Source organism: Salmo trutta, chromosome 28 (assembly GCF_901001165.1).
Source record: "Salmo trutta chromosome 28, fSalTru1.1, whole genome shotgun sequence".
Taxonomy (NCBI): domain Eukaryota; kingdom Metazoa; phylum Chordata; class Actinopteri; order Salmoniformes; family Salmonidae; genus Salmo; species Salmo trutta.
This window is the reverse complement of record NC_042984.1, coordinates 485,943-552,150: the sequence shown is the minus strand read 5'-3', so window position 1 is coordinate 552,150 and position 66,208 is coordinate 485,943. Positions and strand designations below refer to the sequence as shown.

Sequence of the window (66,208 nt, the reverse complement as noted above, 5' to 3'; positions counted from 1 at the left end):
CACGTAACGTTGACTAACTATTTTCCCTCAAATGCATCCGGTGAAACAGTGCTACAATTTACTAAATTACTATTCAAAAACATTTTTAAAATGTAATATTGTCATTCTAAGATTTATAGATGAATATCTCTTGAAAGCACCTGTAATGCCAGATTTAAAAATAACTTTACTGGGTAATCACACTTTGCGATAAAAGGGGATGCGATACTCAGAAAATTACCTAGTAAATACAGGTCTGCGCCATCTTGGAACAATCGCATATCACATCTAGTCTTGCATACTATTGTCAATAATCCCTTACCTTTGGTTGTCTTCATCAGAAAGCACTTCCAGGAATCCCAGGTCCACAATAAATGTATTTTAGTTCGAAAAAATTACTCCTTTATGTTCCAAGAGCTTGTTCTTGTTAGCGCGTCTGAAGGCTGATCCAAATGCTCCGTCGGCCGCGGGACAGCTATTTCGAGAAAATGCATTTTTTTTCCATTTAGGTTCGTTCAAACATGTCAAACGTTGTATAACATAAATCTTCAGGGCCTTTTTCAACAAGAGAGCCAATAAGATTCGAGGGGGACGATTGCATTGTGTTTCAAAACGTTTCGAAAGGGGAGGGAAGCCAGGGCCGCCGGCGTCATAATGGTGATGGCCCTCCTCATGTGACCAATTTCAACAGCGTCTCATTCATTCAGTTTTAACAGTAGGAGACTCAAACCACTTTGTAAAGACTGGGGACATCTAGTGGAAGCAATAGGAAGTGCTCAATGAACCATTGCTCACTGTGTGAATTACAGGCAAAGATGTGAAGTTGAGTCCACAATTCAGAATTCCACATCCTGTTACGATCTGTCTCGGGGTTTTGACTGCCATATGAGTTCTGTTATACTCACAGACACCATTCAAACAGTTTTAGAAACTTTAGGGTGTTTTCTATCCACAAGTATTAATTATATGCATATCCTAGCTTCTGAGTTTGAGTAGGAGGCCGTTTAAAATGGGCACGAATTTTTTTCAAAAATCGCTGTAGCGCCCCCTATCCTAGGGGAACGCCAAGAGGTTAACCTCTCTGGCGCATGTGGGACGAACTCGTCCCACCTACGTAACAGCCACTGAAATCCAGTGGCGCGATTTTTGAATCGTTAGAAATACTATTACTTCAATTTCTCAAACATATGACTATTTTACAGCTATTTAAAGACAAGAATCTCGTTAATCTAACCCCACTGTCCGATTTCAAAAAGGCTTTACAACGAAAGCAAAACATTAGATTATGTCAGCAGAGTGCCCAGCCAGAAATAATCAGACACCCATTTTTCAAGCTAGCAAATCATGTCACATAAACCCAAACCACAGCTAAATGCAGCACTAACCTTTTATGATCTTCATCAGATGACACACCTAGGACATTGTGTTATACAATACATGCATGTCTGTTCAATCAAGTTCATATTTATATCAAAAAACAGCTTTTTACATTAGCATGTGACGTTCAGAAAAAGCATAACCCCCGCAAACTTCCGGGGAATTTACTAACAGTTTGCTAAATTACTCACGATAAACGTTCACAAAAAGCATAACAATTATTTTAAGAATTATAGATACATTACTCCTCTATGCACTCGATATGTCCGATTTTAAAATAGCTTTTCGGATGAAGCACATTTTGCAATAATCTAAGTATATAGCCCGGCATCACAGGGCTAGCTATTTAGACACACACCCAGGTCAGCCTCCACCAAAATCACATTTCCTATAAGAAAAATGTTCTTACCTTGCTTGTTCTTCGTCAGAATACACTGCCAGGACTTCTACTTCAATAACAAATGTTGGTTTGGTCCCAAATAATCCATCGTTATATCCAAACAGCGACGTTTTGTTCGTGAGTTCTAGACACTATCAGAATGCTTCATCACGGTGTGGCGCATGGCGCATTGGCGTGACAAAAAATGTCTAAATATTCCATTACCGTACTTCGAAGCATGTCAACCGCTGTTTAAAACCAATTTTTATGCCATTTATCTCGTAGAAAAGTGATAATATTCCGACCGGAATATGCATTGAGCCTAAACAGCCGAATAAAATTTCTCCTCAGGAGCGAATCGTGCACGCGCCTCATTCAAAGGTCCTCTGAGCCGCCACTTGCCAAAGCCGATAATGTGTTTCAGCCTGAGGCTGCCTCGTTAACCTTCAGTTATTTCCCGGTTTCTGAGAGCCTATCGGAGCCCTGGGAATTGTCACGTTACAGCTAAGATCCTTACTTTTCAATAAACAGATGCAAGATGCACGACTCCTTGTCAGACAGGGTACTTCCTGCTTGAAACCTTGTCAGGTTTTTGCCTACCATAGGAGTTCTGTTATACTCACAGACACCATTCAAACAGTTTTAGAAAATTCAGAGTGTTTTCTATCCAAACCTGAACAATAATATGCATATTCTAGCTTCTGAGTTGGTGTAGGAGGCAGTTAAAAATGGGCACATATTTTTTCCAAAATTCTCAATACTGCCCCCTATCCCAAACAGGTTTTAAATGATTGTTAATCTTACTGCGGTGTCCAATTTACAGTAGCTATACAGTGAAAAAAATACCACGCTATTGTTTCAGGATAGTGCAAAACTATCCTCAAATTCGTCCCCAGAACAAGGCAGTTAACCAACTGGTCCTAGGCCGTCATTGTAAATAAGAATTTTTTCTTAAGCTTTCTGACGATGTAAGACATGTCTATGTCCCAGAAAGTTCTAGTCACATATAGCATATTGATCAGCAACTGTCCCGATTTTGGAATACTGATCCTGTATTTTTTTCATGAACATGGCTTCCTTTGTTTTACAGCATGTTGGATGACTTTCCCTCATATTCCATTCGCCAAGCTCAGTGGAACATCGACATGTTTAGGCTACTACGTGATACTCAAATTTTCCCTGTACCCATCATGAGGTTGCAACAACATAGCCAACATAGCCTGCTTTGCTTTATCTTGGCCAGGTCGCAGTTGTAAATGAGAACTTGTTCTCAACTAGCCTACCTGGTAAAATAAAGGTGAAATAAAAAATAAAAAAGCCTATGAAAGAAAGATTACAACGTAGGTGCACAGGCCAAGATCATTTTGAGTAATCTAGGTGACAGACAGTGAGACATTCATATACCACCTTGCACACTCTTGCCTGCATCTAGCTGATCTAGGGTGTAATCATTAGTCCAACAGTTGCAAACAAGTATGTATTTCTATTGGACAAATTCAGGTATGTTTATCCCTGTTTTGTTCCGTTTGCCTGCATTTAAGAAACATTTTAACAGAATCGGCGCAATGAATACAACCCTGATCACCGCAAACACAGTTGACTTTCATAGCAGCCACGTTGATAACAAACAGCATGATAATTCCTTCTCGCATCTACACGCTCTCCTCCTCTGACCTTTTCCCTTCACTTGTGGACTTCAGTGCTTTCTGTGATCAGGCGAAAAACCTTCATACCATAACTGCTAATGGCTACACACAGCCTACATCATTGTCACCATATTAGCTAACGTTGTAGCATTGTATTTGGAACAAAACACTCACTTAAACCTAAACCTCAACTAAATCTTGTAATAAATAATGTGGAAATTGAGCAAGTTGAGATGACTAAACTGCTTGGAGTAAGCCTAGATTGTAAACTGGTCAAAACATATTGATGCAGTAGTAGCTAAGATGGGGAGAAGTTTGTCTATAATAAAGTGATGCTCTGCCTTCTTAACGACACTATCAACAAGGCAGGTCCTACACTCCCTAGTTTTGTCGCACTTGGACTACTGTTCAGTCGTGTGGTCAGGTGACACAAAAAATAACTCAGGAAAATTGCAATTGGCTCAGAACAGGGCAGCATGGCTGGCCCTTGGATGTACACAGAGAGCTAATATTAATAATATGCATGTCAATCTCTCCTGGCTGAAAGTGGAGGAGAGATTGACTTCATCACTACTTTTATTTATGAGAGGTATTGACATGTTGAATGCACCAAGCTGTCTGTCTAAACTACTGGCACACAGCTCAGACACCCATGCATACCCCACAAGACATGCCACCAGAGGTCTGTCTAAACTACTGGCACACAGCTCAGACACCCATACATACCCCACAAGACATGCCACCAGAGGTCTGTTTAAACTACTGGCACACAGCTCAGACACCCATACATACCCCACAAGACATGCCACCAGAGGTCTCTTCACAGTCCCCAAGTCCAGAACAGACTATGGGAGGCACACAGTACTACATAGAGCCATGACTACATGGAACTCTATTCCACTTCAAGTAACTCATGCCAGCAGTAAAATTAGATTTAAAAAACAGACAAAAAAACACCTTATGGAACAGCAGGGACTGTGAAGCAACACAAACATTGGCACAGACACATGCATACACACACACGCGCACACACAATAACATACGCACATACACATAGATTTTGTCACGACTCCCGCCGAAGTCGTCCCCTCTCGGGCGGCGTTCGGAGGTCGACGTCACTGGCTTACTAGGTGCCACCGATCGATGTTTCACTGTTCGTTTGGTTTTGTCTTTATTGTGTACACCTGTTTTTGATTTTCCCTAATTATGTTCATTATTTAAACCTCTGCATTTCCTGTTTGTCTTGTCGGTGATTGTTTCCTGTTTTGTGTGTTGGAGGTGTTTCTCCGCACTATGTATTTTCCTATGAGAAGATTTATTGATTTTTCAAGTAAACACGTTTTGTTTACATTGATCCCTGTGTCCTGCGCCTGACTTCTCTACTTCTCTAAAAGGAATCCATTACATATTTAGTACTGTAGATATGTGGTAGTGGTGGAGTAGGGGTCTGAGGGCACACAGTGTGTTGTGAAATCTGTGAATGTATTGTAATGTTTAAATATTGTATAAACTGCCTTAATTTTGCTGGACCCCAGGAAGAGTAGCTGCTGCCTTGACAGGATCTAATGTGGAGCCATAATAAACCCCAGGAAGAGTAGCTGCTGCCTTGACAGGAACTAATGAGGATCCATAATAAACCCTAGAAAGAGTAGCTGCTGCCTTGGCAGGAACTAATGGGGATCCATAATAAACCCCAGGAAGAGTAGCCGCTGCCTTGGCAGGAACTAATGGGGATCCAAAATAAATACAAATACATGTACTTGGAAGAGTTCCAGTGTTGGATAGCCATAGCCAGCTAGCATCCCTCTGTGTTTGAGCTGGGTGTTTGAGTAGGTAAATGAAAAAAAATACTGCAAAAAATACCTCTCTCTCTCTCTTCTTCATTTTTGAAGACATTCATTTGTTCAAAACTGTTCAACTATTGTCTTTCTCTCTTTGAGTCAACTACTCACCACATTTGATGCACTGCAGTGCTAGCTAGCTGTAGCTTATGCTTTCAGTACTAGATTCATTCTCTGATCCTTTGATTGGGTCGACAACATGTCAGTTGATACTGCAAGAGTTTGAAAGTTGACATAATTACTGTGGAAGTCTGTGGAAGGGTGTGAGAACCATGAGCCTCCTAGGTTTTGTATTGAAGTCAATGTACCCAGAGGAGGACAGAAGCTAGCTGTCCTCAGGCTACACCATGGTGCTACCCTACAGAGTGCTGTTGAGGCTACTGTAGACCTTCATTGCAAAACAGTCTGTTTGAATCAATTATTTGGTGACATGAATGAATTTAGTAAAGTTTTATCTAAAAAGGATAACTTTTTTGTTTCACAATTATTAAAAAAAATCCAGGAACAGGGTTGTCTAGCCCTGCTCTAGGGTCCTGCAGCACTCCAGGAACAGGGTTGTCTACACCTGCAGCACTCCAGGAACAGGGTTGTCTACCCCTGCAGCACTTCAGGAACAGGGTTGTCTACCCCTGCTCTAGGGTCCTGCAGCACTCCAGGAACAGGGTTGTCTAGCCCTGCAGCACTCCAGGAACAGGGTTGTCTACCCCTGCTCTAGGGTCCTGCAGCACTCCAGGAACAGGGTTGTCTACCCCTGCTCTAGGGTCCTGCAGCACTCCAGGAACAGGGTTGTCTACCCCTGCTCTAGGGTCCTGTGGTGAAAGGACAGCTGGTCAAGGTACAGTGGGGCAAAAAAGTATTTAGTCAGCCACCAATTGTGCAAGTTCTAACACTTAAAAAGATGAGAGAGGCCTGTAATTTTCATCATAGGTACACTTCAACTATGACAGACAAAATTAGAAGAAAAAAATCCAGAAAATCACATTGTAGGATTTTTTATGAATTTATTTGCAAATTATGGTGGAAAATAAGTATTTTGTCAATAACAAAAGTTTCTCAATACTTTGTTATATACCCTTTGTTGGCAATGACACAGGTCAAACGTTTTCTGTAAGTCTTCACAAGGTTTTCACACACTGTTGCTGGTATTTTGGCCCATTCCTCCATGCAGATATCCTCTAGAGCAGTGATGTTTTGGGGCTGTCGCTGGGCAACACGGACTTTCAACTCCCTCCAAAGATTTTCTATGGGGTTGAGATCTGGAGACTGGCTAGGCCACTCCAGGACCTTGAAATGCTTCTTACTTAGCCACTCCTTCGTTGCCCGGGCGGTGTGTTTGGGATCATTGTCATGCTGAAAGACACAGCCACGTTTCATCTTCAATGCCCTTGCTGATGGAAGGAGGTTTTCACTCAAAATCTCACAATACATGGCCCCATTCATTCATTCCTTTACACGGATCAGTTGTCCTGGTCCCTTTGCAGAAAAACAGCCCCAAAGCATGATGTTTCCACCCCCATGCTTCACAGTAGGTATGGTGTTCTTTGGATGCAACTCAGCATTCTTTGTCCTCCAAACACGACGAGTTGAGTTTACCAAAAAGTTATTTTGGTTTCATCTGACATTCTCCCAATCCTCTTCTGGATCATCCAAATGCTCTCTAGCAAACTTCAGACGGGCCTGGACATGTACTGGCTTAAGCAGGGGGACACGTCTGGCACTGCAGGATTTGAGTCCCTGGCGGCGTAGTGTGTTACTGATGGTAGGCTTTGTTACTTTGGTCCCAACTATCTGCAGGTCATTCACTAGGTCCCCCCGTGTGGTTCTGGGATTTTTGCTCACCGTTCTTGTGATCATTTTGACCCCACGGGGTGAGATCTTGCGTGGAGCCCCAGATCGAGGGAGATTATCAGTGGTCTTGTATGTCTTCCATTTCCTAATAATTGCTCCCACAGTGGATTTCTTCAAACCAAGCTGCTTACCTGTTGCAGATTCAGTCTTCCCAGCCTGGTGCAGGTCTACAATTTTGTTTCTGGTTTCCTTTGACAGCTCTTTGGTCTTGGCCATAGTGGAGTTTGGAGTGTGACTGTTTGCGGTTGTGGACAGGTGTCTTTTATACTGATAACAAGTTCAAACAGGTGCCATTAATACAGGTAACGAGTGGAGGACAGAGGAGCCTCTTAAAGAAGAAGTTACAGGTCTGTGAGAGCCAGAAATCTTGCTTGTTTGTAGGTGACCAAATACTTATTTTACACCATAATGTGCAAATAAATTCATAAAAAATCCTACAATGTGATTTTCTGGATTTTTTTTTCTCATTTTGTCTGTCATAGTTGACGTGTACCTATGATGAAAATTACAGGCCTCTCTCATCTTTTTAAGTGGGAGAACTTGCACAATTGGTGGCTGACTAAATACTTTTTTGCCCCACAGTATATGACAACAGCTTTCTTCCAGGGCCCATATCCATGAAGCGTATCTGAAAGTCTGTTCAGGAAAGTACAAGAAAGTTTTTGGAAAATGTGGAACTTGCCCTTTGCCTTCAAAATAGAGGTCCCGCTTTGAAACGGATACAAATAGTGGAATCATGCCATATTTGCACTAGATAATGCTTAACAAGTTTTCAGTATTGTTATATAAATTCAACAAAAGACAATAATTTGTTGATTTGAAAAAGGACTGTGCGAAATCCCTTGACTTTTCAGCCTATTAGCTGGTGAGCTAATGTGGCGAATTTCACAGTGTTGTTAAAGTCCTGTAATAAGAGATACGATGCTAATATTTGTGTAAACCCTTCACAGTTATGAACATTTCATGGACCTAAGAGCCATAGGCAAGGGTGTACCACGCATACAGTATGACCAAATGGAATTCTGACGTCTTAATACATCCACAGTGTGATTTCAACTGATTTAATATATATATATATATATATATATAAAACAGCATTCCAACCGTGCTCAACATTATCCAGTTCCAATATGGCATCATTCCACTATTGGTATTGTTTGCGTCAGTTTCAATGCAGGACTTTTATTTTGAAGGTGAACCGCAAATTCTACTATTGTGTTCTGGCTAATCGTTATTGTGGCTAGCTTCACATAGGTGGTGCAAAAGCAGTCGAGCTACATGCCCTTGACATTGATCAACCAATTGTGTGGTAGATACCACTCATAGACGTTTGATTGACACTCCCTCATTATCATATGGAAGAAATACAGAAATATATAAATGAATAAATATATAAATGAATTAAAGATTTAATAAGTTTGTAATTGAACAATTGTTACAGATATAAAAAGAAAATGAATACATTTTAGTCAGTATTTTTGTATTTCCGTGCTAATTTATTTTTATTTAATTGTAATTATGGCAGCTTTGGACCTCATATTAGGGGTGCTGAGGGTGCTGCAGCACCCCCTGAAAGATGCGAATAAAAATATATATGAATATATATTTTTTAAGGTGAAACGTTTATTTTTTTACAAAAGTAGTGCACTGGGCCTTTATTAGTCCTGTATTAGCGGACTGATGTAGCCATCTGTCTGTGAAACAAATTGCAGCACCTCCTCCCCCAAAGATCTTCCCGCAGCTGTGCCTCCAGCAAAGAGACAGAATAAACTTACTGAATCCTAGAAGTTCCCCATAGGATCTAGGACCAGCTGGCCCACTCCTAGCAAACCATAAAGGTAGAAATACAATCTAGAATATAGTTGTGGCCTACTCCTAGCAAACCATAAAGGTAGAAATACAATCTAGAATACACCTCTCTATGCTCAAAACCTTAGATTAGTGTCCAATGGTAATTTAGGGCCTTGACTCAGAAAGATGAATTATCCATAAACTATGCATTAATAGACACAGCAATGTCATATTTGGCAAATAACACTTTATTCAAACAAATGTATAAAACCTGTTCTGAGATGTATCTGGATTGCTCATAAATGGATTTGATTGATTGTCAAAATGTATCAAATTACATCACATTTAAAATGTACATCAAAACCCCTAAATTGGTCAATAGACAAATGAAGACATTTAAAAAAAAATGTTAAATCATTAACATTCAAACACGTCTTTATTGTTACTATTAACAATGAATAATGAATATAAATAAATATTATCTATTATCAGGTGCCTTTTAGACACATCCATAGGTTCACAGAAATATGTCAAAATCATCCCCCTAAATAAATATCATGATTGTCATTATTTCACTGTGCGTTTAAACTACTCTTCAACAAGACGTGAATCACAGGAAAAGATGTCAAACTGAAACAGGAAAAGATGTCAAACTGAAACAGGAAAAGATGTCAAACTGAAACAGGAAAAGATGTCAAACTGAAACAGGAAAAGATGTCAAACTGAAACAGGGAAATATGTCAAACTGAAACAGGAAAAGATGTCAAACTTAAACAAGAAAAGATGTCAAACTGAAACAGGAAAAGATGTCAAACTGAAACAGGAAAAGATGCCAAACTGAAACATCAGGGAATAAAAAAAATGTTTTAACAAGGAGGATAAGAATTCACATTGTTGTTGTCATGAAACACCATGACTAGTTAAATAAAGGTTAAAAACAACAACAACAAAAACGTCACCCTATTCCCTATATAGTGCTCTACTTTCCCTATATAGTGCAAAACTGACCAGAGCCCTATTCCCTACAGGCCCTAGGCAAAAGTAGTGTGCTATATAGGGAATAGTGTGCCATTTGGGAAGCATGAAACTTTTGAGGTCAACAGAAGAGTTCAGTCTGAAGAGTCCAACGACAGGTCATGACAGGTTACAACCTCTTAATGACAGGTCGTAGCAGGAGACTTCACCAGGTGGGAGCCAGCCAATTTAGACACTCTAACGCCAATTCGTACCCTAGAAAACAGGCCTGAGGGAGACAGAGAGGAGATCAGAGCAGAAAGAACCCTAGAAAGAAAATGCTGGGTTATGGATGCTGATAGGTGGGTTGTTGTGGTGCTGGATGCTGATAGGTGGGTTGGTGTGGTGCTGGATGCTGATAGGTGGATTGGTGTGGTGCTGGATGCTGATAGGTGGATTGGTGTGGCGGCAGGTAGCCTAGCGGTTAGACCGTTGAGCAGGTAAATAAAGGTTTCTATACTGTACAAAAATATCAATGCAACATGCAAAGTGTTGGTACCATGAGCTGAAATAAAAGATCCATAGATGTTTTATCGATGACAATTTGAATGTAGAGAGATACCGTGATGAGATCATAAGGCCCATTGTCGTGCCATTCATCCGCCGCCATCACCTCATGTTTCAAATGATATTGCATGGCCTCGTGTCACAAGGATCTGTGCACAATTCCTGGAAGCTGAAAATGTCCAAGTTCTTCCATGGCTTGCGTACTCAGCAGCCATGTCACCCATTGAGCAAGTTTGGGATGCTCTGGATTGACTTGTACGACAGCGTATTTTAGTTTCCACCAATATGCAGGAACTTCGCACAGCCATTGAAGAGGAGTGGGACAACATTCCACAGGCCGCAATCAACATCCTGATCAACTCTATGCGAAGGAGATGTGTCGCGCTGCATGAGGCAAATGGTGGTCACCCCAGATACTGACTGGTTTTCTGATCCACGCCCCTACCTTTTTTTTAAGGTATCTGTGACCAACAGATGCATATCTGTATTCACAGTCATGTGAAATCCATAGATTAGGGCCTAATGAATATATTTTAATTGACTGATTTCCTTATATGAACTGTAACTCAGCAAAATCTTTGAAGTTGTTGCATGTTGCGTTTGTATTTTTGTTCAGTGTAGTTCGAATTCCCGAGTCGACAAGGTGAAAAATAGGTCTATCAGCCCTTTAGCAAGGCACTTAACCCTAACTGATCTAGGGTCGCTGTCAATAATGGCTGATCCCTGGCTGTGACCCCACTCTCCGACAGGGTCGCAGGGGAAGCTGGGATATGTAAAAAGCACATTTCCATTTCACACTTGTACAGGTTATCAATTTGTAGGGCGGTTTCCTGGAGACAGATTAAGGCTAATCCTAGACTAAATTTCTCAGACACGGTTTAAAATAGTTTCACACTTGCCCTAGTCTAGATTTAAAACGTCTGATTTCAGCATGGCTGCACAGATGTTCCCATTGAAGATGAGGATGACCCAGATGTTCCCATTGAAGATGAGGATGACCCAGATGTTCCCATGGTTGAGGCAGACAATGGCAGAAATAAACAAGCCTACAGAGATGCAGCACTTCTCCCAACAAAGATAGCTCAAACGAATGAAGCAAACAATCAACAATCAAATCATGCATGCTCAGCCTCTTTGTGCTCCGGCCTGGGTTAGTGACACAATCTCCCCTTCTGGCTGCTGAAGATGTAATGGGCTAACATTCATTCTGTTAAGACAAGTCCCCTCCAAGTCTTAACCTCCAAGCTACGGTGATCATCTGCCTCTAGAAAATGATTACATTGGAGAACATTATTTCTTCAAGAGTTGAGTTCATTACGTCATTTGTATTATGGGAGTTCAAGAGATTGATAACATGCAGTCCGAGGATGGCAAATGTTGAATGAATGTCTCCTACCAAATGAGGGTTGGAATGGTTCCTCATCTGAACTGTCCAAATGGTCATCATCGGGGTTACCTTACAGGGGTTGCTGGCTATCAATGATCCCGGTCAACAAGTCCCCTAGCTCCTCTGTCTCTGGTCTAACAGGGGGTCTTCCACCAGTCCCCCAGCTCCTCTGTCTCTGGTCTAACTGGGGGTCTTCCACCAGTCCCCCAGCTCCTCTGTCTCTGGTCCAACTGGGGGTCTTCCACCAGTCCCCCAGCTCCTCTGTCTCTGGTCTAACTGGGGGTCTTCCATCAGTCCCCCAGCTCCTCTGTCTCTGGCCTAACTGGGGGTCTTCCACCAGTCCCCCAGCTCCTCTGTCTCTGGTCTAACTGGGGGTCTTCCACCAGTCCCCCAGCTCCTCTGTCTCTGGTGTTACTGGGGGTCTTCCACCAATCCCCCAGCTCCTCTGTCTCTGGTCTAACTTGGGGTCTTCCACCAGTCCCCCAGCTCCTCTGTCTCTGGTCTAACTGGGGGTCTTCCACCAGTCCCCCAGCTCCTCTGTCTCTGGTCTAACTGGGGGTCTTCCATCAGTCCCCCAGCTCCTCTGTCTCTGGCCTAACTGGGGGTCTTCCACCAGTCCCCCAGCTCCTCTGTCTCTGGCCTAACTGGGGGTCTTCCATCAGTCCCCCAGCTCCTCTGTCTCTGGCCTAACTGGGGGTCTTCCATCAGTCCCCCAGCTCCTCTGTCTCTGGTCTAACTGGGGTCTTCCACCAGTCCCCCAGCTCCTCTGTCTCTGGTCTAACTGGGGGTCTTCCATCAGTCCCCCAGCTCCTCTGTCTCTGGCCTAACTGGGGGTCTTCCATCAGTCCCCCAGCTCCTCTGTCTCTGGTCTAACTGGGGTCTTCCACCAGTCCCCCAGCTCCTCTGTCTCTGGTCTAACTGGGGGTCTTCCATCAGTCCCCCAGCTCCTCTGTCTCTGGTCTAACTGGGGGTCTTCCATCAGTCCCCCAGCTCCTCTGTCTCTGGCCTAACTGGGGGTCTTCCACCAGTCCCCCAGCTCCTCTGTCTCTGGTCTAACTGGGGGTCTTCCACCAGTCCCCCAGCTCCTCTGTCTCTGGCGTTACTGGGTGTCTTCCACCAGTCTTCAAACACTCTACAATCAACAGCATTTGTCTTCTTTAAGTAGATGTTTATATTTTCCGCAGGACCTTAGAAAGACAAGATGATATAGAATTTATATTAGTAATTATGTGTGATAGTTTGTTACATTTCTGTCACACAAATACATTTAGGCCCCACTGTGTTGTGTTACACCAGAAAACTAACATTTCAAAGTGACTCTGATTTTCAAAAGGGGGCCAACAGTAAATACAGTATATTACCTGAAGTTGCTGTAGCGTCCTTTTGTTTAGTTTTTCACTTGTGTTGAATTCATTACAAAATGGTAGTCCAGGCATTCTATTTCTTGTTTTCTGTTGATTAATCATACTGTTTGCTCTCCATAATTGGGTGATTTGACACAATTCGCTTAAAGAGGGTTTTTCAAAGTCAAAGAGTTTTCTTTTACCTCCGTCCATTGTTTGGATAAGGTGAGTTGCTCCAATTCCACACAATGCTTATGTATTAGTGTCCCATGCCTGGTTTCTGAAGCATCCTCAGGTCAGAACCAAGTGCAGATCGTTAATCAAATCGAGCTTCACAAAGATTAACTGGTTAGTCCTTACTTTCCTTAGTCTGGGACTCCCTAGTCTAGAAATAATTAATCTGAAGTTAAACGTCTCAAAAAGCCATTGTTTTATCTAGATTAATTTAAGTACAATTAGCCTGGTCCTGATTTAAATTAAACTCTGTCTGTGAAACCGCCCAGTAGTGAAACAGGACAAATATAAGAACTCCCTATTTGACCTTTTCAAATGCTGATAGGGGGGTTGGTGTGGTGCTAGATGGTGATAGGTTGGGTGGTGTGGTACTAAATGCTAGTTGGTGGGTTGGTGTGGTGCTAGATGCTGATAGGTGGGTTGGTGTGGTGCTAGATGCTGATAGGTGGGTTGGTGTGGTGCTAGATGCTGATAGGTGGGGTACTAGATGCTGATAGGTGGGGTGGTGTGGTACTAGATGCTGATAGGTGGGTTGGTGTGGTGCTAGATGCTAGTTGGTGGGTTGGTGTGGTGCTAGATGCTGATAGGTGGGGTACTAGATGCTGATAGGTGGGTTGGTGTGGTGCTAGATACTGATAGGTGTGGTGCTAGATGCTGATAGGTGGGGTGGTGTGGTACTAGATGCTGATAGGTGGGTTGGTGTGGCTATAGGTCTTGTAATAGGTTGTCTACCGCGTTGGCAGGGAAGGCTCTGAGGAACACAGCGTTGAATCCTTTATAGAGCGCTCTGGGCCCCTCGTCACGAAGCAGCTCCCTCAGTACATCTACCAGACCTGTTCCCCTGTACCGTCCGTCTGGAGCTACACACACACACACACACACACACAGTAAAAGAAAAACGTATTTTCATTTTAATCAAAATGTTTAGTTACGGTTCCCCCAGTTAATTTGAATCTAAATGTTTAGCTATATTTCCCCCAGTTAACTTGAATCTAAATGTTTATTTCCCCCCAGGTCTTCACACAGGTATTCATTCAGTGATCCTTCTCTGTACGTTACTCTGGAGCGGGATGAGGACTGAGGATCTGGCTGTCATTGCCAGTTGTCACCACTACATGGGAGCATTCAGCTGCTGTCTCCATTCCTAGTAGGAGTAGGGCTCCTATGGTCCTGGCTGCCAGGCTCCTGTAGTCCTGGCTGCCAGGCTCCTCCTGTAGTCCCGGCTGCCAGGCTCCTGTAGTCTCGGCTGCCAGGCTCCTCCTGTAGTCCTGGCTGCCAGGCTCCTGTAGTCCCGGCTGCCAGGCTCCTGTAGTCCCGGCTGCCAGGCTCCTGTAGTCCCGGCTGCCAGGCTCCTCCTGTAGTCCCGGCTGCCAGGCTCCTCCTGTAGCCCCGGCTGCCAGGCTCCTCTAGTCCCTGCTGCCAGGCTCCTGTAGTCCCGGCTGCTATGCTCCTGTAGTCCCGGCTGCCAGGCTCCTCCTGTAGTCCCGGCTGCCAGGCTCCTCCTGTAGTCCCGGCTGCCAGGCTCCTCCTGTAGTCCCGGCTGCCAGGCTCCTCCTGTAGTCCCGGCTGCCAGGCTCCTGTGGTCCCGGCTGCCAGGCTCCTGTGGTCCCGGCTGCCAGGCTCCTGTGGTCCCGGCTGCCAGGCTCCTGAGGTCCCGGCTGCCAGGCTCCTGCGGTCCCGGCTGCCAGGCTCCTGCGGTCCCGGCTGCCAGGCTCCTCTAGTCCCTGCTGCCAGGCTCCTGTAGTCCCGGCTGCTATGCTCCTGTAGTCCCGGCTGCCAGGCTCCTCCTGTAGTCCCGGCTGCCAGGCTCCTCCTGTAGTCCCGGCTGCCAGGCTCCTCCTGTAGTCCCGGCTGCCAGGCTCCTCCTGTAGTCCCGGCTGCCAGGCTCCTGTAGTCCCGGCTGCCAGGCTCCTGTGGTCCCGGCTGCCAGGCTCCTGTGGTCCCGGCTGCCAGGCTCCTGAGGTCCCGGCTGCCAGGCTCCTGCGGTCCCGGCTGCCAGGCTCCTGCGGTCCCGGCTGCCAGGCTCCTCTTGTAGTCCCGGCTGCCAGGCTCCTGTAGTCCTGGCTGCCAGGCTCCTGTAGTCCTGGCTGCCAGGCTCCTGTGGTCCTGGCTGCCAGGCTCCTGTAGTTTCATGTCATTTAGCAGACGCTCTCATGCAGAGATATTTACAGTCAGGCCATTCAACTAAGTTAGGTAAAACCACCACATATCACAGTTTCCAGTCAGGCCGTTGAACTGTGACGACCCTCCCACTCTGTCTGACGAATTCTTTCTATTTGCTCTTGTTTTCCTTAATAGGATGTCGGTGGGCGGAGCCGAGAAGGTCGTCCGTGAAATGGGACACACCTGGGCTCGGCTGTGTCCCGGGATAAATACCTCTTCCCCATTTATTGAGGAGACTCTCCGTACAGACACACGGATAGAGTTTGGTTGTGGCATTTCTTTGGCTGCTTTGGCAGATTTCAACACCCCTCATTATCACATTTATGCACGCAAACATTCACTTACACACACACACACCATGGTTAAATGTATTTAGTTTACTTCCGTTAATAAATATATTTTGTTATTCCTTATCTCCACATTGTCTCCCTTTTTGTTACAAACTTCGAGCCGGTTCGTGACAAGTGGGGAATCGTCTGGGATCTTAAGGTTGGTTCCTAGACATTTTGGCGTACAGCACTCTGTTGCATTATGAAGGACTAATACTAGTGTCGTTGGGCTTACTAGTATGTGTGTTGTGTTTGGGAGAAAATGTGGAGTTAATGTTTGAGAACTCTGTAGGTGCTTGTAACTTTTGTTACAGCTTTTGAATTGTAATGTTTGGTAAGCACAGTGTTGATTGCCTTTGTTTGGTAAACTTGCCACTGCGGTGGATAGTTGGTTGTGTGCTGCGTTGGAGAGAGTACATTGGTTAGTTTCCAGGCCCCTGCCGAGGCTGGAGGCTCTTGCTCTACTCGCTGTTGGGACATCGGTCTGAGGTGAGTACAATCGGCTGTGTACCTCGGTGGGAGATTTGGGTAGGGTAGTGACACTTACTACCTGGAGCTATAGCCTTTCTTTTCCCCTGTTAGGCTTAGCGACGTGTTTCACTTCGGAATACGTTGGGCATGGTTATTTTGTTTGTTATTTTTGTGTGGTGTCTGTGGACTCAGCAGTTGTCTCGGGATCACATCCGTGGCTTGGGTGAATCTGCCAGCGTGCTGCGTGTTTTTTAAAAATATACATTTTTTCCCTTGCCAGCGGGCTACAGTGTGTAATTACCCACCACAAATCCGCACGAAGACTAGGGTTGAGTTACTGTAGGTTTTGGGGAAGCTCCATATATTTATCTCTTCTGTGGTGCCCAGTGTGATTGCCAGTTCTCTTGTGGTCCAGTCTGGTGTGCTCAGCGGTGCCCAGTGTGATTGCCAGTTCTCTTGTGGTCCGGTCTGGTGTGCTCAGCGGTGCCCAGTGTGATTGCCAGTTCTCTTGTGGTCCGGTTTGGTGTGCGCAGCGGTGCCCAGTGTGATTGCCAGTTCTCTTGTGGTCCGGTCTGGTGTGCTCAGCGGTGCCCAGTGTGATTGCCAGTTCTCTTGTTGTCCGGTCTGGTGTGCTCAGCAGATGGGAAGAGCGAGATCTTTTTTTTTTGTATTTACTTGTGACTATGGCGTCTTACGTAGACGAGTTCATTCGCTTTCCATCAGAGGAACTGTTAGAATTATGTACTAAAGAACAGCTGTTGAAGGTTGCTGAACACTACAAGGTTAAAATGAGTGATTAACGTCTAAAAAATGTTAGGTTGATATTGAAGGCCAATCTGATGGAGAGTGGTATTCTAGAAGTCACCACTGGGGCAGCCTCTGCTGAGGACTCGCCGTATCCCCATAACGTTAAAATGGCCGTTCCATCTGTTAGCCCTAGTAGTCTTCTTTTTGAACAGCAGAAAGAACTGCTTCTGTTACAACTAGAACATGATCGTGAGAAGCTAGAGCATGATCGTGTAAAGTATGAAAAATAATTGGCATTTAAACAGGATTTGGAGCGTGCTAAAATCAAGCTGCAACAAGAGCGGCTCGAGTTGGTTAAGGATGGAAAGCTCTCAGGGGAGAGTTTGCTCTGGGAAGGTGACCCAGATTTACCTTGGGGTCGCTCCTCTTTTGGTCGTGCCCCGACACATTTGATATTGTTGGGAACTTACAGTTGTTGCCTAAATTTAATGAGAAGGACCCTGAGACATTCTTTTTGTTGTTTGAGCGTGTTGCTGACGCTAGGAGTTGGCCTGATTCTGACCGCACTTTAATTTAATGTAGGATAAGGTTAAAATGGCTGTGTTACAGATTTATGAATTGGTTCCTGACCGCCAACGATTTAGAACTTTAAAAAGGGATGATAAACAGACTCATGTTGAGTTTGCGCGTGAGTCTGTTTTCACAGTTTAATCACTGGTGTTCTGCCTCTGCAGTTATGACTTTCCAAGGGCTATGTGATCTGATTATGCTAGAGCAATTTAAGGATACAATCCCTGATCGTATAGTACAATAACGAACAAAAAGTAAAGACTGTCGCTGAAGCTGTGGTTTTGGCGGACAAGTATGTTTTGACTCACAAAAGTGTCTTTGCAGAGCCCCGTATTCGGAGTGAGTGGAGGCGTTCGGAGTGAGTGGGGGCGTTCGGAGAGATTTGGGCCTCGCTCACCGAGATACTCTGGTTCAGGGGCAGAGTTTCATTCAACTAGGGTTGAGCCTGACTCCCGTGGTAAAACTGACTTTGGTCAAGAGTGTCACTACTGTCAAGGTTCAGGTCACTGGAAAAACGAATGTCCGATTCTCAGGGTAAATTCAGTACTTGCGCTTACATTAAATCTAAGCCTACGGCGTTAGCAGTGCCTGTTCCACATCAGTTCACTCCTGACACATTGTCTCAGGCCCAGGGGCATGTGAAAGTCCATATTGACCCAGACTATTTACCTTTCATTACGGAGGGTTTTGTGTCTGTTAGGAAGTAAGGACCTAGTGCCAGTGAAGATCCTGAAAGACACACGTGCCTCTGAATCGTTTGTGTTTGAGTCTGTGTTACCCTTCTCTGCTGAGACTGATTCGGGGAATAGTGTTCTAATTAGGGGAATAGGTTTGAACACTGTCAGTTCCATTGCATAAACTTATGTTGGATTGTGGACTGGTGAAAGGTGAGGTTGTTGTAGGGGTGCGTCCTTCGTTGCCTATTGAGGGTATCGACGTTATCCTTGGGAATATCTTGGCTGGTGAGCGTGAATGGCCTGTCGTGTTTCCATCTCTAGTGGTTTCCGCTAAGCCGTCATTTGTAGGGATTCCTGATGAGAGTGCGCAGATTTTCCCAGAGTCTGTAGTGACGCGTTCTATGAGCCGTGGCGACCTTGCACACTGCGCCGGCTAACAAGAATGGCACAAAGAAATCTGTCACTGCTTTCCCCGTTATCTGTACCCCGCTCCGATCTAATCAAGGAGCAACGGACTGACCCCACATTAGAAGAGTTGCGTGACCAAATTGTGCCCGTGGAACAGCTGGGAGATGTCGCCCATGGTTATTTTCTCCAAGAGGATGTCCTGATGAGAAAGTGGTTGTCTCATGGTGGTAGTTTTCTGGGGGAGGCGATTAGTCAGGTTGTTGTAACAGTTTAGCTTCGTGAGTTGGTGTTGACAACTTCCCACAACAATGTTGCTGGACATATGGGTGTGAGGAAAACCTACAATCGCATATTAAGATTTTTTTGGGGCCTAGGTTAAAGAGGGATGTTTCTGAGCTCATCAAAACTTGTCACACCTGTCAATTAACTGGTAAACCTAAGCAAGCTATTAAGCCGGTACCATTGTTTCCTATTCCTGTACTCAGCCAACCTTTTGAGTATCTGATTATTGACTGTGTTGGTCCTCTGCCTCGTTCTAAAAAGGGTAGTAGGTACCTGTTCACTGTGATGTCAGACCACTAGGTTTCCTGCTGCCTGTCCTCTCAGGTCTATCACCACTAGGTTTCCTGCTGCCTGTCCTCTCAGGTCTATCACCACTAGGTTTCCTGCTGCTTGTCCTCTCTGGTCTATCACCACTAGGTTTCCTGCTGCCTGTCCTCTCTGGTCTATCACCACTAGGTTTCCTGCTGCCTGTCCTCTCTGGTCTATCACCACTAGGTTTCCTGCTGCCTGCCCTCTCTGGTCTATCACCACTAGGTTTCCTGCTGCCTGTCCTCTCTGGTCTATCACCACTAGGTTTCCTGCTGCCTGTCCTCTCAGGTCTATCACCACTAGGTTTCCTGCTGCCTGTCCTCTCTGGTCTATCACCACTAGGTTTCCTGCTGCCTGTCCTCTCAGGTCTATCACCACTAGGTTTCCTGCTGCCTGTCCTCTCTGGTCTATCACCACTAGGTTTCCTGCTGCCTGTCCTCTCTGGTCTATCACCACTAGGTTTCCTGCTGCCTATCCTCTCCGGTCTATCACCACTAAGTCTGTGCTAAACTGAGTCAAAGCTTTTCTCACTGTTTGGAATCCCTAAGGTCATTCAGAGTGATCAAGGATCTAATTTCACCTCTAATCTGTTTGGTCAGGTTCTCCAACAGCTCCATCTTAAACACAATTTGTATAGCGCCTATCACGCGCAGAGTCAAGGAGCACTGGAACGTTTCCATCAAACACTTAAGTCTTTGTTGAGAGCATATTGTACTCAGATGGATAAGGATTGGGAGGAGGGGTTGCCTTGGTTATTGTTAGCCGCTTGGGAGGTTTCACAGGCGAGCACAGGTTTCAGTCCAAATGATCTTGTGTTTGGACATAGGGTGCGTGGACTTCTATCTGTTCTCCAGGATGACTGGAAGTCTCCCGAGCCTCCTCAGTCCCTGTTATCGTATGTGTGATTTCCGGCGATTTCCTGTACGCCGCTGGTGAGATGGCTAAAGAGAAACTATCATCTTCACAGGGGAGGATGTTTTACCTGTTTCTTGTTTTGTTCGGTTTCACAAATAAAGTATGTGGAATTACCGGCACCCTGCGCCTTGGTTATTAATTTACGACAGGGAATTTGAGGACAGTGAACGTGACAGAATTACCCACCACAAGAAGACCAAGCAGTGTGCGCCTACGGGGAAGACGAGGTGGACATGGGAGGACATCCTTGATGGCAAAGGATCCTGGACGTGGGAGGAGATCCAGGCCGGAAGAGAACGCTTCCCATGGGAACAGGTGGAAGCAGCGAGGGAGGAACAGCGACGAGATTGGGAGGCACGGCAACGAAGGGAGCCCGAGAGGCAGCCCCAAAACATTTTTTTTGGGGGGGGTGGGGCACACGGGGAGATTGGCTAAGTCAGGGTTCAGACCTGAGCCAACTACCCATGCTTACCGTGGGGTAAGTAGAACTGGTCAGGCAACGTGTTATGCGGTGATCCGCACGGTGTCGCCAGTGCGCCTGCACAGCCCAGTTCGTCCTGTGCCCCCTCCCCGCACTTCCAGGGCTAAAGTAAGCATCCAGCCAGGACGGGCTGTGCCAGCCCTAAGCTCCAGATCTCCAGCGCGCCTCCATGGCCCAGTATACCCTGTGCCTGCTTTGCACACCCAGTCTCCAGTGTGTCTCCCCAGTCCGGTGAGACCTGTTCCGGCTCCACGTAAGAAGCCTCCAGTGATAATCCATGGCCCGGAGCCTCAAGTGATAATCCATGGCAAGAAGCCTGTAGGGATGATCCGCGGCCCGAAGCCTGTAGGGATGATCCGCGGCAAGAAGCCTGTAGGGATGATCCGCGGCAAGAAGCCTGTAGGGATGACCCACAGCCCGGAGCCTCCTGAGACAGCCTGCGGCGCGGAGCCTCCTGAGACGGCCTGCGGCGCAGAGCCTCCTGAGACGGCCTGCGGCGCGGAGCCTCCTGAGACGGCCTGCGGCGCGGAGCCTCCTGAGACGGCCTGCGACGCGGAGCCTCCAGCGACGGCCTGCGGTCTGGAGCCTCCAGCAATGATCCTCGGTCCGGTTCCTTCGGCGAAGATCCACAGTCTGGTTCCTCTGGTGACACAAAAGTGGAGGGATCAGCAGGCAGAGTGGGGGCTACGTCCCGAACCGGAGCCGCCACCATGGGTAGATGTCCACCCGGACCCTCCCCTATAAGCTTTCGAAGACCTTAGAAAGGCAGGGTAGGATAAATATAGGTCTGTAGCAAAGATAATTTGAAAAATCCAAATAACTTCACAGATCTTTATTGTAAAGGGTTTAAACACTGTTTCCCATGCTTGTTCAAGGAACCATAAACAATTAATGAACATGCACCTGTGGAACGGTCGTTAAGACACTAACAGCTTACAGACGGTAGGCAATTAAGGTCACAGTTATGAAAACTTAGGACACTAAAGAGGCCTTTCTACTGACTTTGAAAAACACCAAAAGAAAGATGGCCAGTGTCCCTGCTCATCTGCGTGAACATGCCTTAGGCATGCTGCAGGAGGCATGAGGACTGCAGATGTGGCCAGGGCAATAAATTGCAATGTCCGTACTGTGAGATGCCTAAGACAGTGCTACAGGGAGACAGGACGGACAGCCGATCGCCCTCGCAGTGGCAGACCGCGTGTAACAACACCTGCACAGGATTGGTACATCCGAACATCACACCTGCGGGACAGGTACAGGATGACAACAACAACTGCCCGAGTTACACCAGGAACGCACAATCCCTCCATCAGTGCTCAGACTGTCCACAATAGGCTGAGAGAGGCTGGACTGAGGGCTTGTAGGCCTGTTGTAAGGCAAGTCCTCTCCAGACATCACCGGCAACAACGTCGCCTATGGGCACAAACCCACCATCGCTGAACCAGACAGGACTGGCAAAAAGTGCTCTTCACTGATGAGTCACGTTTTTGTCTCACCAGGGGTGGTGGTCAGATTTGCGTTTATTGTCGAAGGAATGAGCGTTACACCGAGGCCTGTACTCTGGAGCGGGATCGATTTGGAGGTGGAGGGTCCGTCATGGTTTGGGGCGGTGTGTCACGGCATCATCGGAATGAGCTTGTTGTCATTGCAGGCAATCTCAACGCTGTGCATCACAGGGAAGACATCCTCCTCCCTCGTGGTACCCTTCCTGCAGGCTCATCCTGACATGACCCTCCAGCATGACAATGCCACCAGCCATACTGCTCATTCTGTGCATGATTTCCTGCAAGACAGGAATGTCAGTGTTCTGCCATGGTCAGCGAAGAGCCCGGATCTCAATCCCATTGAGCTAGTCTGGGACCTGTTGGATTGGAGGGTGAGGGCTAGGGCCATTCCCCCCAGGAATGTCTGAGAACTTGCAGGTGCCTTGGAGGAAGAGTGGCATAACTGTAATGGTTTTGACTTGAGGTTATCGTTTATAGGGGTGCCAGGTAGGTTGTGCCTACCAGAGAAAATATTGGTTTCTCCTTATGGTTTGGGAGGGAATGAGTCCCATCTGGTCCGTCAAGTCTACACCAATACAAAGGACTCATGTAAGAGTCAGGATGGGAAGTACACTTTTCATAAACCCTTAACACATTGGAAAGAACTTCAAAAACAACGGTATTCTTTTGCGTGGGTTGTATTACTAACATAAATGATCACACACACACACAACAATATAACAAATAATGAGCTCTGGTTCCTCCAAAAAAGTCCTGTACCTCGAGCCTAAAAGAGTCCAGCCCGGTAAAGGAGTTCAGGGAACTCAAGTGACCTTAGTCACGCAATGTTTGTCCTTTCATACCAGTGTAGCGTAAACCCAGTGTCAATCATACAATCAAAATAACTATTATTTTACCACACAACTATAAAGTGTATCAAATCTTAATAAGTCCTCAACTACAACTAACTACATAAATCATCACGGTATACGTCACACCAAAACAAATGAAATACCGTATACAAAAAGGTTGTAGTCAGTCGGTCAGTCAGACAAGACAATCTGCTGACAGATCTCCAGCGGAGAAAGGCCATGAAGAACAACGGAGAGGTGTAGTCCACAGACGCAAAGAGTGGATCCGATCCTGGGTAAACTTGCTATTAGGCTACACAAAGCACACTTTTAACTGCAACACAACAAACGGAAGAGAGAAGCTTCGGAACTGAGGGTTGACCACATCCTCGTTCACGTCTCCATCACAACCCCACTTTTGCGCAGCTGATGTTGGCTATTTAATTGGGAATTAAAGGGGAAGCGCCCCATTGGAAGGAGAAGCACTATTTCATTGGGAATTAAAGGGAAAGCGCCCTATTGGAAGGAGAAGCACTATTTAATTGGGAATTAAAGGGAAAGCGCCCTATTGGAAGGAGAAGCACTGAGACGGTTCAGGAAAATTCAGGGCCGTCACATAACATCTCACAGCAAGAACTGGCAAATCTGGTGCAGTCCATGAGGAGGAGATGCACTGCAGTGTTAACTCGAAATGACACAACGACAAGGTTCCAGTTTAACAAAGTTTACTATACTGTATGAACATACTACAAGGTAGCCATTACACTCACGGCTAGGTCCATCCACGAACTAACTTCCGGCGCAGGCGCACTCTTGACTGAGTGATAGCCCCGTAATAACAGAAATATAGGGATACTTAAAACATGAACTTAACATGCAGTACTGGTGGCCACACCAGATACTGACTGTTACTTTCGATTTTGACCCCCCCCCCCTTTGTTCAGGGACACATTATTAAATTTCTGTTAGTCACATGTCTGTGGAACTTGTTCAGTTTATGTCTCAGTTTGTTGAATCTTGTTATGTTCATACAAATATTTACACATGTTAAGTTTGCTGAAAATAAATGCAGTTGACAGTGAGACTACGTTTCTTTTTTTGCTGAGTTTACAAATAAACAAATCAAAAAACTTCAGCCAAAGGACATTGGGTCAACCTGGGTTCAGTGTGTGTGTGTGTGTGTGTGTGTGTGTGTGTGTGTGTGTGTGTGTGTGTGTGTGTGTGTGTGTGTGTGTGTGTGTGTGTGTGTGTGTGTGTGTGTGTGTGTGTGTGTGTGTGTGTGTGTGTGTGTGTGTGTGTGCGTGCGTGCGTGCGTGCGTGCGTGCGTGCGTGCGTGCGTGCGTGCGCGTGTGCGCGCGCGCGTGTGTGTGTGTGTGTGTGTGTGTGTGTGCGTGCGTGTGCGTGTGTGTACCTGTCTGGAAGTTGGTCTTGAGTACGTCGGGTGGAAGTCCCACAACCCAGTTACAGATGCCCGCTATGCCACCACAAAGGAGGATCTTTGGCGTGCTGAGCTGGGACACACTGGAACAGGGTTAAACATTTATATAGCGAGGGATTGATAGCTGTTACCAATTATTACAGTTCTGGATGAAGAGGTGTTGGGGTTGTATTGGTAACATGAGACTGACCTTTCACCCTCAGCTGTCATTTTGTGTTTCAGGAAGTCATAAGCCATGAAGTAGGCACCATTAGAAGGCACATCTAGAGGGGGGAGAGAGCGAGAGAGAGAGAGCAACGGGGAGAAAGACAGGGAGAGAGAGAGTGACAGAGAGAATGATAGAGAAGGAGAAGAGAGGTATATTGTAAAAGGCATTTGAGAGCAACAGACTGGTGAACTAGTCTGATTTTATTGAACAACAATGATATATTTCAATCCAGGGTAGAACAACACTTGTAGTTAGTCATGTTGAATTTATACCTGATTTATATTACTATCATGGGAACCAAAGTGCAATATAGATTTAAACACACACACACACACACACACACACACACACACACACACACACACACACACACACACACACACACACACACACACACACACACACACACACACACACACACAGGGTAAAGTCTGGTGTGTGTACCTCTGATGAGTGTGAGTGTTGTTCCTTTGTAGATGGAGCGGATGCCTTGTGTTTTATACAGCTTGAGAGCACAGTCCAGAGGACCTGCATACCGTACTGCCTGCTGGCCCCCGCTGGCCTGCGCCTGCACCTACACACACACACACACACACATCTATCCAATCCTGTCAGATCCATTAGGGAGTAGTTAGGGAGTAGGAGCTAGAGGGAAGGGATTAGGAACTAGGGGCAAGGGAATAGGAACTAGGGGGAAGGGATTAGGAACTAGGTCGAAGGGATTAGGAACTAGGGGGAAGAGATTAGGGAGTAGGGGCAAGGGAGTAGGAGCTAGGGGGAAGGGAGAAGGAGCTAGGGGGAAGGAAGAAGGAGCTAGGGGGAAGGGAGTAGGAGCTAGGGGGAAGGGAGTAGGAGCTAGGGGGAAGGGAGTAGGAGCTAGGGGGAAGGGAGTAGGAGCTAGGGGGAAGGGAGTAGGAGCTAGGGGGAAGGGAGAAGGAGCTAGGGGGAAGAGATTAGGGAGTAGGGGCAAGGGAGTAGGAGCTAGGGGCAAGGGAGTAGGAGCTAGGGGGAAGGGAGAAGGAGCTAGGGGGAAGGGAGAAGGAGCTAGGGGGAAGGGAGAAGGAGCTAGGGGGAAGGGAGTAGGAGCTAGGGGGAAGGGAGTAGGAGCTAGGGGGAAGGGAGAAGGAGCTAGGGGGAAGGGAGAAGGAGCTAGGGGGAAGGTAGAAGGAGCTAGGGGGAAGGGAGTAGGAGCTAGGGGGAAGGGAGAAGGAACTAGGGGTTAGGGAGTAGGAGCTAGGGGGAAGGGAGAAGGAGCTAGGGGGAAGGGAGAAGGAGCTAGGGGGAAGGGAGTAGGAGCTAGGGGGAAGGGAGTAGGAGCTAGGGGGAAGGGAGAAGGAGCTAGGGAATAGGAACTAGGGGGAAGGGAGTAGGCGCTAGGGAATAGGAACTAGGGGGAAGGGAATAGGAACTAGGGGGAAGGGAGTAGGCGCTAGGGGGAAGGGGTTAGGGAGTAGGCGCTAGGGGGAAGGGGTTAGGGAGCAGGAACTAGGAGTTAGTGAGTAGGAGTTAGGGGTTAGGGAGTAGGAGCTAAGGGGAAGGGGTTAGGGATTAGTAGGTAGGAAGTAGTAGCTAGGGGGAAGGGGTGAGGGTGTAGGAGCTAAGGGGAAGGGGTTAGGGATTAGGAGGTAGGAAGTAGGAAGTAGTAGCTAGGGGGAAGGGGTGAGGGATTAGGAGGTAGGAAGTATTAGCTAGGGGGAAGGGGTGAGGGATTAGGAGGTAGGAAGTAGTAGCTAGGGGGAAGGGGGAAGGGATTAGAAGCTACAGGTTAGGAAGTAGGAGCTTAGGGTTCGGCAGTAAGAGCTAGGGGAATGGGTCAGGGAGTAGGAGTTAGGGGGAAGGAGATAGGGAGCAGGAGTTAGGGGGAAGGAGATAGGGAGCAGGAGTTAGGGAGTAAGAGCTAGGGGTTAGGGAGTAGGAGCTAGGGGGAAGGGGTTAGGGAGTGGGAGCTAGGGGTTAGGGAGTAGGAGCTAGGGGTTAGGGAGTAGGAGCTAGGGGTTAGGGAGTAGGAGCTAGTAGGAAGGGGTTAGGGAGTAGGAGCTAAGGGGAAGGGATTATGGATTAGGAGGTAAGATCTAGGGGGAAGGGGTGAGGGAGTAGAAGCTAGGGGTTAGGAAGTAGTAGCTAGGGGTTAGGCAGTAAGAGCTAGGGGAAAAGGTCAGGGAGTAGGGGGAAGTGGTTAACGAGAAGGAGATAGGGGAAGAGGTTATGGAGTAGGGGGAAGTGGTTAACGAGAAGGAGATAGGGGAGATAGGGGAAGAGGTCAGGGAGTAGGGGGAAGTGGTTAACGAGAAGGAGATAGGGGAGATAGGGGAAGAGGTCAGGGAGTAGGGGGAAGTGATTAACGAGAAGGAGATAAGGGAAGAGGTTAGGGAGTAGGGAGTAGGACCTAGGACAGGGGCAGGGAGTGAGTGTAGTAATTTTACCTGTAGTAAACACTTGACCCTTTCTCCAGGACACACTATCACTGTAGTGAAAACACCTGCTAGACAGCCTGAGAGAAAGAGTTGGGTAGGCCTGACAGAGAGAGGGGGGAGAGATAAAAAGGGGAGAGAGAGATAGGTAAACGTGAGGAATGTGTATGTGGTAGTCACTCAGGGGTGGGAAGGATGGAAGTGAATGATAGGAGAAGAGCTACAGATATATTTAGGCTTCATATTTCAACTATTACACACACACACACACACACACACACACAGACACACACACACACACACACACACACACACACACACAGACACACAGGAACACAGAAAGGAACACAGAAAGAAAGAAAGGAACACAGAAAGAAAGAAAGGAACACAGAAAGGAACACAGAAAGGAACACAGAAAGAAAGGAACACAGAAAGGAACACAGAAAGAAAGGAACACAGAAAGGAACACAGGAAGAAAGAAAGGAACACAGAAAGGAACACAGGAAGAAAGAAAGGAACACAGAAAGGAACACAGAAAGAAAGGAACACAGAAAGGAACACAGAAAGAAAGAAAGGAACACAGAAAGGAACACAGGAAGAAAGAAAGGAACACAGAAAGGAACACAGGAAAGAAAGAAAGGAACACAGAAAGGAACACAGAAAGGAACACAGAAAGAAAGGAACACAGAAAGGAACACAGAAAGGAACACAGAAAGAAAGAAAGGAACACAGAAAGGAACACAGAAAGAAAGAAAGGAACACAGAAAGGAACACAGAAAGAAAGAAAGGAACACAGAAAGGAACACAGAAAGGAACACAGAAAGAAAGGAACACAGAAAGGAACACAGAAAGGAACACAGAAAGAAAGGAACACAGAAAGGAACACAGAAAGGAACACAGAAAGAAAGAAAGGAACACAGAAAGAAAGAAAGGAACACAGAAAGGAACACAGAAAGAAAGAAAGGAACACAGAAAGGAACACAGAAAGGAACACAGCAAGAAAGGATGTCATGTCTACTCCCACTACGCCTCCCCTCGACGCCACCGGTTTACTAGCCACCGGGTTACCAGCCACCGGGTTACTAGGCACCGGGTTACTAACCACCGGGTTACTAGCCACCGGGTTACTAACCACCGGTTTACTAGCCACCGGGTTACTAGCCACCGGGTTACTAGCCACCGGGTTACTAGCCACCGGTTTACTAGCCACCGGGTTACTAACCACCGGGTTACTAACCACCGGGTTACTAGCCACCGGTTTACTAACCACCGGGTTACTAACCACCGGTTTACTAGCCACCGGGTTACAAGCCACCGGTTTACTAGCCACCGGTTTACAAGCCACCGGGTTACTAACCACCGGGTTACTAGGTACTGGGTTACTAGCCACCGGGTTACTAACCACCGGTTTACTAGCCACCCGGTAACTAACCACCGGGTTACTAACCACCGGGTTACTAGCCACCGGGTTACTAGCCACCGGGTTACTAGCCACCGGTTTACTAGCCACCGGGTTACTAGCCACCGGTTTACTAGCCACCGGGTTACTAGCCACCGGTTTACTAGCCACCGGTTTACTAACCACCGGTTTACTAACCACCTGTTTACTAACCACCGGGTTACTAGCCACCGGTTTACCATTCACCGGGTTACTAACCACCGGTTTACTAACCCCCGGTTTACTAACCACCGGGTTACTAACCACCGGTTTACTAACCACCGGTTTACTAGCCACCGGGTTACTAGCCACCGGGTTACTAGCCACCGGGTTACTAGCCACCGGGTTACTAGGCACCGGGTTACTAACCACCGGGTTACTAACCACCGGTTTATTAGCCACCGGTTTACTAGGCACCGGGTTACTAACCACCGGGTTACTAGTCACCGGGATACTAACCACCGGGTTACTAGGCACCGGGTTACTAACCACCGGTTTACTAGCCACCGGTTTACTAGCCACCGGGTTACTAACCACCGGGTTTACTAGCCACCGGTTTACTAGCCACCGGGTTACTAACCACCGGGTTACTAACCACCGGGTTACTAACCACCGGGTTACTAACCACCGGTTTACCAGCCACCGGTTTACTAGCCACCGGGTTACTAACCACCGGGTTACCAGCCACCGGTTTACTAGCCACCGGGTTACTAATCACCGGTTTACTAGCCACCGGGTTACTAGCCACCGGGTTACTAGCCACCGGGTTACTAACGACCGGTTTACTAGCCACCGGGTTACTAGCCACCGGGTTACTAGCCACCGGGTTACTAGCCACCGGGTTACTAGCCACCGGTTTACTAGCCACCGGTTTACTAGCCACCGGGTTACTAGCCACCGGTTTACAAACCACCGGTTTACTAGCCACCGGTTTACTAGCCACCGGGTTAATAACCACCGGGTTACTAGCCACCGGGTTACTAACCACCGGTTTACTAACCACCGGGTTACTAATCACCGGGTTACTAGCCACCGGTTTACTAGCCACCGGGTTACTAACCACCGGGTTACTAGCCACCGGTTTACCAGCCACCGTGTTACTAACCACCGGTTTACTAACCACCGGTTTACTAGCCACCGGTTTACTAGCCACCGGTTTACCAGCCACCGGGTTACTAACCACCGGTTTACTAGCCACCGGGTTACTAGCCATCGGGTTACTAGCCACCGGGTTACTAACCACCGGTTTACTAGCCACCGGTTTACTAGCCACCGGTTTACCAGCCACCAGGTTACTAACCACCGGTTTACTAACCACCGGTTTACCAGCCACCGGGTTACTAACCACCGGTTTACTAGCCACCGGGTTACTAGCCACCGGGTTACTAGCCACCGGGTTACTAGCCACCGGGTTTCTAACCACCGGGTTACTAGCCACCGGGTTACTAACCACCGGGTTACTAGCCACCGGGTTACCAGCCACCGGGTTACTAACCACCGGTTTACTAGCCACCGGGTTACTAACCACCGGTTTACTAACCACCGGTTTACTAGCCACCGGGTTACTAACCACCGGGTTACTAACCACCGGTTTCCTAACCACCGGGTTAGTAGCCACCGGGTTACTAACCACCGGTTTACTAGCCACCGGTTTACCAGCCACCGGGTTACTAACCACCGGTTTACTAACCACCGGTTTACTAGCCACCGGTTTACTAGCCACCGGTTTACCAGCCACCGGGTTACCAACCACCGGTTTACTAGCCACCGGGTTACTAGCCACCGGGTTACTAGCCACCGGGTTACTAACCACCGGGTTACTAGCCACCGGGTTACTAACCACCGGTTTACTAGCCACCGGGTTACTAACCACCGGTTTACTAGCCACCGGGTTACTAACCACCGGGTTTACTAACCACCGAGTTTACTAACCACCGGTTTACCAGCCACCGGTTTACCAGCCACCGGGTTACTAACCACCGGTTTACTAGCCACCGGTTTACTAGCCACCGGTTTACCAGCCACCGGTTTACCAACCACCGGGTTACTAGGCACCGGGTTACTAACCACCGGTTTACTAGCCACCGGTTTACTAGCCACCGGTTTACTAGCCACCGGTTTACCAGCCACCGTGTTACTAACCACCGGTTTACTAACCACCGTTTTTCTAGCCACCGGTTTAATAGCCACCGGTTTACCAGCCACCGGGTTACCAACCACCGGTTTACTAGCCACCGGGTTACTAGCCACCGGGTTACTAGCCACCGGGTTACTAGCCACCGGGTTACTAACCACCGGGTTACTAGCCACCGGGTTACCAGCCACCGGGTTACCAACCACCGGTTTACTAGCCACCGGGTTACTAACCACCGGTTTACTAACCACCGGTTTACTAGCCACCGGGTTACTAACCACCGGGTTACTAACCACCGGTTTACTAACCACCGGGTTAATAGCCACCGATTTACTAGCCACCGGGTTACTAACCACCGGTTTACTAGCCACCGGGTTACTAACCACCGGGTTACTAGCCACCGGTTTACTAACCACCGGTTTACTAACCGCCGGGTTACTAGCCACCGGTTTACTAGCCACCGGTTTACTAGCCACCGGGTTACTAACCACCGGTCCTGGGAACCATCATTACGCTCGCCTGTTCTTCATGATGAGGCTCGCCTGTGTAACGAGTGCGCTAAGAGTCGGGAAGCAAGTTCAGGGAGTGAGTGTTTTAATATATAAACACAAACAACGCACCGACATGAATCAGAGTCAATAACACCTGAGGATAGAACCAAGGGGAGTGACAGATATAGGGAAGATAATCAAGGAGGTGATGGAGTCCAGGTGATTGTCATGAGGCGCTGGTATGCTTGATGTTGGTGCAGGTGTGTGGGATAATCAGCAGCCTGATGACCTAGAGGACGGAGACGGAGTATATGTGACTACCTGGACTCCATTTCCTCTCTCATTACCTCCTCTATATCTGGCACTCCCTTAGGTCTATTCCCCAGGCAGTATTAATGTTGCTCCATGTCCGTACGCTACACTTGTGCCTTGCATTGTTCTCTGTTATGTTTATTATTAAACTCACTACCTGCACTTGCTTCCCGTTTCCCAGCGTCATTGTTACAAAGAAAGAAAGGAATACAGAATGAAAGGAATACAGAAAGAAAGAACTACAGAATGAAAGAAAGAACTAGAAAGAAAGAAAGAACTACAGAAAGAAAGAAAGAACTACAGAAAGAAAGAACTACAGAAAGAAAGAAAGAACTACAGAAAGAAAGGACTACAGAAAGAAAGGATTACAGAAATTAAGAACTACAGAAAGGAAGAAAGGAATACCTACATCAGCGTCTTAGTGGGGTCTGGTTGCAACATCTGTTTTCCCAGTCCGAACCCAAAGAAACTAATGGCCATCATAGGAGCTACGCTGGCTAGGGGGGCCCCCATCCCCTTGTACAGCCCAAGAAGTCCCTACACACACACACACACACACACACACACACACACACACACACACACACACACGGGTTAGAGTGAGATCAAGAAGGGATATTTGTACATTTTGTTTAACATATTATGTGTACGATGTGTGTGTGTTTGTGTGTGTGCGTGCTTGTGCGTGCGTGCGTGTGCGTGCGTGCGTGTGTGCGTGTGTGCGTGTGTGTGTGTACTGGATCCTGTATGTCCAGGATCCAGTTGCAGAGGGAGGTGTTTAGTCCCAGGGTCCTTAGCTTAGTAATGAGCTTTGAGGGCACTATGGTGTTGAACACTGAGCTGTAGTCAATAAATAGCATTCTCACATAGGTGTTCCTTTTGTCCAGGTGGGAAAGGGCAGTGTGGAGTGCAATAGAGATTGCATCATATGTGGATCTGTTGGTGCAGTATGAAAATTAGGGTGGGTCTAGGGTTTCCCTTGGGTCTTTGCGTGTCAAAAACAATACACGTCAAATAAGCTTTTAATTTGACACATCAAATAACACCATTTTATTATAGAATGTTGTGTGTGCTGAGTTTTCAGGTGCAAGTCAAACTCCACCACTACAACCAGTAGCATTGTCAAAGTTGTACAAAAAAATACAAGTCTGCAAACAAAGAACATGCCGGCCACAAACGATGTGTTTACAATACCGCATTGGTAATAAGGCATTATGTGTTCGACCGAATGGGAAAATGTCTGTGTGAGCATTTGAAATAAGATTAGGATCAAAACATTTTGCTAATATCTTTGATAGAGATGTTATTAGCAGCTTCTGCGGTAGTTAGCTAGCGTTAGCTTGGTACCTAGCTAACACCAATGCAACCAGCCTGAAAACAATGACCGGTAGAAACTGCAGTCATTTTCAATATTCTTAGCAATGATTTAGGAATCCATGTGAGTATTAGCTAGGTAGCCACTTGTTGTTTAACTTCAGTTCATGAAAATAACTAGCTAGCTAATTACTTAACCCTGTTGCCCAAAGCTAACGTTATAAGCAGCCGAGTAGCTTATCTCTGGCTAGTGAGGCTCGACCGGTTTATGTTTTGTGAAGCTAGCCACAATAAGGATTAGCCACAATAGTGGAAGGTGCGGTTGGCCTTCAAAAATAGAACATTACAATTTATTTAGACTAGATAATGGTATTACAAGGTTAGAGTGTTGTAATGTGGAGCAATGAAATGGGGTATCAGTCTACTTGGTGAGAACAGAACACAACTGTGAAGAGTTTATGCAAATATTAGCGTTGTAGCTCTTATCAGGGACTTTGACTGTGTGAAATCACCTGCCCAGTCAGCCTATTGTGCGTACTGACAATCATATTGTACTGTACAGCCTTACCTAAGGATTGGTGTTACGGATACAGGTATCTTGAGTGTGTATTTCTTTTCTCTCCTTCTCCTCCTCACAGGTGGCAATCATCATTCCCCAATCAGAAGACACCTGCTCCTTTTCCATTACCCTATCACAGCCCCTTTCCCTTGGTTTAAAAACCCAGTCAGAAGCTCAATCTACAAGTCATTCAATCTCTCTCCTGCTCTCCTTGTATGCTGAGCTCTCTCTTTTGTTTTGCACCTACATGTCACATTTGTCCAGTACCTGTGAGTATTGTTTTGTTATGGGGATCAATTAATTGGGGATCAATTAATTGGGGATCAATTAATTGGGGTATCAGTCTACTCAGTATCCAAGTGCTCCTCAGTGATCAGACTCCAAAACATCTACGTTGTATTGTTTCTCCTCTGGAATAGTGTTCAATACACATAGTAGGTTGACTGGTACAATAAATGTGGCTCAATTCAGTGGTTTCAGATTCCCACAATCAAATCAAAGTTTATTTGTCACAGGCGCTGAATACAACAGGTGTAGTAGACCTTACAGTGAAATGCTTACTTACAGGCTCTAACCAATAGTGCAAAAAAAGGTATTAGGTGAACAATAGGTAGTTAAGAAATAAAACAGTAAAAAGACAGGCTGTATACAGTAGAGAGGTTCTAAAAGTAGCGAGGCTATAAAAGTAGCGAGGTTACATACAGACACCGGTTAGTCAGGCTGATTGAGGTAGTATGTACATGTAGATATGGTTAAAGTGACTATACATATATGATGAACAGAGAGGCTATATACAGGAGAGAGGCTATATACAGGAGAGAGGCTATATACAGTAGAGAGACTATATACAGGAGAGAGGCTATATACAGACACCGGTTAGTCAGGCTGATTGAGGTTGTATGTACATGTAGATATGGTTAAAGTGACTATGCATATATGATGAACAGAGTAGCAGTAGCGTAAAAGAGGGGGTGGCGGGACACAATGCAGATACCCCAGTTAGCCACTGTGCGGGAGCACTGGTTGGTCGGCCCAATTGGAGGTAGTATGTACATGAATGTATAGTTAAAGTGACTATGCATATATGATAAACAGAGAGTAGCAGTAGTGTAAAAAGAGGGGTTGGGGGGGGGGCACACAATGTAAATAGTCCGGGTAGCCATTTGATTATCTGTTCAGGAGTCTTATGGCTTGGGGGTAAAAACTGTTGAAGCCTTTTTGTCCTAGACTTGGCACTCCAAAACCGCTTGCCATGCGGTAGTAGAGAGAACAGTCTATGACTCTGGTGGCTGGGGTCTTTGGCAATTTTTAGGGCCTTCTTCTGACAGCGCCTGGTGTAGAGGTCCTGGATGGCAGGCAGCTTAGCCCCAGTGATGTACTGGGCTGTACGCACTACCCTCTGTAGTGCCTTGCGGTCAGAGGCCGAGAAATTGCCACATGCTCGGCGCGTGTAGCGGAGTATATCAGAATGTCATCAATATACACCACTACACCCTGCCCGTGCAAATCCCTGAAAATCTTGTCTACACAGGCTTGGAAAACTGATGGAGCATTCATCAACCCGTACAGCATGACGAGGTACTCATAATGGCTTGAGGTGGTACTGAACGCCGTCTTCCACTCGTCTCCCTCCCGGATACGCACCAGGTTGTACGCGCTCCAGAGATCTAGTTTCGTGAAGAAGCGCGCCCCGTGCATTGACTCAATCGCCGTGGCGATGAGAGGTAGCGGGTAACTGTACCTCACCGTGATTTGATTTAGACCTCGATAGTCAATACACGGGCGCAGACCTCCCTCTTCCTTCTTCACAAAAAAGAAACTCGAGGAGGCGGGTGAAGTGGAAGACCGAATGTACCCCTGACGCAGGGATTCGGAGACATATTTCTCCATAGCCGCCGTCTCCACTTGTGACAGGGGATACACGTGACTCCTGGGAAGTGTGGCGTCTACCAGGAGATTTATCGCACAATCCCCCCCGTCGATGGGGTGGTAATTGTGTCGCCTTCTTTTTACAGAAGGCGAGAGCCAAATCGGCATATTCAGGGGGAATGCGCACGGTGGAGACCTGGTCTAGACTTTCCGCCGTAGTAGCACCAATGGAAACCCCTAAACACCTCCCCGAGCACACTCGTGACCACCCCGTGAACTGGGAAGGGCATATCCACTGGAACAATGGGGATCCCTAATCTATGGGCAAATGATCTGTCAATGAAATTCCCAGCTGCGCCTGAATCGACGAGCGCCTTATGCTTGGAATGCGGGGGAAACTCAGGAAAAGTAACGTTCAAAAACATGTGGGCAACAGAGAGCTCTGGGTGAGCATGGTGCCGGCTCACCTGGGGGGACGCGAGAGTGCCCTGCCTGCTGCCTCGACTCCCAGAGGAACCTCCCCAGCAGCGACCGGCAGTGTGCCCTCAGATGTACGAGCCGTTTACCCACCGCTCTACCCTCAGGGGGGTGGTTGAAGACTGCCCGGAAGCGGCGGGTGAAATCTTCGAAGTGGTCCGCATCCCCTTCCCCCCCACACTGCGTTGGCCTACTCCAGGGCTCTCCCTGAGAGGCATGAGACGAAGGCAGACACCCTCTCTCAATCCGAAGGCGCCGGGTGAACGGTTGCTAGGTAGAGCTCCAGTTGTAATAGAAAACCCTGACATTGTGCAGCTGTCACGTCATACTCCCTAGGTAGGGCAAGACGAATCCCACTGAGACCTGGTGAAAGAGGGGCGAGTAGTGGAGACCTTGGTTGCGCTGGTGGAGGTGCTGCGATCCATAGTCTGTAGAACGCGATCCATGGTGGCGCCGAGATGATGGAGCATCGCCGCTTGCTCCTGGACGCGCTCCTCGACCCCAATAACAGGAGTACCTGCTCCTGCTGACTCCATGACAACTGGTGTGTGATTCTGTCAGGCGGTGGGTGTAGCTGGTGCATGAAGTCAGGCGCAGGAGAGCAGAGATGAGTGAACAACGCACTTTACTTAAAAAATAGCACAAAGTAAACATACCAATGTGCGAACAATAATGGTTGTCACAAAACACGGGTGAAAACAGCACCCGAAAAAACCAGCCGGAAACGTACCGACCTGAACAATAAACAATCACACACAAAGACATGGGGGAAACAGAGGGTTAAATACATGACCAGTAATTGGGAAATGAAAACCAGGTGTGTGGGAAACAAAGACAAAACCAATGGAAAATAAAAAGTGGATCGGCGATGGCTAGAAGACCGGTGACGTCGACCGCCGAGCGCCGCCCAAACAAGGAGAGGAACCGACTTCGGCGGAAGTCGTGACAGTAACATTGTTTGCATCCATCAGCTAGCTAACTTTCCTTATGACCAGCACTGTAGGTGCGCGAGACAACTTTACCAGCATCATAGCATACGTATTGATGAATTGTTGTGAAATTTAAAATACGAGTTAGTGTAATCAATGTGTAATAACTACGTAAAAGATTTGTAAACGTGTTAAATTATAATTTTTTTATTTTTATTTCACCTTAATTTAACCAGGTAGGCTAGTTGAGAATAAGTTCTCATTTACAACTGCGACCTGGCCAAGATAAAGCAAAGCAGTGCGACACAATCAACAACACAGAGTTACACATGGAATAAACAAAAATACAGTCAATAATACAATAGAAAAAGTCTATATAAAGTGCGTGCAAATGAGGTAGGATAACGGAGGAAAGGCAATAAATAATCCATAGTGGTGAAATAATTACAATATAGCAATTAAACACTGGAGTGATAGATGTGCAGAAGATGAGTGTGCAAGTAGAGATACTGGGGTGCAAAGGAGCAAAATAAATAAAATAAATAACAGTATGGGGATGAGGTAGTTGGATGGGCTATTTACAGATGGGCTACGTACAGGTGCAGTGATCTGTGAGCTGCTCTGACAGCTGGTGCTTAAAGTTAATGAGGGAGATATGAGTCTCCAGCTTCAGTGATTTTTGCAGTTTGTTCCAGTCATTGGAAGCAGACATCTGGACGGAAAGGCGGCCAAAGGAGGAATTGGCTTTGGGGGTGACCAGTGAAATATACCTGCTGGAGTGTGTGCTACAGGTGGGTGCTGCTATAGTGACCAGTGAGCTGAGATAAGGCGGGGCTTTACCTAGCAAAGACTTGTAGATGACCTGTAGCCAGTGGGTTTGGCGACAAATATGAAGCGAGGGCCAGCCAATGAGAGCATACAGGTCGCAGTGGTGGGTGGTATATGGGGCTTTGGTGATAAAGCGGATGGCACTGTAGTAGACTGCATCCAATTTGCTGAGTAGAGTGTTGCAGGCTATTTTGTAAATGACAACGCCGAAGTCGAGGATCGGTAGGATGGTCAATTTTACGAGGGTATGTTTGGCAGCATGAGTGAAGGATGCTTTGTTGCGATATAGGAAGCCGATTCTAGATTTCATTTCAGATTGGAGATGCTTAATGTGAGTCTGGAAGGAGAGTTTACAGTGTAGCCAGACACCTAGGTATTTGTAGTTGTCCACATATTCTAAGTCAGAACCGTCCAGAGTAGTGATGCTGGACGAGCGGGCAGGTGCAGGCAGCGATCGGTTGAACAGCATGCATTTAGTTTTACGAGCTTTTAAGAGCAGTTGGAGGCCATGGAAGGAAAGTATTATGTGACGTCAGGTCCCGATATGTCAACAAGCTTATTTGATGCGTCAAATAGTGTTATTTGATGTGTATCTTTTTGACACGCAAAGACCCAAATGGCGTTCCATAGTTCAAGCACCTTTGGCAGCGATTACAGCCTCAAGTCTTCTTGGGTATGACACTACAAGCTTGGTACATCTGTGTTTGGGGAGTTTCTCCCATTCCTCTCTGCAGATCCTCTCAAGCTCTGTCAGGTTGGATTGGCAGTGTCGCGGCACAGCTATTTTCAGGTCTCTCCAGAGATGTTCGATCGGGTTCAAGTCCGGGCTCTGGTTGGGACACTCAAGGACATTCAGAGACTTGTCCCAAAGCAACACCTGCATTGTCTTGGCTGTGTGCTTAGGGCCGATGTCCTGTTGGAAAGTGAACCTTCGCCCCAGTCTGAGGTCCTTAGCGCTCTGGAGCAGGTTTTCATCAAGGATCTCTCTGTACTTTGCTACATTCATCTTTGCCTCAATCCTGACTAGTCTCCCAGTGTCTGCCACTGAAAAACATCCACACAGCATGATGCTGCCACCACCATGCTTCACCGTAGGGATGGTGCCAGGTTTCCTGGAGACGTGACGCTTGGCATTCAGGCCAAAGAGTTCAATCTTGGTTTCATCTGAACAGAGAATCTTGTTTCTCATGGTCTGAGAGTCTTTAGGTACCTTTTGGCAAACTCCAAGCGGGCTGTTATGTGCCTTTTACGGAGGAGTGGTTTCCGTCTGGCCACTCTACCATAAAGGACTGATTGGTGGAGTGCTGCAGAGAGGGTTGTCCTTCTTGAAGGTTCACCCATCTCCACAGAGGAATTCTAGAGCTCTGTCAGAGTGACCATCGGGTTCTTGGTCACCTCCCTGACCAAGGCCCTTCTCCCCAGATTGCTCAGCTTGGCCAGGAGGCCAGCTCTAGGAAGAGTCTTGGTGGTTCCAAACTTCTTCCATTTAAGAATGATGAAGGCCACCGTGTTCTTGGGGACCTTAAATGCTGCAGACCTGTTTTGGTACCCTTTCCCAGAAATGTCTCAACACAATCCTATCTTGGAGCTCTATGGACAATTCCTTTGACTTCATGGCTTGGTTTTTGCTCTGACATGCACTGTCAACTGTGGGACCTTATTTAGACAGGTGTGTGCCTTTCCAAATCATGTCCAATCAATTGAATTTACCACAGGTGGACTCCAATCAAGTTGTAGAAACATCTGAAGGATGATCAATGGAAACAGGATGCACCTGAGATCAATTTCGAGTCTCACAGAAAAGGGTCTGAATACTTTTGTAAATAAGGCAGCTGTTTTTTATTTCTAATACATTTGCAAAAATGAAAAGAAAACTATTTATTTAATCCATTGTAGAATAAGACTGTAACGTAACAAAACGTGGAAAAGTCTAGGGGTCTGAATACTTTCTGAAGGCACTGTATGTGTGTTCACCTCTTTGGAGACAGTCTTGAGGAAGCAGTCATAAGCGCCTTTGTAGAGGACATCCTGTCTGGGCACTCTGGGCTGGGTCTGTAGCCGCACCTGTTGTGTACATAATACTACAGTATTATACAGTGGTAGGATAACACAATAATACAGTTGTATACAGTGGTAGGTTAACACACAATACCACAGTGTTATACAGTGGTAGGATAACACAATACTACAGTTGTATACAGTGGTAGGATAACACACAATACTATGGTATTATATAGCTGTAGGATAACACACAATACTAGTGTTATACAGTGGTAGGATAACACAATACCACACTGTTATACAGTGGTAGGATAACAAACAATACCACACTGTTATACAGTGGTAGGATAACACACAATACCACAGTGTTATACAGTGGTAGGATAACACACAATACCACAGTGTTATACAGTGGTAGGATAACACAATACTACAGAGTAAATACATTTGAATTTAACCACTTTTTGACAGCATCCCTTTTGATTTAAACAAAACTCACCATACATGTTTGTCCATGGAAGAAGTGTTCAGAAAGTGACTATTAGGACCTGAATGAGAAATATATGCTGAAAGATGCCCTATTACCCCACTATTACCCCACCGTAGTACTATTACCCCACCGTAGCACTATTACTCCACTATTACCCCACCGTACCACTATTACCCTACTATTACCCCACCGTACCACTATTACCCCACCGTACCACTATTACCCCACTATTACCCCATCGTACCACTATTACCCCACCGAACAACTATTACCCCACCAAACCACTATTACCCCACCGAACCACTATTACTCCACTATTAAACCCACCGTACCACTATTACCCCACTATTACCCCACCATACCACTATTACCCCACCGCACCACTATTACCCCGCCATACCACTATTACCCCACCGTACCACTATTACCCCACCATACCACTATTACCCCACCATACCACTATTACCCCACCGTACCACTATTACCCCACCATACCACTATTACCCCACCGTACCACTATTACCCCACCGTACCACTATTACCCCACCGTACCACTATTACCCCACCGTACCACTATTACCCCACTATTACCCCACCGTACCACTATTACCCCACTATTACCCCACCGTACCACTATTACCCCACCGCACCACTATTACCCCACCATACCACTATTACCCCACTATTACCCCACCGTACCACTATTACCCCACTATTACCCCACTATTACCCCACTAATACCCCACCGTACCAGTATTACCACTATTACCCCACTATTACCCCACTATTACCCCACCGTACCACTATTACCCCACCGTACCAGTATTACCACTATTACCCCGCCGTAAAACTATTACCCCACCATACCACTATTACCCCACTGTACCACTATTACCCCACTGTACCACTATTACCCCACCGAACCACTATTACCCCACCGAACCACTATTACCCCACTATTACCCCACTATTACCCCACCGTACCACTATTACCCCACCGTACCACTATTACCCCACTGTACCACTATTACCCCACTGTACCACTATTACCCCACTGTACCACTATTACCCCACTATTACCCCACCGTACCACTATTACCCCACTGTACCACTATTACCCCACTGTACCACTATTACCCCACTGTACCACTATTACCCCACTGTACCACTATTACCCCACCGAACCACTATTACCCCACCGAACCACTATTACCCCGCTGAACCACTATTACCCCACTATTACCCCACCGTACCACTATTACCCCACCGAACCACTATTACCCCACCGTACCACTATTACCCCACCGTACCATTATTACCCCACCGTACCACTTACCCCACTATTACCCCACTATTACCCCACTATTACCCCACCGTACCACTATTACCCCACTATTACCTCACTATTACCCAACTATTACTCCACCGTACCACTATTACCCCACCATTACCCCACCGAACCACTATTACCCCACCGTACCACTATTACCCCACCGTACCACAATTACCCCACTATTACCCCACTATTACCCCACCGTACCACTATTACCCCACCGCACCACTATTACCCCACCGCACCACTATTACCCCACCGCACCACTATTACCCCACCGTACCACAATTACCCCACTATTACCCCACTATTACCCCACTATTACCCCACCGTACCACTATTACCCCACCGTACCACTATTATCCCACTATTACCCCACCGCACCACTATTACCCCACCGTACCACAATTACCCCACTATTACCCCACTATTACCCTACTATTACCCCACCGTACCACTATTACCCCACCGTACCACTATTACCCAACTATTACCCCACCGTACAGCTATTACCCCACTGTACCACTATTACCCCACCGTACCACTATTACCCCACCGTACCACTATTACCCCACTATTACCCCACCGTACCACTATTACCCCACCGTACCACTATTACCCCACCGTACCACTATTACCCCACCGTACCACTATTAGCCCACTATTACCCCACTATTACCCCACTATTACCCCACCGTAACACTATTACCCCACCGTACCACTATTACCCCACCGTACCACTATTACCCCACCGTACCACTATTACCCCACTATTACCCCACCGTACCACTATTACCCCACTATTACCCCACCGAACCACTATTACCCCACCGAACCACTATTACCACACCGTACCACAATTACCCCACTATTACCCCACCGTACCACTATTACCCCACTATTACCCCACCGTACCACTATTACCCCACCGTACCACTATTACCCCACCGTACCACTATTACCCCACTATTACCCCACCGTACCACTATTACCCCACCGAACAACTATTACCCCACCGAACCACTATTACCCCACTATTACCCCACTATTACCCCACTATTACCCCACTATTACCCCACCGTACCACTATTACCCCACCGTACCACTATTACCCCACCGTACCACTATTACCCCGCCGTACCACTATTACCCCACCGTACCACTATTACCCCACCGTACCACTATTACCCCACTATTACCCCACCGAACCACTATTACCCCACCGAACCACTATTACCCCACCGAACCACTATTACCCCACCGTACCACAATTACCCCACTATTACCCCACCGTACCACTATTACCCCACCGTACCACTATTACCCCACCGTACCACTATTACCCCACTATTACCCCACCGTACCACTATTACCCCACTATTACCCCACTATTACCCCGCCGTACCACTATTACCCCACCGTACCACTATTACCCCACCGCATCACTATTACCCCACTATTACCCCACCGTACCACTATTACCCCACCGTACCACTATTACCCCATCGTACCACTATTACCCCACTATTACCCCGCCGTACCACTATTACCCCACCGTACCACTATTACCCCACCGCACCACTATTACCCCACTATTACCCCACTATTACCCCACCGTACCACTATTACCCCACCGTACCACTGTTACCCCACCGTACCACTATTACCCCACTATTACCCCACCGTACCACTATTACCCCGCCGAACCACTATTACCCCACCGTACCACTATTACCCCACTATTACCCCGTCGTACCACTATTACCCCACCATACCACTATTACCCCACCGTACCACAATTACCCCACTATTACCCCACCGTAACACTATAACCCCACCGTACCACTATTACCCACTATTACCCCACCGTACCACTATTACCCCACTATTACCCCACCGTACCACTATTACCCCACCGTACCACTATTACCCCACCGTACCACTATTACCCCACTATTACCCCACCGTACCACTATTACCCCACCGTACCACTATTACCCCACTATTACCCCACCGTACCACTATTACCCCACCGTACCACTATTACCCCACTATTACCCCACCGTACCGCGAACAGGGGAACTGCTGAGGGGAGGAAGGCTCATCAGAAGAAAGGATCGGTGTCCTGCAAGCAGTTCAAATAATCATAAATATTATGGATTTTAAACATTTAGGTACATATTAGTATCTTATATCTGCTGAAAGCTTACATTCTTGTTAATCTAACTGCACTGTCTGATTTACAGTAGCTATTACAGCGAAAACACACCATGCGATTATTTGTGGATGGTGCCCTTCATCAAAATATTTTTCCACCGGCACAGGTTTCATACATTCAGATATAACGATAAAGTATTCACTTACTTTTTGAAAATCTTCCTCTGATTTGCCATCCAAAGGGTCCCAGCTATTTTTTTTAACCTTTATTTAACTAGGCAAGTCAGTTTAGAACAAATTCTTATTTCAATGACAGTCTAGGAACAGTGGGTTAACTGCCTTGTTCAGGGCAGTTAACCCACAGAAACCTACCCTATAGGACACACAACCCCTGGTTGATTGATGCATGAAAGGCTTGAGGCTATCGTTGTAGGTCCTAGGAGTACGTGTCTATCTGCCTGTCTATCTGCCTGTCTATCTGCCTGTCTGTCTGCCTGTCTATCTGCCTGTCTGTCTGCCTGTCTGTCTGCCTGTCTGTCTGTCTGTCTGTCTGTCTGTCTGTCTGTCTGTCTGTCTGTCTGTCTGTCTGTCTGTCTGTCTGCCTGTCTGCCTGTCTATCTGCCTGTCTATCTGCCTGTCTATCTGCCTGTCTGTCTGCCTGTCTGTCTGCCTGTCTGTCTGCCTGTCTGTCTGTCATGCATTCAAACACACAACAGAGTCAACTGGCACTGGTTATACACTCACACACACACACACACATACAGTAGGTTCAACAGGTGGAATATAGAGGCAGGCTAACCCGGTTTGGTGATTTCTGGTAACAATCATCAAAATAAATCCATCGTAGCACGTTTTCGGACTCATTCAGCTGTTTTTTTTTAACTGATTCAGTACAATAACATTGGAAATTAATGTTGGAAAGATCCATTTAAATTCCTAAAATGTAAGTTGAAAATGATGATGTCACTGCTTCCTGTTGACAAGACGTTTTTGATAAATAGGCCAATGTCAAAACACAGTTTTACGTGTCCAGGTCAATAAACAATATGCAGAAACAGTTTCTGATATATTGAAAACATAAAATGTACTATCTACACGTACATGTGCAACGATAGTAATCATACTACTTTTTACGAGCACCTTATAAACTGCTCACACAACAAAAACCCTCTCATCGATTAAGGAAGGGACACGCACTGTTGAAACTACACAACTGAAAAGTTCGCCTAATTTCAGTTTATCTGAATAAAACAAGCAGTCAGAATGTAGAGAATCATTGTAAAATCTAAACCGCTGTGAAATATCTTCTCAATAACCCACAATATAGTATTTTCAGCTGTTTGAAACAAAACTGAAAGTAAATACAGCAAATGACTAAACTTAAGAACGGGAAGCATAGAAATAGCGCACATAGAACAGATCTACTGCATCTTAGACTTTCAATGATAATGACAGATCTATAACACAGAGTAGATCTACTGCATCTTAGACTAGTCTTTCAGTTACATTCAGTTACATTTATTTCTATGTGAAGTTGGTCGGGTCACCCAAACAGTTACATATTGCAGCTTTAAGTGATAGCTTCAAATTTAAATCTATGTATTGGTGTGTGGCCAACAAGTTTATAGAGAGAACACCCAACATTTTTCGTGCCATTTGAGAGTTTGAAATGTAAGTCCTGCGGACCCAAGTGCGTGACAAAATCAACAGTACAAAACCAAAGATATTGACAGTGGTGGAAAAAGTACCCAATTGTCATACTTGAGTAAAAGTAAAGATAACATAATAGAAAATGACTCAAGTAAATGTGAAAGTCACCCAGTAAATTACTACTTGAGAAAAAGTACTTGATTTTAAATATACTTAAGTATCAAGAGTAAAAGTATGAATAATATAAAATTCCTTATATTAAGCAAACCAGGCGGCACAATTTTTTATTTTATTTACGGATAGCCAGGGACACACTCCAACACTCAGACATCATTTACAAACGATGCATTTGTGTTTAGTGAGTCCACCAGATCAGAGGCAGTAGGGATGACCAGGGATGTTCTCTGTTTAGTGAGTCCTCCAGATCAGAGGCAGTAGGGATGACCAGGGATGTTCTCTGTTTAGTGAGTCCTCCAGATCAGAGGCAGTAGGGATGACCAGGGATGTTCTCTGTTTAGTGAGTCCTCCAGATCAGAGGCAGTAGGGATGACCAGGGATGTTCTCTGTTTAGTGAGTCCACCAGATCAGAGGCAGTAGGGATGACCAGGGATGTTCTCTGTTTAGTGAGTCCTCCAGATCAGAGGCAGTAGGGATGACCAGGGATGTTCTCTGTTTAGTGAGTCCTCCAGATCAGAGGCAGTAGAGATGACCAGGGATGTTCTCTGTTTAGTGAGTCCTCCAGATCAGAGGCAGTAGGGATGACCAGGGATGTTCTCTGTTTAGTGAGTCCACCAGATCAGAGGCAGTAGGGATGACCAGGGATGTTCTCTGTTTAGTGAGTCCTCCAGATCAGAGGCAGTAGGGATGACCAGGGATGTTCTCTGTTTAGTGAGTCCTCCAGATCAGAGGCAGTAAGGATGACCAGGGATGTTCTCTGTTTAGTGAGTCCTCCATATCAGAGGCAGTAAAGATGACCAGGGATGTTCTCTGTTTAGTGAGTCCTCCAGATCAGAGGCAGTAGGGATGACCAGGGATGTTCTCTGTTTAGTGAGTCCTCCAGATCAGAGGCAGTAGGGACGACCAGGGATGTTCTCTGTTTAGTGAGTCCTCCAGATCAGAGGCAGTAAGGATGACCAGGGATGTTCTCTGTTTAGTGAGTCCTCCAGATCAGAGGCAGTAGGGATGACCAGGGATGTTCTCTGTTTAGTGAGTCCTCCAGATCAGAGGCAGTAGGGATGACCAGGGATGTTCTCTGTTTAGTGAGTCCTCCAGATCAGAGGCAGTAGAGATGACCAGGGATGTTCTCTGTTTAGTGAGTCCTCCAGATCAGAGGCAGTAGGGATGACCAGGGATGTTCTCTGTTTAGTGAGTCCTCCAGATCAGAGGCAGTAGAGATGACCAGGGATGTTCTCTGTTTAGTGAGTCCACCAGATCAGAGGCAGTAGGGATGACCAGGGATGTTCTCTGTTTAGTGAGTCCTCCAGATCAGAGGCAGTAGGAATGACCAGGGAGGTTCTTTTGATAAGTCAAATAAAAATCAAATCACATACACATGGTTAGCAGATGTTAATGCGAGTGTAGCGTAATCCTTGTTAAGTGTGTGAATGACAATTTTCTGTCCTGCTAAACACTCAAAATGTAACGAGTACTTTTGGGTGTCAGGGAAAATGTATGGAGTAAAAAGTACATTATTTTCTTTAGGAATGTAGTGAAGTAAAAGTTGTCAAAAATAGAAAATAGTAAAGTACAGATACCCCAAAAAACGAGTTAAGTAGAACTTCAAAGTATTTTTACACCGCTGGATATTGATCAGTTTTAAGCAATAAATTTTATGTCGTCGTGATGACTATAAACTCTATACTAACATCACCAATCTGAGGTCAGAAGGATGGGTAATTCCACTACATTTTATAGGGTGAAAATGCAAGTTTGTGGAAGATAGTAACACAAACTTTCCACATGAGGGAAATTAGCATAATATAAAATAATTAAACAACTGCAACAATGACATCCATTTCCCACTCATTATGTCCCACTCATTATGTCCCACTCATTATGTCCCACTCATTATGTCCCATCATTATGTCCCACTCATTATGTCCCACTCATTATGTCCCACTCATTATGTCCCATCATTATGTCCCACTCATTATGTCCCACTCATTACGTCCCACTCATTACGTCCCACTCATTATGTCCCACTCATTATGTCCCACTCATTATGTCCCATCATTATGTCCCACTCATTATGTCCCACTCATTATGTCCCACTCATTATGTCCCATCATTATGTCCCACTCATTATGTCCCACTCATTATGTCCCACTCATTATGTCCCACTCATTATGTCCCACTCATTATGTCCCACTCATTATGTCCCATCATTATGTCCCACTCATTATGTCCCACTCATTATGTCCCACTCCTTATGTCCCACTCATTACGTCACACTCATTATGTCCCACTCATTATGTCCCACTCATTATGTCCCATCATTACGTCCCACTCATTACGTCCCACTCATTACGTCCCACTCACTCATAAAAATGCTCTCAAACACAATTTAACTGAGCGCACTAGACTAGAGCCACAGTGCCTGTGCAGCAGAATGTTTGATGTCCCTATATATAGGCTAAAAACGCTAGAAGTAACGGTACATAAATAAAGTCACCTTGATTGTGTCGAGCGGGTGTCCCACGAACAGAAGGCACGCTCCTCCGGCTCCTCCCGCCACAAAGTTCTTTAACGGAGAGATATGTTTCTCCTGGTTACCCTGGAGGAGCTCCAGCTCCAACTCTCCCAACTCTCCCATTCTCTTCTCACATAATAACCTACTGGACACTCACGCACTCTCTTCTTCCCCCTCATTGCGCACGTGACTTCCCTTCTGATCCCCAACGGTTCAAACTGTGCACTTAAACACACACTCAACATCACGTGTCTCCTCCTCTCTGCCCCCGACTGTCTCTTTTTCTGCTGGACTTCCGTTGAACCTCTTCTCAATTCAAAGGGATTTTATTGGCATGGGAAGCATAGGTTTACATTGCCATAGGCAAGTGACAAAAAACAATAAACAAAAGTGAGATGAAACCAAATGTAACAACATCAACAAACATCGCTCTCTTGTTCATGAAGACTTGACCCTTAGCGGCTGTCCTCTCCGCTCCAGGTCTATGGAAAATCTATTTTTAGGTGTGCATGCAAAGCAGTGCACAACTCTAGATTTCTTGCTGTAGTGTATTAGCGACACCTAGTGGTACAATACCAGCAGGGCACCAGGAGTCACCTGAGGAACGGAGGGAGGCTATGCTTGGAGGACCAAGAATAAAGTACAAGATTCCCGTGAGTTCTGAGTCAAGTTGATACATTACAACTGGCAACGAGGATATGGAAATAAAATAAACCTTATCCACTCAAGAAGCTGGGCGAGTGCAGGAAAAGTGAATTTGTAAAGGGTCTTTTCATGAAAACATAGCCTAGTCGTTCAGTTAACACAGCTAACCAGTAAACAAGTGTGCTAGCTAGCAAAAGAAGCTAAGAACAATGAAACTGAGCTTACCTTCTCTCCCGCCGTTTGATGTGCATTCTGACCCAGCCGTTTGATGTGCATTCTGACCAGCTGTTTGATGTGCATTCTGACCAGCCGTTTGATGTGCATTCTGACCCAGCCGTTTGATGTGCATTCTGACCAGCCGTTTGATGTGCATTCTGACCAGCCGTTTGATGTGCATTCTGACCAGCCGTTTGATGTGCATTCTGACCAGCCGTTTGATGTGCATTCTGACCCAGCCGTTTGATGTGCATTCTGACCCAGCCGTTTGATGTGCATTCTGACCCAGCCGTTTGATGTGCATTCTGACCCAGCCGTTTGATGTGCATTCTGACCAGCCGTTTGATGTGCATTCTGACCCAGCCGTTTGATGTGCATTCTGACCAGCCGTTTGATGTGCATTCTGACCAGCCGTTTGATGTGCATTCTGACCAGCCGTTTGATGTGCATTCTGACCAGCCGTTTGATGTGCATTCTGACCAGCCGTTTGATGTGCATTCTGACCAGCCGTTTGATGTGCATTCTGACCCAGCCGTTTGATGTGCATTCTGACCCAGCCGTTTGATGTGCATTCTGACCAGCCGTTTGATGTTCATTCTGACCAGCCGTTTGATGTGATCAGATCTGGTCAGGAGGACAAGACATCTAATGATGACCACAATGATAAATGCTTGTAATGCTCGTCGTAAGGAGGAGACCAAGGTGCAGTGTGTTGAGTGCTCATGATAAATATTTATTACTAACTCAGAACACTATAAAAAAAACAATAAACAAAGAAACACGAACGTCACGTTCTGCAGGCTTTACAGAGCTGTGCAAAAACAAGATCCCACAAACCCAGGTGGAAAAAAACCCCTACTTAAGTATGATCTCCAATTAGAGACAACGAGGACCAGCTGCCTCTAATTGGAGATCATCCCAAACAAACCAACATAGAATAAACCCCCCTGTCACGCCCTGACTTACTCTACCATAGAAAATAACAGCTTACCATGGTCAGGACATGACAATGCTTCAGATCTGGTCAGGAGGACAAGACATCTAATGATGACCACGATGTTAAATGCTTCAGATGTGGTCAGGAGGGCCACACTTCCCAGCAATACTCATGACCCTGAAATACATGTATTAGTCAATGGCCAGCCAGTTAACATGTTCACACTTCCTATCAGTACTGATGACGCTGAAATACTGTTATTAGTCAATGGCCAGCCAGTTAGTGGGGATATCACCAGGAGGACATGTCAGGAGAAGTGGTCTTCTCAAAACTGGACCTAAAGTGGGGATATCATCAGATCGAACTGAAACTCGAGTCTCGTTCCCTGACCACATGTGACTCACACAGGTTTGTGCCGCAACAAGAGACTAATGTTTCAGTGTCTCCTCTGCTCCTGAGACATATCAACACATCATCCCTTAAGTCCTACAAGGCATCAAGGGGGTCCACAACATCTCAGATGATATCATTGTGTTTGGGAAGAACACACAAGAACAGAACAAACGACTACACCAAGTCCTGAGACGACTGCAGGAGAGGGGGCTCAATCTCAACAGTGACAAATGTGAATTCCGACTGACGGAGATGGAGTTCGTGGGCCACGTTCTCTCGAAGAACGGCATCAGAGCAGAACAGTCAAAGGTGGAAGCGGTGCAGAACACACAGACCGACAAATGCTGCTGAAGTAAGGAGTTTCTTAGGACTAGTAAACTACTGTGCAGATGTATCCCTAATCTGGCAACCACATCCGAACCGCAGAGAAGCATCACAAAAACATCATGCAAACGGACATGGGGAGATGAACAAGAATCATCATTCAACGCGCTGAAGAACGCACTGGCCAGGTCACAAAACATGGCCTACTTCAATCAAGATGCAGAGACATGTGATTGTGGATGCTAGTCCAGTGGGGCTAGGGGCTATCTTGAGTCAGAAGCAAAAAGATGGTTCACACAGGCCAGTGTACTACGCTAGCCGTGCTCTCACAGATGCAGAGCAGCGCTATTCTCAGACTGAAAGAGAGGCACTCGCCATAGTCTGGGCGTGCGAGAAGTTTCATGTTTTCTCTATGGCAAAGCCTTTGCAATGGTAACTGACCACAAGCCTTTAGAGACTATTTATTCTTCAAAATCCAAACAAACAGCGAGGATCGAGAGATGGGCACTGGAAATTCATCTCTACACTACGGGGATAACCACATCTACTATGTTGAGAAACAGCATCTCTAAACTACGGGGACGACTACATCTACTACGTAGCCAAACAGCATCTCTACACTACGGGGACGAGTACATCTACTACGTAGCCAAACAGCATCTCTACACTACGGGGACGAGTACATCTACTACGTAGAGAAACAGCATCTCTACACTACGGGGACACATCCACTACGTAGCCAAACAGCATCTCTACACTACGGGGACGACTACATCTACTACGTAGCCAAAAAGCATCTCTACACTACGGGGACGAGTACATCTACTACGCAGCCAAACAGCATCTCTACACTACGGGGACGACTACATCTACTACGTAGCCAAACAGCATCTCTACACTACGGGGACGACTACATCTACTACGCAGCCAAACAGCATCTCTACACTACGGGGACGACTACATCTACTACGTAGAGAAACAGCATCTCTACACTACGGGGACGACTACATCTACTACGTAGCCAAACAGCATCTCTACACTACGGGGACGACTACATCTACTACGTAGAGAAACAGCATCTCTACACTACGGGGACGACTACATCTACTACGTAGAGAAACAGCATCTCTACACTACGGGGACAACTACATCCACTACGTAGAGAAACAGCATCTCTACACTACGGGGACGACTACATCTACTACGTAGAGAAACAGCATCTCTACACTACGGGGACACATCCACTACGTAGCCAAACAGCATCTCTACACTACGGGGACGACTACATCTACTACGTAGCCAAACAGCATCTCTACACTACGGGGACGACTACATCTACTACGTAGCCAAACAGCATCTCTACACTACGGGGACGAGTACATCTACTACATAGAGAAACAGCATCTCTACACTACGGGGACACGACTACATCTACTACGTAGCCAAACAGCATCTCTACACTACGGGGACGACTACATCTACTACGTAGCCAAACAGCATCTCTACACTACGGGGACGAGTACATCTACTACGTAGCCAAACAGCATCTCTACACTACGGGGACGACTACATCTACTACGTAGCCAAAAAGCATCTCTACACTACGGGGACACGACTACATCTACTACGTAGCCAAACAGCATCTCTACACTACGGGGACGAGTACATCCACTACGTAGAGAAACAGCATCTCTACACTACGGGGACGAGTACATCTACTACGTAGCCAAACAGCATCTCTACACTACGGGGACGACTACATCTACTACGTAGAGAAACACGCACCGCCATGTGCATTCACCACACGACAGCTGGAAGAAATGTCAGTAAAGTCAATGTCAGTGTTTTTGGACTGTGTTAAGGAGATGTTTATCTATAATTCTTTGAATAACAGTTTAATATTTTATCAACGTTTATGATTAGTATTTCTATAAATTGATGTTCTCATTCACCGGAAGTTTTTGGAGGAAAAGCATTTCTGAACATTACGGGCCAATGTAAAATGGGTTTTTTGGATATAAATATGAACTTTATCGAGCAAAACATACATGTATTGTGTAACATGAAGTCCTATGAGTGCCATCTGATGAAGATCAAAGGTTAGTGCTTAATTTTAGCTGTATTTCTGGTTATTGTGACGCCTGTCCTTGCTTGGAAAATGGCTTTGTGGCTTTCATTTTTTAGGCACTGTCCTAACGTAATCTAATGTTTTACTTTCGCCGTAAAGCCTTTTTGAAATCGGACAACGTGGTTGGATTAAGGAGAAGTGCATCTTTAAAATGGTGTAAAATAGTAGTATGTTTGAGAAATTAGAATTATGAGATTTTTGCTGTTTTGAATTTGCCGCCCTGCTATTTCACTGTGTCCCGCAGGTGAGACGCTAGCGTCCCAGATAGCCCATACTAGTTAAGCATCTCCAATCCAAACTTAAATCTAGAATCAGCTTCCTATTTCGCAACAAAGCATCCTTCACTCACGCTGCAAAACATACCCTCATAAAACTGACTATGCTACTGATCCTCGACTTCGGCGATGTAATTTACAAAATAGCCTCCAACACTCTACTCAGCAAACTGGATGCAGTCTATCACAGTGCCATACGTTTTGTCACCATAGCCCCATATACCACCCACCACTGCAACCTGTATGCTCTCGTCGGCTGGCCCTCGCTACATATTTGTCGCCAGACCCACTGGCTCCAGGTCATCTATAAGTCTTTGCTGGGTAAAGCTCCGCCTTATCTCAGCTCACTGGTCACCATAACAACACCCACCCGTAGCACACGATCCAGCAGGTATATCTCACTGGTCATCCCCAAAGCCAACACCCACTTTGGCCGCCTTTCCTTCCAGTTCTCTGCTGCCAATGACTGGAATGAATTGCAAAAATTGCTGAAGTTGGAGACTTATATCTCCCTCACCAACTTTAAGCATCAGCTATCTGAGCAGCTTACCGATCTCTGCAGCTGTATATAGCCCATCTGTAAATAGCCCACCCAACTACCTACCTCATCCCCATATTGTCACGTCCTGACCAGCAGAGGGAGTAGTTGTTCAGTATTTTTGGTCAGGACGTGGCAGAGGTACTGTGTATGTGTTTTCTGGTATTTCTGGTTCTATGTTGGTCTGTGTGGCTCCCGATCAGGGACAGCTGGTTATCGTTGTTCCTGATTGGGAGTCATATATTAGGAGTGTGTTTGTCACCTGGTTTTTGTGGGTTGTTTTATTTCGCACTGCTGTATGTAAGTACATAGCCTGTGAAACTGTCTAGTCGTTCATGTTTATTGTTTTGTCCGTGTCCATCATAATTTAAATAAAATTATGTGGAGCACGCAAGCCGCTGCGTATTGGTCAGATAATGATTTCAAAATATCTTCAGATGAAGGTGAAGATTGTGACAGAACAACCCACCAAACCAAGACCAAGCAGCGGAGAAAGGAGCGGCAGGTTGAGGACATGGACTATCGTGAGAGATGGAGTTGGGAACAGATTCTGGCCGGAGAGGGCCCGTGGAGGAAGGCTGGTGAGGACCGGGAACGCTACCGGGGTACGCGACTGGCGAGGAAGCCGGAGAGGCACCCCCAATAATTGTTTTGGGGGGGGCACACAGGTAGTTTGGCTAGGCCAAGGAAGAGCCATAAGCCAGCTACCCGTGAGTATGTGGAGGAGCGTATGGAGTGGAGGGCGCCGTGTTTTGCTGAGGTGCACACAATCTCGCCCATACGCACGCACAGGCCGGTGCGCGCTATTCCAGCCCCTCGCAGATGCCGTGCTAGAGTGGGCATCCAGCCTGTAGGAGGATGTCTGCGCAGCGCGTCTGGTCGCCGGTACGCCTCCTCGGACCAGGCTACCTTACGCCCGCTCTACGCACAGTAACCATCAAGCCCCTGCACTGCCCAGTTCGCCCTGTATCAACACCCCGCTCGTGCAGGGCTGCTAGTTCCATCCAGCCAGGACGGGTTGTGCAGGAGGTGCGGTCAAGACCACCTGTGCCCCTCCATGGCCCAGTCTTTCCGGTTCCCGCCTATCGTGCTGACCCAGAAGTGAGTACCTCCAGTCTGGCACGACCAGTACCAGCACCACGGATCAAGCTTCCCATGGATCAGCCTAGTCCTAGTCAGCCTGTTCCCGCTCCTCGCACTAGCCATGGGGTGCGTGGTTTAAAACTGGCAGTTCCAGTACCAGCACCACGCATTAGGCTTATAGTGCATAATAGTAGTTCCTCTCGGCCGGTTCCTGCTTCCCGCACTAGCCCTAGGGTGCGTGTCTTCAGCCTGGTACCTCCTCTACCAGCCCCACGCATCAGGCTTCCAGTGCGTCAGCCCAGCCTCGAGAGTTCTGCAACAGTGTGCAGTCCAGAGTATCCTGCAACAGTGTGCAGTCCAGAGTATCCGGCAACAGTGTGCAGTCCAGAGTGTCCGGCAACAGTGTGCAGTCCAGAGTGTCCGGCAACAGTGTGCAGTCCAGAGTGTCCGGCAACAGTGTGCAGTCCAGAGTGTCCGGCAACAGTGTGCAGTCCAGAGTGTCCGGCAACAGTGTGCAGTCCAGAGTGTCCGGCAACAGTGTGCAGTCCAGAGTATCCGGCAACAGTGTCCAGTCCGGAACCGAGGGAGTCTGCCTGCGACCCGGAGCCGAGGGAGTCTGCCTGCGACCCGGAACTGAATAAGTGTTTGATTAACTGTGAACTAAATGAGTCTGCCTACAGCATTAAACGGAATGAGTCTGCCTACGACCTGGAACTGAGTGAGTCTGACTACGGTCCGGAGCCAAACAAGTCTGTCTACAGTCTGGAGGGCAGTAGGCCCGAACCAGAGCCACCTCCAGGATAGGTGGGTTGGGGAGGGGGAGTGTAGCACAAGCGCCGTCGTTGATGGCAGCCACCCTCCCTTCCCTCCCTTTTTTTTGTTTAGGGGGTATTTGGTTTTGGGTTTTGTTGTGGTATTGGGGATTTTTGTGGTTTCTTTTTTAGGTGCATTCGGGGTATGCACCTTTAGGGGGGGGTACTGTCACGACCAGCAGAGGGAGTAGTTGTTTAGTATTTTTGGTCAGGACGTGGCAGAAGTACTGTATATGTGTTTTCTGGTATTTCTGTTTCTGTGACACATATTGTTTTTATTTACTTTTTTGCTCTTTTGCACACCAGTATTTCTACTTGCACATCATCATCTGCACATCTATCACTTCAGTGTTATTCTGCTAAATTGTAATTACTTTAAGGGCTGACAGAATGCAGACAGATCTAGGAGAGCAACTGAAAGCACAATCCAACAAGGTGACATTGTTCTGCTACAGCAATCAAAGCAGAACAAGTTGTCAACTACCTTCGAACCAGAGCCATACGCTGTTGTGGACTGGAATGGGAACTTCCTGGAAAGGAATAGCAAGGGGGCCATGCGACATGTTTCTTTTGTGAAACTGTGGATACAACCACAGTCAGGACAATGGACTATAAATGACAGACACTGACCGGGCAGAGCCAGACACACTACCTAGACGAGTGTCTGAACCTGATGAGGCCATTCAACTACACCCTCGACCCCCAAAGACTCAGACAACAAGTTGTGCATCTGAAGGACTATGTTAGATAGATTTGTTGCCATAATGGACCAGAATAATCTCCGGCACAGTCTGAATGGCAGGGCAGTCTACCCCTAGCCATCACAGAAAAGTTATGGCAAAAATGATTGTCAAATAAATATAGTTAACTGAAGAGTTCCAGCAATGTAACCAGTGTTATGATTGGTCGTTGAAAGAAAGTAGAAATAAACATTACAGTATGTTGTTGTTGGGAAATATGTTAATACTGTATACAAGAGATACTTTTTTGAGTACTAGATAATGGTTTGTTAAGTTATAATGCATAGATCTGCAGTTTGGAGATGTGTTATCATAAATGTTCGTCAAACATCTAAGAGGAGGGATTTAGTGTATTAGCGACACTTAGTGGTGCAATACCAGCAGGGGTCACCTGAGGAACGGAGGGAGGCTATGCTTGGAAGACCAAGAATAAAGTACAAGTAAATTCGTTTTTGTCACAACCCAGCTCGTGGAAAGTGACAAAGAGCTCTTATAGGACCAGGGCACAAATAATAATATAATAATAATCAATAATTTTGCTCTTTATTTAGCCATCTTACATATAAAATCGTATTTGTTCATCAAACATTTTGAATAACTCACCACAGGTTAATAACACTCCACTATGTCTCCCTGTCATGGCTTTTCCACCATCAGTACAGATATCAACACATCTTGACCACCAAAGTTCATTAGATGTCACAATGATGTCTAGTACTTGAAGCTGCCAGTTTAAAACTTTTGAACTGTAGTGTACGTGAGAATTATATTTATTGACTACAGCTCACCGTTCAACACCATAGTGCCCTCAAAGCTCATCATCAAGCTAAGGACCCTGGGACTAAACACCTCGCTCTGCAGCTAGATCATGGACTTCCTGACTTCCTGACGGGCCCGCCCCCAGGTGGTGAGGGTAGGTAAAAACACATCCGCCATGCTAATCCTCAAAATTGGGGTACCTCAGGGGTGCGTGCTCAGTCCCCTCCTGTGCTCCCTGTTCACTCATGACTGCACGGCCAGGCACGACTCCAACACCATCATTAAGTTTGCCGATGACACAACAGTGGTAGGCCTGATCACCAACAATGACGAGACAGCCTATAGGGAGGTTAGAGACCTGGCAGTGTGGTGCCAGGACAACAACCTCTCCCTAAACGTGATCAAGACAAAGGAGATGATTGTGGACTACAGGAAAAGGAGGACCGAGCACATCCCCATTCTCATCGACGGTGTTGTAGTGGAGTAGGTTGAGAGCTTCAAGTTCCTTGGTGTCCACATCACCAACAAACTAACATGGCCCAACCACACCAAGACAGTCATGAAGAGGGCACGACAAAACCTATTCCCCCTCAAGAGACTGAAAAGATTTGGCATGGGTCCTCAGATCCTCAAAAGGTTCTACAGCTGCACGATCGAGAGCATCCTGACTGGTTGCATCACTGCCTGGTAACTGCTCGACCTCAGACCGCAAGGCACTACAGAGGGTAGTGCGTACGGCCCGGTACATTACTGGGTCCAAGCTTCCTGTCGTCCATGACCTCTATACCAGGCGGTGTCAGAGGAAGGCCCTACAAGTTGTCCAAGACTCCATCCACCCTAGTCATAGACTGTTCTCTCTACTACCACATGGCAAGCGGTACCGGAGCGCCAAGTCTCGGTCCAAGAGGCTTCTAAACAGCTTCTACCCCCAAGCCAAAAGACTACTGAACAATCAAATGGCTACCCAGACAACTTGCATTGCCACCCCCTTCTTTTACTCTGCTGCGACTCTCAGTTATTATATATGCAAATGTCACTTTAATAAATCTACCCTCATGTATATATTACCTAAATTTCCTCGACTAACCGGTGCCCCCGCACATTGACTCTGTACCGGTTCCCCATGTATAGTCTCCACATTGACTCTGTATCAGTACCCCCTGTATATAGTCTCACTATTGTTATTTTACTGCTGCTCTTTAATTATTTGTTACTTTTATTTCTTATTTTTTGAGGTATTTTTCTTAAAAGTACATTGTTGTTAAGGGCTTGTAATTTAGCATTTCACTGTAAGGACTACACCTGTTGACTACACCTGTTGTGAAAAATACGGTTTGATTTGATTGTTGTATTGTCTGGATGTGATGGTCAGTTGCATTGTTGTCTTGTCTGGACCCACACATCCCCATACGCACACCCACATCCCCATACGCACACACACACCCCCATACGCACACACACACCCACACACCCATACGCACACCCACACATACCCCCATACGCACACACCCACCCCCACACCCCCATACGCACACCCACACCCCCATACGCACACACCCACCCCCACACCCCCATACGCACACACCCACCCCCACACACACACCCCCATACGCACACCCACACCCCCATACGCACACACCCACCCCCCCATACGCACACCCACACCCCCATACGCACACCCCCCATACACACACACACACCCCCATACGCACACACCCCCATACGCACACCCACACCCCCATACGCACACACCCACCCCCACACACCCATACGCACACCCCCCATACGCACACCCCCATACGCACACCCCCCATACGCACACCCACACACCCATACACACACACACACCCCCATACGCACACACCCACCCCCACACACACACCCCCATACGCACACACCCACCCCCACACCCCATACGCACACACCCACCCCCACACCCCCATTAGCACACCCACACGCACACCCAGACCCCCATACGCACACCCACACCCCCATATGCACACCCACACCCCCATACGCACACCCTCACCCATACGCACACACACACACACCCATACACACACCCACACCCCCGTACGCACACCCACACCCATACCCACACCCACAATAAGTCACAGTGTAGTGGTATCTTGTTATGCATAGTCCCAGTTTATTAGTAGCTGTGGGGTTAATAACATACACGATGCAACAAGCAGGTACAATATCACTTGTTAATCCCTCCCTTCCTCCTCCAGAACCTCTGTGAGGCTTCAGATAGTATTCATGTTGACATTATTATTCATATTAGTCATATACTTATTGGTTATTGTAAAATATTCATATTTAAAGATTTCCCTTTTGTAGTTGTTGTTGTTTTTCTTTGTGTTTATAGTTGTAAAAGAAGGCTGCGACAGACAGACAGACAGACCAACAGGTTAATTTACAATTGATTTCTATGAGGATTTTTCAACTCATTACTTGAATTGACCCTGACAGATACGACACATTAACTTCTTAGTCGGAACTAGGAAACTCCAAACTCTCTGACATGTTAATGTTGTACTTGCCATATTCAACAAATTAGCAAGTCGGGAAATTTCGGACTTTCCTAGTTCTGACTAGCACAGAGCAGAGGCTGGAGCGAGAGAGAGAGGAGTCTGTAGAGCATAGTGGGTTCATTCCAGTTTGTCTATATTGCAGTCTCTCTGCTCACAATGCCATTAAAAGCGTTCAACCACATTTAATATGACATATGAATCTTCTGAGATGCCCAGGGACACTGCTACAAACCTGGAACAACACCACAAACTGGCCTCTGTGCTCTGGGCCAATCAGGCTTCTCTCCTGTTCCTCTTTGCCCTGCCCACTTTTCAAAAGAGGTGATGCGTTGAGCTTCTACTCCTGGCGATGATGTAACGATGATGACATCATGTTCTTTTAACGTTGACTGAACATTGGTTTGTCCTTTTTGTTTTACAGGTATGACATTTCTTATCGATAATCAATGTTAACTAATAAATTGTTACAGGTATGACATTCCTTATCAATAATCAATAGCTGCTGTTTATCTAACATACAGAAACACAAGGTGAAAGGTTTTCTAGGATCTAAACACAAGCGTCTGGACTACAAGCCAATACAGAAAGAGGGAAACCATACAGGCTGTAATGATTGTTATCATAGATATGATGACACACAGGAACAGCAGTCTAACTGAACAGAGCAGTGGGAGCTACGAAACCAAGCGACATTAAAATAATCACTTTGAAAAAGGATCAATTGAAATGATCAGATAATGATAAGATAGATAACGATCTGCAGCTTCTATTTACATTCAGAGAACGATACTGCTGATTCTCTTCTCTACTCCCTCCCTCTCTCTCTCTCTCCTCCCTCTCTCTACTCCCTCTCTCTCCTCTCTCCTCCCTCTCTTCTCCATCTCTCTACCTCCCTCTCTCTCCTCCCTCTCTTCTTCATCTCTTCTCCATCTCTCTCCTCTCTCCTCCCTCTCTTCTCCATCTCTCTACCCCCTGTCTTCTCCATCTCTCTACCCCCCTCTCTTCTTCATCTCTCTACCTCCCTCTCTCTCCTCTCTCCTCCCTCTCTTCTCCATCTCTCTACCTCCCTCTCTCTCCTCCATCTCTCTCCTCCCTCTCTCCTCCATCTCTCTCATCCCTCTCTTCTCCATCTCTCTACCTCCCTCTCTCTCCTCTCTCCTCCATCTCTCTACCTCCCTCTCCCCTTCACCATCTCTCTACCTCCCTCTCTCTCCTCTCTCCTCCATCTCTCTTCTCCATCTCTCTACCCCCCTCTCTTCTCCATCTCTCTACCCCCCTCTCTTCTCCATCTCTCTACCCCCCTCTCTTCTCCATCTCTCTACCTCCCTTCTCCTCCATCTCTCTCCCCCCTCTCTCTCCTCCATCTCTCTCCTCCCTCTCTCTCCTCTCTCCTCCCTCTCTTCTCCATCTCTCTACCTCCCTCTCTCCTCCATCTCTCTCCCCCCTCTCTCTCCTCCATCTCTCTACCTCCCTCTCTCTCCCCCCTCTCTCCTCCATCTCTCTACCCCCCTCTCTCTCCTCTCTCTCCTCTCTCTCCTCTCTCTCCTCCATCTCTCTACCCCCCTCTCTCTCCTCTCTCCCCTCTCTCTCCTCCATCTCTCTACCTCCCTCTCTCCTCCATCTCTCTCCTCCATCTCTCTACCCCCCTCTCTCTCCTCCCTCTCTCTCCTCTCTCCTCCCTCTCTCTCCTCCCTCTCTCCTCTCTCCTCCCTCTCTCTCCTCCATCTCTCTACCCCCCTCTCTCTCCTCCCTCTCTCTCCTCTCTCCTCCCTCTCTCTCCTCCCTCTCTCCTCTCTCCTCCCTCTCTCTCCTCCATCTCTCTACCCCCCTCTCTCTCCTCTCTACCCCTCTCTCTCCTCCATCTCTCTACCCCCCTCTCTCTCCTCCCTCTCTCTCCTCTCTCCTCCCTCTCTCTCCTCCCTCTCTCCTCTCTACCTCCCTCTCTTCTCCATCTCTCTACCCCCCTCTCTCTCCTCCTTCTCCTCCTTCAGCCCAGTAGTAGAAGTTTGCTACAGAGCTTGACTAGTCCATGGATTCCATAGGCCTCGTGTGTGTGTGTGTGTGTGTGTGTGTGTGTGTGTGTGTGTGTGTGTGTGTGTGTGTGTGCGTGTGCGTGTGTGTGTGTGTTTTTTTTTACTATCCTTGGGGGTACCATAAGTAAAACAAGGAGCATTCAGACAAGTGGGGACATTTTGCCGGTCCCCACAAGGAAAAAGGCTATTTTAAGTTTAGGGGTTAGGTTTAGAGTTAGGGTTAGAATTACAAGTAAGGATTAGGGTTTAAAGGTTAGGGTTAGTATAAGGGTAAGGATAAGGTTTAGGATTAGGGGTTAAAGGTTAGGGTTAGTATAAGGCTTAGGGTTAGGATTAGGGGTTAAAGGTTAGGGTTAGTATAAGGGTTAGGGTTAGGATTAGGGGTTAAAGGTTAGTATAAGGCTTAGGGTTAGGATAAGGGTTAGTATAAGGGCTTAGGATAAGGGTTTAGGATAAGGGGTTAAAGTTAGGGTTATAGAAAATGGGATTTTGAATGGGAATCAATTGTTTGGTCCCCACAAGGATTGTGTGTGTGTGTGTGTGTGTGGTGTGTGTGTGTGTGTGTGTGTGTGTGTGTGTGTGTGTGTGTGTGTGTGTGTGTGTGTGTGTGTGTGTGTGTGTGTGTGTGTGTGTGTGTGTGTGTGTGTGTGTGTGTGTGTGTGTGTACTAACACCCTATTTCTGCATATTTCTGTAGGACGGGTAGGGAGGATGGATGGATAAACGTACAGAGGAAGGAGAGGAGCATGAACTTAAGGTATTAGTTTTCTCTTCACTGCATGGAGAGAGCACACACACACAACATTCATTACAAACACAGCGACACAAAGAAAGAAACACCACATATCTCAAAAAATAAATACATTTTAAATGTTGCACCAAAAAATGATCTAAAATACCCAAATATAATGTCTTTGTGATTAATACACACTCTCAACTTTTCTTTGTCTATCTCCTCTCCTACCCCTTCTCTCTCAGGGGAGGAGAGATGGAGAGGAGGTGAGATGGAGGGATGAAGAGGAGAGAAGAGGAGGGATGAGGAGAGAAGTGGATGGAGAAGAGGAGAGGAGAGATGGAGAGATGGAGAAGAGGAGAGATGAAGAGAAGAGGAGAGATGGAGAGATGAAGAGGAGAGGAGAGATGGAGAGATGAAGAGGAGAGGAGAGATGGAGAGAAGAGGAGATGTGGAGGGATGAAGAGAAGAGGAGAGAAGTGGAGGGATGAAGAGGAGAGGAGAGATATGGAGATGGAGAGGAGAGAAGAGGAGGGATTAAGATGAGAAGAGGAGGGATGAAGATAAGAGGAGAGATGAAGAGGAGAGGAGAGATGAAGAGGAGAGGAGAGGAGGGATGAGGAGAGAAGTGGAGGGATGAAGAGGAGAGGAGAGATGGAGAGGAGGTGAGATGGAGGGATGAAGAGGAGAGAAGAGGAGAGAAGTGGAGGGATGAAGAGGAGAGGAGAGAAGTGGAGGGATGAAGAGGAGAGGAGAGATGGAGAGATGGAGAAGAGGAGAGATGAAGAGGAGAGGAGAGATGGAGATTGAGAGATGAGATGGAGAGGAGAGAAGAGGAGGGATTAAGATGAGAAGAGGAGAGATGAAGAGGAGAGGAGAGATGAAGATAAGAGGAGAGATGAAGAGGAGAGGAGAGATGGAGAGAAGAACGGATGGAGAGAAGGACGGATGGAGAGATGGAAAGATGGAGAGAAGGACGGCTGGAGAGATGGAGAGAAGGACGGCTGGAGAGATGGAGAGAAGGACGGCTGGAGAGATGGAGAGAAGGACGGCTGGAGAGATGGAGAGAAGGACGCCTGGAGAGATGAAGAAAAGGACGGATGGTTGGACTAAGAGTGTCAGGGTTTGGTCGGGCTCTTAGGTTTGTGTTTTTTATTAAACTTGTATGTTTTCAGAGAAGCCCAATTTAAATCAGCGTCTCATTCTCAATGGTGCCCTGAGAACAAACATTACCCAAATCAACATGATCATTTAATAAAAACAGCAAAAAGCAGCAGTTACAGAAACACTACATTACCACAACACAAATACATTTTTACAGTCAACCAAAACACTCACAAACATCATTGAGTTCATTCCTCGTCAGCATTCTAAACTGCCCTATTGGCACCAGGGATTCAAGACATAATGAGGTTAGTAAATGATTCCAAACATGGCGGGGCGTTAAAACTAAAAGCTGATTGGTTGGTAGAGACACAAGGGACCTCAAGAGTTAACCAGCCCTGTGAGCGGGTTTGGGGCATTGTATTTTATACTTTAAAGAGAAGTGAGATATGTTGGATGCTTTGTCAACTAAAAGGGAGTAATGAAGAGATTTTAGTGAGGTCCAGCAGACCTTCTGATAAAGGACGCAGTGGTGAGGATTAAACCTGGTATCTGTGATAAAGCAAAGCGTGCTGTGGTACACTGGGTCAAAGGGTTTAGAGTAGTGGCTGCTGCATTCTGAGTGTGTATTACTGTGTATTACTGTGTATTACCAGATGTGTGTATTACTGTGTATTACTGTGTATTACTGTGTATTACTGTGTATTACTGTGTGTGTATTACTGTGTATTACTGTGTGTGTATTACTGTGTGTGTATTACTGTGTATTACTGTGTGTGTATTACTGTGTATTACTGTGTGTGTATTACTGTGTGTGTATTACTGTGTATTACTGTGTGTGTATTACTGTGTATTACTGTGTATTACCAGATGTGTGTATTACTGTGTGTGTATTACTGTGTATTACTGTGTGTGTATTACTGTGTATTACTGTGTATTACCAGATGTGTGTATTACTGTGTGTGTATTACTGTGTGTGTATTACTGTGTATTACTGTGTATTACCAGATGTGTGTATTACTGTGTATTACTGTGTATTACTGTGTGTGTATTACTGTGTATTACTGTGTGTGTATTACTGTGTATTACTGTGTGTGTATTACTGTGAGTGTATTACTGTGTGTTACCAGATGTGTGTATTACTGTGTATTACTGTGTATTACTGTGTGTGTATTACTGTGTATTACTGTGTATTACCAGATGTGTGTATTACTGTGTATTACTGTGTGTGTATTACTGTGTATTACTGTGTGTGTATTACTGTGAGTGTATTACTGTGTGTTACCAGATGTGTGTATTACTGTGTGTGTATTACTGTGTGTGTATTACTGTGAGTGTTTTACTGTGTGTTACCAGATGTGTGTATTACTGTGAGTGTATTACTGTGTGTTACCAGATGTGTGTATTACCGTGGGTGTACTACCGTGTGTGTACTACGGTGTGTGTACTACTGTGAGTGTATTACCGTGTGTGTATTACCGTGTGTGTATTACTGTGAGTGTATTACTGTGTGTGTATTACTGTGTGTTACCAGATGTGTGTATTACCGTGAGTGTATTACTGTGTGTGTATTACTGTGAGTGTATTACTGTGTGTGTATTACTGTGTGTTACCAGATGTGTGTATTACTGTGAGTGTATTACTGTGTGTGTATTACTGTGAGTGTATTACTGTGAGTGTATTACTGTGAGTGTATTACTGTGTGTTACCAGATGTGTGTATTACTGTGAGTGTATTACTGTGTGTGTATTACTGTGAGTGTATTACTGTGAGTGTATTACTGTGAGTGTATTACTGTGAGTGTATTACTGTGTGTTACCAGATGTGTGTATTACTGTGAGTGTATTACTGTGTGTGTATTACTGTGTGTTACCAGATGTGTGTATTACTGTGAGTGTATTACTGTGTGTGTATTACTGTGTGTTACCAGATGTGTGTATTACTGTGAGTGTATTACTGTGTGTGTATTACTGTGTGTTACCAGATGTGTGTATTACCGTGAGTGTATTATTGTGAGTGTATGACTGTGTGTGTATTACTGTGAGTGTATTACTGTGAGTGTATTACTGTGTGTTACCAGATGTGTGTATTACTGTGTGTGTATTACTGTGTGTGTATTACCGTGTGTGTATTACTGTGAGTGTATTACTGTGTGTTACCAGATGTGTGTATTACCGTGTGTGTATTACCGTGTGTGTATTACCGTGTGTGTATTACCGTGTGTGTATTACTGTGTGTGTATTACCGTGTGTGTATTACTGTGAGTGTATTACTGTGTGTTACCAGATGTGTGTATTACCGTGTGTGTATTACCGTGTGTGTATTACCGTGTGTGTATTACCGTGTGTGTATTACTGTGTGTTACCAGATGTGTGTATTACTGTGTGTGTATTACCGTGTGTGTATTACTGTGTGTGTATTACTGTGTGTGTATTACTGTGTGTTACCAGATGTGTGTATTACTGTGTGTGAATTACTGTGTGTGTATTACTGTGTGTGTATTACTGTGTGTGTATTACTGTGTGTTACCAGATGTGTGTATTACCGTGTGTGTATTACCGTGTGTGTATTACCGTGTGTGTACTACGGTGTGTGTACTACGGTGAGTGTATTACCGTGTGTGTATTACCGTGTGTGTACTACGGTGTGTGTACTACTGTGAGTGTATTACCGTGTGTGTATTACCGTGTGTGTATTACTGTGTGTGTATTACTGTGTGTGTATTACTGTGTGTTACCAGATGTGTGTATTACTGTGAGTGTACTACCGTGTGTGTATTACTGTGTGTGTATTACTGTGAGTGTATTACTGTGTGTGCCAGGTGTGTACTACTGTGTGTGTAAACATGGAGTAGAGAAGGCAAGCTGATCTGTAAACGGCTTCTCTACATACTGTACCACCATGGAATGTACTGGACTTGTGTATGTCTAGCAGGCAGGCAGGCAGTGGTGTCAGGAAGGAGAGGTCTTCATGCAGGCAGTCTGATGGTGTCTGTTCCATTTAACTGGTCCTGTCCAGTATTCCGGCGAAGGAGGGGCCTATCGGAGGAGGCGGGGGGTCTAGATTGACAGGGGAGGCGGGGCCAGAGCTCTCATTTCCTGTAGGGGCGGGCCCTCGGCCGCTGTATTGACCAATGAAAGAGCCGTCCTCGTTGAACTGGATGTCGACACTGTCTCCGTATTCGGCAAGGA

At 46.5% G+C, this 66,208-nt stretch overlaps 1 protein-coding gene across 2 annotated transcripts; it reads right to left on the bottom strand.

Moving 5' to 3' along the window:
- Window positions 1–9,090: 9,090 nt before the first annotated feature.
- On the bottom strand, window positions 9,091–48,230 carry LOC115165234 (mitochondrial carnitine/acylcarnitine carrier protein). 2 transcript variants are annotated; one of them, XM_029718229.1, is made up of 9 exons: window positions 47,744–48,230; window positions 39,416–39,505; window positions 31,875–32,002; window positions 27,103–27,193; window positions 25,124–25,253; window positions 24,662–24,734; window positions 24,445–24,554; window positions 14,079–14,206; window positions 9,091–10,104 (listed from the first exon to the last, which is right to left on the bottom strand). In XM_029718229.1, exons 1-9 carry the CDS (start codon window positions 47,882–47,884, stop codon window positions 10,042–10,044), a joined length of 954 nt encoding a protein of 317 aa, XP_029574089.1. In that variant the 5' UTR covers window positions 47,885–48,230; the 3' UTR covers window positions 9,091–10,041. The 2 variants fall into 2 exon arrangements, 1 of the variants encoding a protein (XP_029574089.1); XR_003870112.1 differs by lacking the exon at window positions 9,091–10,104 and adding an exon at window positions 13,017–13,220 and having other exon boundaries at window positions 13,316–14,206.
- Between the last annotated feature and the right edge of the window lie 17,978 nt (window positions 48,231–66,208).

Bases quoted from the DNA above. Each gene is read 5' to 3' on its own strand.
- LOC115165234 (XM_029718229.1), bottom strand. From the start codon at position 47,884: ATGGGAGAGTTGGGAGAGTTGGAGCTGGAGCTCCTCCAGGGTAACCAG. The intron at 32,003-39,415 runs GTGAACACACAT...GTGTGTGTGTAG, and splicing joins TCAAGACTGTCTCCAAAGAG to GGACTTCTTGGGCTGTACAA. The intron at 10,105-14,078 runs GTAGACAACCTA...TGTCTCCCTCAG, and splicing joins GAGCCTTCCCTGCCAACGCG to GCCTGTTTTCTAGGGTACGA.